General features: G+C 41.5%; 1 protein-coding gene across 3 annotated transcripts; it reads left to right on the forward strand.

Moving 5' to 3' along the window:
• The first annotated feature begins 35,882 nt into the window (after positions 1-35,882).
• On the forward strand, positions 35,883-58,092 carry LOC147462430 (microtubule-associated protein 70-1-like). Of its 3 annotated transcripts, XR_015184425.1 has the most exons (11): positions 35,883-36,720; positions 36,875-36,960; positions 37,527-37,592; positions 38,775-38,948; positions 39,128-39,298; positions 39,461-39,622; positions 54,935-55,081; positions 55,163-55,234; positions 56,448-57,029; positions 57,504-57,792; positions 57,976-58,092. XR_015184425.1 is itself a non-coding variant. In XM_086483963.1 (10 exons), the coding sequence occupies exons 1-10, from the start codon at positions 36,204-36,206 to the stop codon at positions 57,684-57,686; spliced, it is 2,160 nt and encodes a 719-aa protein (XP_086340089.1). In that variant the 5' UTR covers positions 35,883-36,203; the 3' UTR covers positions 57,687-58,092. The 3 variants fall into 3 exon arrangements, 2 of the variants coding, with proteins under 2 accessions (XP_086340089.1, XP_086340095.1); XM_086483963.1 differs by having other exon boundaries at positions 57,504-58,092; XM_086483969.1 differs by having other exon boundaries at positions 35,890-36,720; positions 39,464-39,622; positions 57,504-58,006.
• The last annotated feature ends 13,997 nt before the right edge of the window (positions 58,093-72,089 follow it).

The following is a 72,089-nucleotide window of genomic DNA, read 5'->3' on the forward strand; positions in this document are numbered from 1 at the left end:
TGAGTTTTTGCTAGTTACTTGAATGTTTGCACTGCAACACATTTTCATAATCACGTATGTAATTTTAGGACACATAATACTAGAGTATGCCTTTGAAAATACATATGTATACCCTAAGGGAATGCATTGATTTTTTGGGGGCTTTGCAAATAGACCATCTACCATGCATAGGCTCTAAACAAAAACCATGGCTGTTTTGTAATTGCAATTGATCTTGGGTGTATACTTGTTCTAAAAATTCATAATCTAAGTTGATAGTAATATCAAAAGCATAATTCTCATGTGAAAAATCTTGCTTGAATAGATATAATGGTTTCTCTCTAGTATGTTGCATGATGGTACATCATTGAATCCATTGGAATCTTATGGCAAAGATATGTTTGATTGACTCACAATTCAAGCTAGTTGGCTTTCTCATATTAGAAGTTGCATTGACCTAGCTATATACCGAGACACGGAATTTGGGATGATCTCCAACAATCATAGAGTGGAGAATTTTATGATCTATGTGTGGTCTAATAATAAAACACATATTGAAGTTGTTTTCTTTGAAAATGCTAGTGGTGTGGTGAGTTTGATCAATGTGAATCTTGCAACAAAATCTAGAGTGCACTCTAAAAAAAGCATTACTAATGAGTGGCTAGCTAGGTGAAATTTTAGAAAGGAGGCCAAAAAAACTTGCTTAAAGAGAATAAGAAGAAGAATCTCAAGAGAAATTCTAACATCATAGGAACAATTCCAAAATTCCTCAAATATCCATTTGATGTGTGTGTGTGTGTGTGTGTGTGAGAGAGAGAGAGAGAGAGAGAGAGAGAGAGAGAGAGAGAGAGAGAGATTGAGATTTTGTGGCATCCCATAGACTTCATCTATTCAATGAGATTTGATTGCAGACATGTTGCTCAAAAGATAATGGATATCCAATCTACCAAAGAATACAACTTAGTAACTATAGAGCCTTTGCGCCATATCCAAGTCGGGAAACTTTTATTGTTTTTGGATCATGTAGAACATCTATGCACATGCAGAAAGTCTGCATACTTCACCTAAAACCAATTTCTTTGTGCTGTGTGAATAATGCACTTTATCTTAAATCTCCCACAAGGGAAACTATAGAAGCAAGCCAATAACCCTATTGAAGCAAGTTGACATCAAGCTTGCAAGTACCCTTGTCAATGACCTCGCCTCTATTGTGGCTTTTACAAAAATGGGTTTTTCTCTTAAAACAATGCTCATCATTGCTTTGTCCATGCTCTACCATCAAAACTTGTAGCTGGTAGTAACAAGAGCACCTCTAACAACTCACTCTTATGCACCCAATAGTTGCCATAGAGAATAGTTGCTTTTATCTAATAAGCAAGAGAATGGTGTGAATACCACAATGATTCATTGTTTGAGTTTTATATTGATACCTATAAAATCTATCATGTAGCTTGCCCAATGTAATCTACCTACTAGCTTATAAAAGCCTCATCCTTTGAGTGTAAATCCGATGGCCAAAGTACCTTTGTCAAAAGATCTTGGAAAGGCATGCTACATAGGGTAAAATTGCCAACATAAGGACATTTAAAATGTATAATAAAATCTTGTGCTAGAATTAATAGTTTGGATGAAAATGATGTCAAAAAATAGCTTGTCTCAAGTTGTCCTTGTTCCAAAGGCCATTCCCATCATGAATCCCAAATATTTTGAAAATAATTGACATTTAATTTGATATTGTCCTAGCTTTGTACCGTAGCCAACTATTGGACCCTTTACCCTACCTGCAATGAAAGTGAAGGATAGTTAAAGATATTAGGATTCAGGAGCAAGAGCTCAAAATATGTTTTGATGTTACAGACAAGACAATCATTCTTGGATCACACTATTAGCAGTAGCACAAGTGCGGGCAATTTCTCTTTAAAGGTGGTCAACAATCACGCACGTGTGTGCTCTTCTAAGATGGCCCTTGTTGAAAGAGATTCTCATTGGTCTCAAGCTTTGCTTGATAGCTGCTCAGTTAAAGAGAGAGGTGAATCTTGTGGATGCTAGTTGTATGTCTTTTTTGAGCACATAGCCCTAAAATTATAACAATCTTCCAATTATGCATGGGAGGCTTCTAATTTTAACATGAATTAGTACCCTAATGACTTCATCACAAGCCTACATCAATCCCATGACAATCTTTGAAGCAAGTGCAACAAAAAGAGATGGAGAAGAGCATGGAAGAAGATAATTCAAATGTTATAGGAGCTATCCCAGCTACGATGATGCTAAGCTCAGAGTACATGAGGGGGGGGGGGTTTAATCTCACCTACAATGAATCTCAATAATGCTAGGCAAAGAGCTTCTTCAGTTATTGACTACAAATATGAGCATCTCATGATCCTCAAACTATTCTCTATAAAATTGTATAAATTTCAAGGCCCATAATGCTGCATTGGGGGCACAGTTTCAAGTAGGATAGGAAGTCACCATAATAAACGTGCTTTGAGTTTATATATTATGGTTGGGCGACTCGCTTAAGCTCAACGTTGAGAAATGGAGTACCTTAACGAGGGAGTCATAGGATTGATGGTTCTTGACTACTACTCGCTCAACTTTAACTTATTAGATGGAATCTCTTCAGATTTCATCCTATATTAGCTAGAACCATGGAAAACACTAAATCGTCTCTACTTGGTAAATCAAACCACGGCAGTAAACGTAATGAGCTCAAGCAGGTCCCTGCAATGGTTTGCGCAATTGTCAGGAATTAGGGACAAGTTCATGGCTTGTTGAGTTTCACGTGCAGATCCGATTCGCAACTTTACTTCTCGATAGTCAGATTATTGCTTGATTTTTGCCATGGAAACCTGCATGTTTTTGTTGATTGTATTTGACACAATAAAAAGATGCATGTATGTATGTTTCATGTTCAGCATAGCAGTGATGTTTCTCAGCTAAAATGTTAAAGACTTCATGCCAATAAAGATGTCAAGATGAATACAGGAGTGGAAGGCATCAAATATAGATTAAGTGTATTTTTCTTCATGCAAAACTACAGGCAGGAGTATGTACAATAGGGGTATGTAATTTGAGTGATGGATCAAAAGCTCTCAACAAAATTTGTGTCTCTTGGCACACATGATAGAATTTACAAAACGAGTCATTCTGTGTTGCCTTGTTGAAGATTGTTCCTTGTTAAAAAATTTGATACTCTTGTTATGAGTCCATTTAGTTTATTTAATTGCATCAGTTCGCAAGGCACATATCTGCTCTTCAAGCCTACAGAGTTGGACATCAACAAGGTCGACTTGATAGCTTTACACAATGTCCTTTAGATTTTGTATCGTTGTTACTATTTTCGATCGAAGAGACGGACAATCATTGAGTTGGTTACCGCATAGTTCATGCAAATTTTCTATTGTCATGTCTTCTATGTTGTTGAGTCATGAATCTTCAATCTCATCCAAGAGCTCATCTGGCTCTGTCTCTCCCATCATAAGCAGCAGCTCATTCTGTTCCATTGTCACACTACATATATACAGTGAAATTGTTAGCATGCATGTACCAATATTGAATAAACCAACATAAAAGAACCATAAAGTAGATACATTCAATCATGCAACCGTTGTGACCCCAGCATATCTCAGGCCCGCGTTCTTCACTATGTTCATCCCCATCTTTGGCAACTACACATGGTGAACTGCATGCAATACTGTTGCAAATCAACATTATGCAAGGTAGATTCTTCTTTGCATACATGTCTGAACCTACCTCTCAACGTCTTACTTTGATATTGTGGATGATTATCCAAAAGTGCGGTTGATCCCGGTCCTTTAGGCAATACCCAATCATGCCTTCAAATGTATGCATGTTTCGTTGTTTTAACACCCGACAAAGGACCATAGCTCCCGTCGAGGAGACTCTATCCCAGCCTAGGTGTTGTTTTATTATTTTGTTGGTAGTTATCAATGAGGTTGTGCACAACCGGACCACCATTTAAAAGTGTAGGTGAAAGCTTCGGCCAGCGTCTCTTTTGAAGAAACGATCGCATGCACGACAATAGCCCTACATCTATGTCGGTCCCTCCCATTGAAACAGTGACACTAACTTCTATCACTCTAGAGAGTCTTTCCCTCTTCTTTGAGGAACTTCCCTCTGCATCTCCTTTGGATCGGGCTTTTGCCTTCAGGCATGCCATCTTCAATAACCCAATAACAGTGGAACAATGCACACAATTGCATAGCAACCCAAAATGTATTTTGTTCGCACAAATCGGACAACACATCACATGATCTGGCAAGAAAACACCGCACATCACATGCTTTGGCAACAAAACATCAGCAATGGATCAAACTTCCTCTCACGACAACTTACCTCTCTTGCTCGCTCCTCGTCGCCAAACACCATGCGTCGACAGCACTCTGCAGTTCTCGCAACGCATTTAAAAAGATATGTCCACCTCATCTGTTGCTTCAACTTGGCTTTTGCCATCGCACCATGTGCCTTTTAATTTTGATTTGCCTTTATATATCAGTGCTAATCACATTCAAACCTTCTTGGATTTGCACTAAAACAAGCGTTGGTACTACCTACTGATAAGATCACCCCATCATTTAAATGTTCTATTAAGAATGGAGAATGCATTCACCAAGGAATTTGTTTTGTCAAAAGTCTCAACAAATATTACTCTAACATTGGTTTTGATGGTCTATTAGCCAAAATCTCAAACTTTCATGAATCTAGCTAGCCTTGGAACCCACCTCTGCATCATCAACTACTGCTACCCTCCCTTCGTAGAGAAGGGTGGTCACCTATTATCTGATTTTTCACTCCCTCTCCATTTTTGTTTTGGAGATCTAAAACAGTATCATAGTAGCTTGTAGCCATAATGCAAACACATGCATATAGGATACACGCATATACGTTATTATTTATGTTGGGACCTATCTAATAGATGCAAGAATTTGATTTTAAGAGCCTCAAGTTGAAAAATCTCTGATATTTTTGAAAAAAAATATAACACAAGCCATTGGATTTATTATATACAAAACATATAGCATAATTAAAGAAGAGACTCGGTTGAGACCTAAATTAAGAAAGCTCTAACTTTCTTTTGATGGCCTAATTAAGAAGCTCACAAAATTATTATCCCCCGTTGGATCCACTTATTGCACTTCACACCATTCCAAGCTAGCTAGCTAAATTATCCAATGCTTGAGATAACTATTACACCACAAGCATGTTATGAAACATGTAGCCCTACACAATTCTGGAATAGCATATTTGGTGCTACATAAGTATAAACTTGTTGCAACCATGTAGACATTGCATGCATACTAATAGCATTGTACAAGTTAAAAAACCAAAGAGAGAAAGAAGCAAATATTTTATCTCATTAAATATGTTTATACATTGCATGGCTTGGACATTACCCAATCCTTGTATGCATCTATGGTCTTCAACAAAAACCGAGAATCTTGAAATTGAGGTTCCATCATCCATTTTTCATCTTCAAAAGAATAATTCTTAAATTTAAATAAATACTTATGAAAAAACTCTTAAATTTTAACCAAGCACTTATCAAAAGAATAAGTCTTAAATTTAACTAAGCACTTATGAAAAACCTTACCAGTTTAAGTGAGGTTAAGTTTGTCTCATAAAATGTTTTTTGGTTATATTATCTCATCTACTCCATCAAATTTTGGAGGATTTCCATGAATTGGTGTGGAGATCCTTTAAATGGCATTAGTAAGTTTACATGAAAGGCATAATGGATCTTCTAATGAGATGGAAGCTTGAGCTTATTTGCCATATCATTAACCTTTCCCAAAGCTTGAATTGGCCTATAGTAACATCAAGCTAACTTTGGATAAAAAGTTTAATTGCCAATTTCTCACCTTGCTAGTTCCTACTCATTGTGTGTTAAACTCAAGCCTGGGGAACTTGAGTAAAACCTGGTCATCATCATCATTGAGTGTGCCAACACGACATTGTTTATTGGTGATACATGTTGCTTATGCTATGAGTACAAATTGGCCTCTCCAATGTTTTGAAAGGAAACCTATAAATCATGCTCATTGACGGCAACAAAGGTCTTGTAGCCTAACGAGATTTTTCACTTTCTTGACTAGGAAAGAGACACATGGAAAATATTGGGCATTCAAATTAAACACCTAAAAATCATGAGTATATACTTTTTATGTCATAGAATTTAATAACTGACCAACCCAAATTATTTTCTCATATTAAATTGATCATTTAATGTGGGAGAATAAACGGGAACAAGGGTTAGAATATAGACATGCGCTTTGAGATCTATCTCAACACGGAGCCAATGGTAAAAGGGGTCCAAATGAGAGATGGTATGTCAAAGAGCAAGGCTAGCTAATGGAGCTTAAATACTTTAGGGTTAGCTTCATCAAAGACCTCCAAAGGTTAGTGTTAAAAAGCCCTTTGACCTTAGGTAAGCTAGGGCTGAGCTTAAGGTGGGAACCTGAACCCGGCCCAAGCTGGAGGGGCTTAAGGGCCAAGCTTGTGGTGGGAACCGGGCCCAAGTTTGAGGGGCTTCAAATGTCAAAAATTCAATAGGTATCCCTACAAGGAGCGGGCAATCCTTACAAGTTGGGAGCATGAGAGAGAACACACACACCCTCACTCAAGGCAAACCTAGACCAAGGAGGCAACAAGGACACATGTCAACCTCCTCCTCATGTTGCCCTCATGATGTGACTGTAGCCTATTGATTGGCCTCCCAAGGGGTCCAATGATAAACTAGTTAATTTGATTAATTTTTCTAGCATTTATCAAGTCCTCTCTCTCAAAGTGGAAAGGGGGACACTTGTCCCAAGGCTACCCTTATTGCTTGATATGCCCCTCCATGTAGGCCTAGAGAGGTCCAATGATCTTCAATCATGAGCTACAAGGGGGGGTCGACCAAAGCAAGCTAGGGAGTTGCTTGAGGGGTATACTCTCCCACACACACTCACACACACTCTCATTAGTGCAAGAGCTCCATCTCCTTCTCCAAGCTAGTAGAGAAGTTGAGAGCCTACACCAACACTCTTGGCTATGAAATGCAAATCCAACCAAGAGCCATGCTTCAATGCTTAAGCTTGCCATCTTCTCCATCTTCATTACTATGATATTATGTATGCTAGCAAGAAGAGTGATGATAAGTGAGGAACTAATTCTTTCTCCTATGAATTGTTTCTTCTTCCTCTCCCCTACCCCCATTCCCCCCCTAGCTCTCTCCACCTTCGAAGGTGTTTGAGGCCTTGGGACTGAGGCTTGGGATAGTTAATGCTTTCCACAAGGTTTATGTTATGCTCGTGATGCATGAAGCTTTTCATCTTCATTGCATCACCTAGGTCATAAGGAACATAAAGATTGTATTATACCAAGTCTCTCTTGATGGGAGAAACTACAATACAAATGCCTATTGGAGGGGGGACCGGCTCCACATAAATCCGGTCCTCGACTGTTGTCATGTTCTCTAAACTCTCTCTCTCTTCAAAAAGTATTGTTCATGCCAAGTGAACTAAATGCTATGTTTATGTTGCTACCATCAATTAAGTTTTGATTTTGGTAAATGTTTGAACTCGACTCGCTTGATAGGTCTTTGCTTGTATCTTCTTCACTCTCATATAAATTACCATAGATGGTCATACTAGACCTTGAGTGTTCAGTTTCTATACTTGGCTCACTCGATGTTTCCTCAGGTTCTGAATCCAGTTCTCCCTGAGATTCCGTTTCTGATGTGTATTGGCCTGAAGCCTTTGAGGAATCATCGGTTTCACTCTCAGGTAGGTGTGCCTCTTTCTTATCATCGGATGTTACATGCGCTACACCTAACATGTTTACTGGTGCAATGTGTGGTATCTCTTCCCCATCTGGTGTTACCCAGGTTGTTCCTCTAGCTCCCCATGTATCTATAGTTGCCGCTAGGTGTACCCAATCGACATTGTCTGACTCAGCCATTCCGGGTAGGATATCCATATAAGGAGAGTTCTCCCCAATATCCGTGTCTTCATTACACGTGTAACAATACTGTAATGGAGCTGAGTGAATTGTTGTGTCTGATCGATTATCAATGATGAATTTATTTCCTAGAGGATGCGTTCGACCACTTAAAAGATCAACTCTAATGACAGAGTCTTGGAACTATAAGTAGACGTGGTTTTTGGACCAGTCATGCACCATTTTTGCTTCCCTCATGAATGGACGCCCTAAGATCATCTCAAATGACATAGGATGCTTGGAAAAATCCATAACAATGAAAGTCTGCCTTACCTTGTGTCCCAAGACCTTGATCCTGAGATCCTTAAGCATTCCAATAGGCGTAACAATAGATCCATTAGCCATTTTTACCACTACGCTTGTGGCTTCAAGGTGAGGTCGCCCCATAGACTCCCAACAACTCTTTGTCACCATGCTGACTCCCGCACCACCGTCAAGGACTCCCTTTACAGTTAATCCTTTAGTAGTGATTGGCAGAGTAGCATTAGATTCATCACCTTCAAAGTATTGCCCCAACTTGTTAACGGGTACTTCAATTACAGATTCATGTCCCGCTAGGTCAGATGGTGGTGCTAAATGCTCCTCATCATTCATTACCGAGTCAGGTTTGTTCATATGTGCAAACTGTGGTAATCCGGCCTGTAATTCTCCATTGAGGAAGGCTCGAAGAGCTGAGACTAGCTCGGGGTCTTTATATAGTTTGGACATGATGGTGGTTCTAACTTCCGAAGACATGAAATCCATCAATTTGGCAACATTTAATGGCATCTTGTGGGACGTAGGACCCTGACAAGAGAATGGTGAAGATGGAATCTCCACTTCCTCAAGGGGGTCAGGCATTCCCTCACCAAACATTCTCTCTAGTAGGAAAGGTGTGTGTCCACTTTCAGATGTCCTACCCTCACTCTCTTCCCGAATGATACTGGGTATAGCTAACGGCCTGTAGTTCTTGTGAGGTTGAACTTGTGTGGGAAACTCTGTGTCCGACATCTGGATATGTTTGGGTTCAGGTTCTAATGTTCGTTGAGTTTCTTCCACCAAACCCCTCAGTTGTTGGACTCGTTCAATTTCCACTGTTGGGTTTGGATAGGTTCCAATCTTTCTCTTGCAATCCTCATTTTTTGTCTCTCGTGGCTTATCTTGGGGGTTCGCAACTGGGTGGTTTAACTTTGAATACTCTTTTGGTGTTCGTCGTAATTCCCTCTCGTGATCCTCCTCACTGGCTTTTTCCTTTGTAGTAATAGTTTTGGTCACCGTGGTCTCTATCGAATCTGAGTCATCCTCAGGGTCATTCATATACACGGGATCCTCTCATGTCCCTGTGTTAGTCTTTGAACTAGGTTTTGAGCTAGAAGCATTAAGGGATTTCTTTCTTCCTGTTTTCTTCTTTCTCGCTCGGCCAATGGATGCAGCATCTCTCTCTTCGAGGATGTAATTTTGCTTTTGGAGCATCGACCGTGTGAGTGCATTCACTGGTGCTATGTTTATAGTTGGTGGTGTCCCATCAAGAATCTCTATTAAGTTCAATGGTGTGATTTTTGGTGCGTTTGGATTGTTAGGACACTGTGCGATCAAATGATCTATGCCACAACGATTACAAATGAGTATTGGCATTGCCAATGCACTCCCTTGACTTGTTTGCATTAGTGCAGCATTCTTTTGCATTCTAATGGGGCACTTAGCTACTCGATGTGGTCCACCACATTCGTAGCACTGAAGAGGTGGTCTCCTGGCAAAACTATTAATGTTTTGGCCTCTTGCTGCTAGCGCAGTAGCTTGATATACCGGTTTGATTTGTCCCCAATGGTCTTCCATATAGTACATTGGACACTCCTCAAGCATGTCGACTCCATAGGTGATACTAGGGTCTATGTCCCCTTCGCAATCTACATAAGTACTAGATGACTCGCAACCTATTTGGTTCATAGGTGTAACTCTTGGATGACGGGGTTGCGGTCCTAGCACTGGAGGTGGCAACGGTGTGGTTTGGACCACATTTTGGGTTCTAAGGACCATGTGCTGTAATGGCAACTGTTGCTCCATGGGTGGGGTAGGCATCAATGCAGGAACTCGAGGTGAGTCTGCCCAAGCTATAGGCGGTCTATTTTCCAGGATGCGTTTAAGCATTAGGAAATCCTTCGCTTGATGGCCATACCTACCACACGCGTTACAAGTCCCGTTAAACTTTACTCTGAAAGTAGGGCATTCACTCGTAGTATGTGGGCCCAAGTAAATTGAGCACCATTGTTGCTCCCTTCTTGGATACATATGAGTGTTTTGTGGAGCACGATTACCTCTAAAGCTTTCTTGGATGGCCTTGGTGAGATCTGTCAAAGTCATCTCAGATATCGTTTGCTCTTTCACGATTGGCTTTATCTTCATTGGCTCATGCCCTGATGCTTGCGAGCTACTTGACTTCGGCTCGGCAGACACTCTTTCTCCTGCAATCATTAAATTATCCTCCAATTGGATTGCATTCATGGTGACTGCTTGCCAAGTAGTGATACCTCTAATGACTAGGCCATTATAGATACTTTCATGTCGTAGTCCCCTAATGAATCTATCGAGCAATTGGTTGTTGTTGAATCGCTCGTTTGGATTGCATCGAGAATTCAAATTCTTTAGGCGACTAATGAAGTCTCTCACGGATTCACCTTCTTCTTGTTGGGCTTTCTGGAGCTGAGAGGCTACACCCCAAAGTACTCCCTCTCGTATGTATTCTTTTAAGAACAGTCTCCTAAGAGTAGAGTAGATCGTTTTCTCTTCTACTCTTAAGGTTCTATACCAATCTCCAGCCTTTCCGCTTAGGGTCAAACTCAAAGCCTTACACTTATGTAGCTCATTGTGCTCTTCCAAGGAATCGCACACATGTTCAAAGACTTCCATATGCTTTCTAGCATCTCCGTCTCCACTGAATTTCTGTGTGAGCTTAGCTACTTGAACTGCCTTGCTCCTAGGCTCTCTATCAGGTGCACTACGCATGTTTTCCGCAATAGAGCGACCGATAGTTTGAGCAAATGCTGCCAAATCTCCTATTTGAGCAGGTATAATGGGTGTATGTGCTCCTGGAACCACATGTGAGATGGGAGTTGGCCTTGGCCTTGGCATACGCGCGGCTCTTGGGTCCCAAATTTCGTATGGTGGTGTACCAGACGGTGGTCCAAAGTTTACAGGCGTGGCCCTAGGCATAGGGGGTGCCTGATATGGCATGTTATTATTAAATGGCATGGCTCCACTTGTATAAGAGCTTGGATAATTCCATTGTGGATTGTAAGCTCTTGGAATAATCGGAGGTGTAGGAGCTACATGAGGCTGAGGTACGACAGGTGCACATGATTGATACATACATGTAGGTATAGTTGGGGGCACTGTGCTACTAGGCATCGGCGCAGTGTTAACAAATGAACTCCATGGTGTACTTCTTGTCATGCTCACCATTGGGATATGCATGGTAGTCGTAGTGTCATTAAGAGAAAGATGAGCTAGATCTGGGAAGGTAAAGCTGCCACTTGTGGGCTCAGATTGTACTGAGGCTCCTGGCAAAACAACATATGGAAGATCAATGGGGCTCACTGAGGGAGTCTCCATTTGTGACAGGGTTGGTTGGTTGGCCTTTCCCGTATCCAAGAATCTCATTAGGCCTGTTGAAGGCATGTTGATCCCTGTGTTCTGTCTTTCTAACTCGACAATCCTATGGAGGACATCACAGACTTTCTGTTGTTGCTCATCTATGCTAGTAGCACCCGATGTGGATTGTAGAACATCTAACCAACCCACATGATAGGTGTGTCCTGTGTACCGATCAGTTAAAGCTTCGGCTTGTAGGTCATACTCCCAATTTTCGTTTAGGAATATCACATCTAAGCCTGGCGTGCTGGAGGTTTCCCTTGAAGTGGAAGCATTATTGCTCCCCATAGCTTGCCCCTCCGTGAGTGCTACCTTGGGAGCACTCGGTTGCTCGGCTGGCATGATTGTTGTCATAGGAGCCTTTGCTTTCAGGGCTTGACTTTGTTCTAGCCTTCGTAGGTTCTCAATTTCCCTCTCCCTTGTTGCTTGCATATAGCGTTCGATCTCTTGTACTTCGGCAAGACTCCTACCATCGGGTAGTAAAACCTCAGAGGGAGATAGTCCTAAAGGATCAGGAGGTACAGTGGATGGAACATTCACATGCACACTCTCAAGAAGCATAGGGTCCATTTTAGGCATGAATGACGAATTTACTTCCCCACTCCCTTCATTTATTTCATTTACCGTATGTTCGGAGCGAGTAGCTCTACTAAGGGTCTCTTTTAAGCGGCTAAACACGCTGGACCCGGGCTGTGGGCCCATGGCATGCATGTCTTGACTTGAACTATCAAGGTTTGGTGTAGGATACCCCTCCATGACTTCCTAGTCAGAGGAAGAATCACTAGACGCGATATGAGGATCTTGGGTCGCAGTACCTTGAGTCCTGGCCGAAGGTCCAGAACCTAGGGTGGAGGAATAATGGGTGCCCACGTAAATGGAGGCACTACCAATATGCTCGTGCTCTAACACTCGTCCAGAGCGTAGGTTCATATGACTTGGATCCCCTAGAAGTGTCAGTGAGGGCCCGTGAAGGCTGCTCACCTAGTAATTTTGGGTGTTTTGCAACCCAAGTCTTTTCTTATTTATTTATTTTTTGATTTTTTGGTCCTTTTTTTCTGACCCAGCTATAGAATAGAACGTATGATAGCTCAAAACGAGTGTCTCGGTCAGAGGGACATGCCGTGCTTTACAGCCCTCCGTTTGGTCACTTTATGCCCTCGAAATCCCTAAAACCATCAATTTCTAGTAGGGAACTAGGCCCAAATTAGAAAGTCTAAGGGTGCAAGTGGGAAGAGAAGGGAGGAGAGTGGAGGACTTGCCCCACATGCTCTCATTCCCTCTTGAGGGGGTAGGGTATATATATAAGAGTGAGTCTAGTATATATCATAAGATTGAGGCCTGGGCCTGGGAAAATGATCCCGATCTCGATCAAAATTTTAGCGTAGCCCCCTAGTCACTCACGCTTAAATATTTTCGGTTTTTTTTTTAAAAAAAATTATTATTATTTTTTTTTTGGGCGATGACCCTGCGCGGTTTAGGTGACCCTTTCTTGGCCACACACACACTGTCACCTACCTAACCTCCCAGTCAACAGCTCACAGACAGCTCACTACCTTATCTACTTACTAAAAGTGCTGCTAACCACTGACTAATCTGTTAACTGCTTACTGACAGTGAGCTAACTGTCCACCTACTTCCTCTCTCACTACCTTGCTGTGCAAAGACTGTGTGAAACCAAATCTTGACAGAAAACTGTGTACAGACTGTGTGCAAACAGAAATTGCTAACTGCCTTCCTACTTATTCATTCACTGCAAACAAGCTAACGACTACTAATTGTGCAAAGACTGTGTGCAAACAGAAAACACAACATTATGCAGAAAATCACAGAACTTGCAGACAAAACAGAAATTAACAACTTACAAAAAAACAACTCATTCCTCTTCCTCTTCCTCTTCTTTCCTACTACAAACAACTCATAGGAGAAGCACAAAGTGCCTCTTGGGCTTAGTGCAGGGCGATTCCCCGGCAGCGGCGCCAAAAATGTGCGCTCCTTGCCGCACTGTCGACGCAAGGGACTTGCCGATACACCGTGTGCGAGCCACAAATGGCTCCAAGCACACAACAAGACTAATCTAGCAAGCTCAAGAGAGCAAAGGGTGTGTCACTCACCGCTCTACGCTCGCCTTCGTGGTGGATTCCTCGCCGCGATGAAGAAGAAGCTGCAGTCGTGCCGCGCTCAATCGCTTCGCCGCCGTCGTGCCTTCGTAATGCTCGATCGCACACACACTCTCCCTCTCTCTCACACACACATACACACACACACACACACGAGGAGGTGAAGAAGAAGAAGATGGAGATGGAGATGGAGATGGAGCAAGAGCACTCTTCTATTGCACAAATGTGAGAATGAGTGAATTTTAGGTTTAGTTGGCTTTTATATGAGCTCACCCCATTCACACTTGGGCGCCCATGCGTAGCCAACTAATCCCTTGAATGTCCCAGTTAGAGTGCGCCTCTCATCGGCGATCACTCTTACCCTTTTCCTATTGGTCCGACAAGCCCGGTACCTGACTCTACCAAATACATAATACACGTCCGTCGGAGGTGATGGGGTGTCCGTGAGCCGTGAGGGTTAACACAAAGCAAGCGAGGGGGTTGCTTGAGGGTTATACTCTCCCACACACACTCACGCACACTCTCATTGTGTGAAGTGCAAAGTGCAAGAGCTTCATCTCCTTCTCCAAGCTAGTAGAGAAGTTGAGAGCCTACATCAACACTCTTGGCTATGGAATGCAAATCCAACCAAGATCCATGTTTCAATGCTTAAGCTTGACATCTTCTCCATCTTCATTACAATTCTATTATGTATGCTAGCAAGAAGAGTGATGATAAGTGAGGAACTAATTCTTTCTCCTATGAATTGTTTTTTCTTCCTCTTCCCTACCCTCATTCCCCCCCAGCTCTCTCCACCTTCGAAGGTGTTTGAGGCCTTGAGACTGAGGCTTGGGATAGTTAATGCCTTCCACAAGGTTTATGTTATGCTTGTGATGCATGAATCTTTCCATCTTCATTGCATCACCTAGGTCATAAGGAACACAAAGATTGTATTGTACCAAGTCTCTCTTGATGGGAGAAACTATAATACAAATGCCTAATGGAGGGGGGACCGGCTCCACATATATCTGGTCCTCAATTGTTGTGATGTTCTCTAAACTCTCTCTCTCTCTCTCTCTCTCTCTCTCTCTCTCTCTCTCTCTCTCTCTCTCTCTCTCTCTCTCGCAAAAGTATTGTTCATGCCAAGTTAACTAAATGCTATGTTTATGTTGCTACCATCAATTAAGTTCACCCTCTATGCTCACAGAGTAATTTCACAAAATTAGTTTCTCTAATTTCCGCTACTCTCAAAGTTAATAGGCCATTTACATTACATTCGACATGGTTTACATCTCTTACAATATATAATGGATGCATTTTGTAGATCTCTCTTCAATTGAGACAACAAAGCAGTCCATTACAAGCAACACTATCACCTGCCTCCTAGAGGCACAAAGTTGACCCTCATTCACTTGATTGCCTCTCACCCACCTCTTGTATGGATACGATCCATCTGAGCTAGTTAAAATATTATTGCAAAATTCAATGGTGACAAAATAGGCAAAGATGTATTGAGCTAGCGGTGGAGACTTGAAACACACAAAAGTGAGGCTTGTTGCTTATTGTGGCATCACCTAGGTGTCAATGGCTAGTGGTGCATGCAGTTAATCTTTGGTCATTGTAGAGCAAGCCTACAAATATATTGGTTTGTGTTGTTTAGAGAAAGGTGGTACAAGAAAGGGAAGCATGGGTAGCAAACCATGAGGATGTTGAAGGTGGATGTCTCTAGCCTTCATTTTGCAAAGCCTACTTGATGATTCTATTGACACATGTTTACACTTTGTGCTTATATACAAGTAGAATCTGAGCATACCAATGTAAATTATTTCACACAGTAGATTTACATTACAAAGTACCAAGGTCTAGAGCTTTAATTCAAACTCTGCATGGTAGCTAGACATGGCATCGTGAACTTGAAAGGTTTCCTGGTAACAATCTATAAAGTAGGGGAATGCACTATGGAATTATAGAGGGAGACGGAGAGGATCAAGAAGCTACAAGAAAATCAAACACACACACACACATACATGGTCAATATAGCAATATGTGTAAACAATAAAAGGCTTTCTATATTGAAATTTAAGCAATACAATGTATGTATAGCGTTTAAGGCTCCATGCAACAACTGATGATCATCACATAAACGTCCAACTAGTCAACCAATGATGTATGGAGTGCATGATCTAATAGATCTATCTCATGGTGATTTTATTCTAATATCCTCCCCCAACCCCCCTCCAAAAAAAAGGGCGACTCTAGACAAATTGAAATATTGATATTCATGTGGACATGTGGAGGAGTCTGACAAGCCATCTAAAACAAGAGTCAAAATCCATTTTGGACAACATAGGGTGTGTGTACTTTGCTTTGAAGTCCCAAAGTTGATAACCAATACAACAACATCATTGGAAGAATTATGCAAGTGATCCTTGAACTATTGAGCTTGCAAGTGAAAGACAAAGTTGTAAATGATGAAGTTTTTGAGACTAATTAGAAAACAAGCCAAGAAAGGCATCACTTGTCATTCATTTCAAGATCAAATCCTTTGTTTTCTTCTCTTTTCTACCATCAACCTACCTAGTACCAACATCCATGAAGAGATTCATAGACACCTCCCTCCTATCCAACAAATTCTCATCCTAGCAAAATGTCAGTTTGATTGCCCCACTTCAAAACATTCCCCAAACAGGCATTTCCTTGCATCATACTCGCTATCAATATGATTTTGGCACAATATGGATTCCCACAAACTAAATATGTGCTAACATAGTGATTTGTTTATAGAACAGTGACATAGAGCATTGCTTCTACAACCTATGGAGCATGTACATTCGCGTGACCCATTATGTCCAAACTTGTTTTGCCACATTTGACAAAATCCTATTTCAAATACAGCATTTTTCACATGATACACATGGCAGTAGGTGTACTACTCTTTCAACGACCAAACAAAAAACAATTTCAATGCCTCAAAGCATCTGAGAGTTGCAATCGAGGATGGATACTCTCGAGCATGGATACTCCCGGATCTCTTGTAGAACAATATTCAAAAAAATTGGTTTTGGTACTTTACTTCATTCACATGGTAGCCCTCATAATACCAGTATCACCCAAATTTGGTACTTTTGGTACTGTGTGATCTGTTAGCACAACAACAAAGGTGGAAGTTTTCAGTACCAAAGCCAGACATTTTTGGCACTATAAATAGACTTGGGCACTATTAATTCCTACTTTAAGGAAAGCTATCAAGTTGTGGATGTTCACATGGAAACTCTTATTGTGCCAAAAGTACCCAAATGAAGTATTTTTGGTATTGTAAGAACTAGTACACAAATTAGGTACTTTTGATATTATAAGAACTACTACCATGCCATACTACACCAAAGCTTCAAAGGTGGTGCTTTAGTTTACCAAAGCTATAAATTTTTTTTGCTTTACATAGACTTGGGTTTTGTTCCTTCCTATCGTTGTAAGATAGCCTATCAAAGTGGGTATTTCACCTGGCAATTCTCATAGTGCCAAATGTGCCCAATTGTGGTACTGTCAGTTCTGTGAGAGTTATTGGCATGTCATACAACACCAAAACTAGTGGTACATTTTTCTACTAAAGCTATAAGAATTGGTACTTCATGTAGACATAGATACGATTCCTTGCTACTTTAAAAGACACGCCATCAGAATAGATGCATCACATGGCAATTTATGACTAGGCCAAAAGTACCCAAAGTGGGTAGTTTTTGGTATTGTAAGAATTGATGCCATGTCATTGAGTACCAAAGCTTCAAAGGTGGTACTTTGGTCCACCAAAGGCATAACAATTTGGTACTTCAGATAAATATTGGTAGTATTCCTTCCTAACTTAAGACAGAATATCAAATTGGGTATTTCATATACAACCTTTTATAGTTTTAAAATTGCCATGCATTGGTACTTTTCATACTATAAGAATTGTTACCATGCCATACAACACCAAATCTTCAAAGGTGGTACTCCCAAAACTAAAAGCATTTGGCATCGTTCCTTCCTACTTTAAGAGGGGCTATCAAAGGGAGTAGTTTTTCCTACCAAAGGTATGAAAATTTAGTACTTTAGATAGAAAGAGATCACACTACTCCTTCCTATTTTGAGAAAATCTACCAGACAGATGGCAGTTCTCACATTCCTACAGGCACCAAGGTTTGGTAATTTGGTTACTCTAAGAGCTACTAGCTTGCCATACAGGACCAAAGCTTGTTAGAAATTGCAGGCTTTGGTACTTTGGATAGTATCAAAGCAACAAATAGTACTATTAGTAGTGCATGTTGTTTGGACATAGACAAGGAGCTTTAGGTACTTACAAAGATCTTGCGAGAAGAATAATACCAAACTCATACTATTCTTGGCACTTTTGGTACTATATGTGAATTTTTGAGAGTCTAAGATGCCTTTTCATATTGTTGACCTATATGTCAATTGGTACTACAACACAATAAAGTTCTAAAGGTCTAAGTAAAACATCAAAATGGTATACATAGAACCAATACAAGGAACCCAAGTGGTACCCTTTCTCTCCATATACATTGTGATAGATGTGCACATAAGGCCTTTTTGTATTTCAAGAAGTTTATGGTGCTAGAGATTACCAATTTGGTACTTTTTCTTTGTCACTTTGGCATGGTATAAAATTTCTCCTATGAAATGTGATACCAATATGGTATATACACATAATGGAAGGTATACATGGCAGTTTTTTTCCTATAACATGCAAAGAGTACCAAAATCATGATTATGCAGGAACTTTTGGTAATATCTACATTGAGAGAGAGAGAGAGAGAGAGAGAGAGAGAGAGAGAGAGAGAGAGAGAGAGAGAGAGATGCTTATGGGGGAAAGATCTCCTGAGTAGAGAAAGCTAGTTATGGGGCAATAGAGTTGAGCGCACGCGCACACACACAATGGGAATCTTGTGGAAAAAGAGAGTTTCATATATCTATCTATCTATCTATCTATATATATATATATATAGAGAGAGAGAGAGAGAGAGAGGGGGGGTGAGCTACAGAGAAAGCCCTTCATCATCTCCTTTAGGTTTAGCCTGCATATATCTCTGTCTTTCTTAGTTTGCAACCCCCCCCCCCCCCCCCCCCCCCAAATGTCTTTCTCATGCCCACTTTTTGGTTTGAAACAAACTTTAATGATCACTCTAAACCTCTCTTTTATCATAATGATATATATTCAAAAGAGGTTTTGTACATTCAAGAAGATTAAGATTCTACACCCAAAAAAATCAAGAAGATAAAAGTTCTACCAAAGGCATGTGGTGTCAAAGACATCACATTCTATATCACCAAATCATGATTTCAGTCAAATACACAAAAAGCCCATAAATGTTTTAGATGCGGGGAAACTGGTCACACCTATCATGCACGCCCTAAAAAGGAAGCCAAAAAGGATAACTTGCAAGCTACTCAAGGTCTCTCACATAGTAGCTCAAGTCCACAAGGAGGTCCATTTTTGTTATGCATGGGACAAGGATCAAGATCAAGATGCTTTCGTCCTCTATGATCTTAGCTTTATCCATAACTTCATCTCTTGAGATATGAATATCATTTGGGCATGCACTCCTCTAACATGGATCCTTTTGAGGTGCATATGGGGCATTTCTTGATGAGCATGCTTTCCCGTTTTTCTGACTCTTATCAATAGAAGTGAGACTCATATGCACAACAAGAAGAGATTAGACTCAAGTTAACAAAATATTGGAGAAGGGTATGATCCAAGTTTGCATGTGCATGGAGTGGAGGAAGAGAGAAGTTGGCAAACAAGGTGTGGTTGAAGAGGGCTCAGTCGAGGGAGGTGGCTACTTGCACACATAGAGTTGGGCAAAGACCATGGAAGCTTGTCTTGCTCGGTTGGCATAACAACCCACTTCTACAAGGGCACCTCAAGCCTATGAACAATTTTTGACACAGGGATGGCACCATCCGAGCTCCTTACACAAAGTTGTAATGATGTGTGTGTGTGTGTGTGTGTGTGTGTGTGTGTGTGTGTGTGTGTGTGTGTGTGTGTGTGTGTGTGTGTGCGTGCGCGCGCGCATGTGCGCGCTCTGTAGTGTTGCTCATCATAGGAGCCTTGATCTCCGTTTTTTCATTTAGGGCACAAGAAGTGCCCTATCAAGGGACCACTTCCACACAAGGAGTGCAAAAGGAGGCTACCAAAGCTTTCAAAAGGAGGATAACAAGAAGGTGGAGTTTTTAAGCCCAGGCTGGGAGGACTCAAGAAAGGTCTAAAAGTTATCCAAGGAGTTCCAACGCTATGAGCCATCTCTTTCTATGAAAAGCAAAGGAAGCTTCTTGAACTAGGCCAGAAGGTCTCCTATTTTAGGGAATTGGAATGTTAAATCCTAAGTGAGTCCTAAGTGTATGTAAGGGGTGCAAAAAAATCAAAGGCAAAGAGCAAGAAAAAAGCTCATCTTGCAATTGATCCAGAAAGACTCAAGCTTTTTGAGAGCTTCTTATACTCACATTGAAAGTGTTTCCAAGAAACAAACAAATTCTGACACACTTTCTTCATATTGGACAAAATGAAAAAGTTTTATGGACTCAAGCTGTAGGTTTACCCGAGAAAGGCAGAATCAAAAAGAGTTTGGGCCTAGGGGACTCAATAGTAGTACTAGGGAGACATCATGTGCATGCACCAAAAGTGTCTTATTTACCTCCATATATGGGACTCTCCTTTGTGAAACATTCCTTACAAAACCCTTCTATTGTACACTCACGTGACACCATACGATAACCCTTATTGAATAAGAATTTGGGTTATTTCTGCTTAACGGGAGATACGATTTCCATTCTATGGTTTACCTATAAGGGCATGTCTTTGGATTTAATTCCTTCTCTCTTTTTGTCGGTTGAAACAAGAGGCATCCTTAATTTAATACTCTTCCAATAGGTGAATCATGTGACCAAATCAACAAGTTTACCAGATGCCAAGCTGTGCATGCAAGGTCACTACCTGCAACCAAGCATACCAATTGTGCTAAAGACTACAATTGGATGTTACTACATCTATTGAATTTGCATGCACGGCATGCAAGTGCAGTGGACATAAAACTTTACAAAAGAAGGGTCTTTCTACAGGTCACAAAAACATAAACCCGATGCATATTGCATTACATTTTTTTAATTTTGTAATTTATTCACAAGTGCATTGGATAGGTCTAAATTTGACAATTTGATGGTTGGCTAGGTCAATTGTTTGTTTGATGATAGGCAAGGTTGATTGTACTTACAACATGCAAGATATGCACAAGGGTACATATGTATTTAGGTGCCCAAGCATATCTATTCCCACATACCTCCAAAATCTTCGGTATAAATTTGGCATTTATTTTTCCATACACATGCAGATGCATAGTGAGCCTGCAAAATACACGAAAAACACCATATATGGGACACAAAAACTATACACACGTAGCTTTGGTGTTGATCCAATCGTGCAAGAGAGCAAGAGGAAGCAAGGAGAGCATGCATCTGCACCTCATAGAGTAGAGTGCTATGGATGTCGTGAGCAAGAAGCGGAGAGAGCAAAATATCGCCACTAGTAGATAGGGGAATTTGTAAATAATATAACTTGTCAAAATAAATAGTTAAGGTGAGTATTATGCTATTGAATCTAAACATAGATTTAGATAGGGAGTTTGTAAATAATATAACTTGTCAATAAATAGTTAAGGTGATTATTACACTATTGAATCTAAACATAATTTTTTGTTAAAGATGTGGTGTACAACGCTGCTCTTAAAACCATACCAAGACAATGAAGAATATATATTCTTCATGCAATTATGCATATTTACAGTCATTTTAAATACAAAACAAGAGTGCATATTAACATGAGTAAAAAATCATGGTAAATTATTTTTGGGAACTATGATTTGATCGTATTCTGGCATAGTATGTGCCAAAGGATTCACTAAACACTACTGACAAAATTCTTATATGGAAAAAAATAAAATAAGAGTAGGAAAAGACTTGTCGCATTGTATCTCTATGGAGACGTTTGTTTTGATGAGTTGGGCTCCAAAAGTTCAATAATTTTTATAAGAACAAATCCCCACATAGATTTTGAAACATAATATCAGTGCTCCGAGAGTACACCTACTAATCTTTTACCTAGAAACAACACACCAAAATAAACACTCTATACAATAATTACGATAGTTACATTGAAAATTATGTGTGTGTGTGTGTGTGTGTATGTATGTATGTGTGTACACATACATACATACACACATGTATGTATGTATGTACGCACATACATGCATACACACACATGCACACTTTTTTTTAGTAATATCAAATTGAATTACTAGTGGGAAACCTCAAAAGCACGCACGCATGCACACACACACATCTTGAGAGATATTTTATAACCCTAGTGGTTGGCTAACTGAGTTATGCAATAAACAAATACACAAGAAGATTTTAAAAATAATTTTTGAACTCGCAGCAATTACAACTAATTTAGCTAATCAATTGAATCAATTTTTCAATACAATTAATGCAACATGATAAAACTAATTACTTATGCTATGAGTTGACTGGTGAAATTTTGAGCTTATAGATATCAAGTGAAACAGAGTTGAAGATATAAATAGCACTAGGAGCATTTTTGTCTATCAATTTATGAATATCATTGAAAACATTTGTGTTCATCAACTTAACTGCTAGAGAGGAGCGCTACTGTCAAGTTAGGCGTTACAAAAGTAAACTTAAAAAAATTCCCTCAACCACTGTGAGAAAAACTCAAATGCTTGTTATTGTCTTAGGATTTTCCTGTCCTATATTATATCCTAGAGGGCCAACCATATGCATGGAGGGACTTATTTTATGCATACCATGTCAGGGTCTAAACTCCAGAATCTTGTGTGATCTCAATCAAGGTTCTTCAAATGCGATTGCCTATGGTGGTTTCGTAATTAACTATTAGGGGTTGTATGCCATATAAACTTGATGATCAAGCTTGTTTGCTCCAATTATGGACTAGATTACTAAAATGTAGCCCTATGCTTAGTGTAATACCACATCGTGAAAGTAAGAAAAGGGAGAAAACAAAATTCAACTTGTATTCTAGCCTTGAGGAATTGAATATGCAAATATCTTTCCCCTAAAAGTATGAAGGTAAACTCTAAAAACCTAGTTGAGGTATTTTGCATCAAATCTACTAGTATTTGTGGGTACAAATTGCTGAATGATTGTAGATTAAGAAAAACTCAGGCATGAGTGAGGTATTTGTTAAGGTGGACCAAGAGACCTAGGATCAGGGGGGAGATTACAATCAACCCTCGAATCAAGGGTTACAAAGAAACAAGCCATCAATGCACTAATGTGGATTTATCATATGCTTGGTAGGAATACAGTGATCACATACCACTTCAACATGCAGATGTTTAGTGAGCCTACAAAATACGTTAAGAAACATCGTATGAGAGAGATAAAAACCATAAATCCATACCTTTAGCATTGATCCAATCATGTGAGAGACAGGAAGAGGAAGTGAAGAGAGTGCACATGTGCACCTCTAAAGCAGAGGTGGTACTCATGCAGTGAGGAATGAGAGGAGAAAGTAGAAGATTCAAACCAGATAGGGGCAAAGGCTACTCCCCCCACATGGATCCCTCAATGAAACCATGTAAGCCTATTTATAAGTTTATAAATTTCTACACACACACACACACACACACACACACACACATATATATATATATATATATATATATATATATATATATATATATATATATATATATATATATATATATATATATGTATGTATATATATATATATATATATATATATATGTATATATATATATATATGTATATATATATATATATATGTATATATATATATATATATATATGTATGTATATATATATATATATATGTATATATATATATATGTATATATATATATATATGTATATATATATATATATATATTGAGAGAGAGAGAGAGAGAAAGAGAGAGGGAGAGAGAGAGAGTTTATTAAGGCTCTTAGTTAGCCTTATCTGTGCACATTTGATATCCATCTTCCCATCTTGAGAGATGAACCAATGGCACATATCACCTTATACCTACCAACCATATGATAAATACACATAAGTGCATCATAAATGATATTTTTACAATTTTGCCTTTGGACAAAAAATGACTTATTTATGATTGTGTCTCCTTATTCTTATATGATGCATGCAATAGATGACATTTCTTTCTTATTAGTAAGCGTGGTTATGAACCATAGCAAACCAATTCGTGGAATTTATTTTGCCTATTCTTTATTATTTTCCAATTACACATGTAGCATATGGCATGTATCCTAGTACATGATCAATGCAATAACATACTAGATGTCCCCATGGCATGGCAAGGGGACTTATGATAGCTAGGAGACTCTACAAGTGAGGCTAGGTCAAGAAACATATGCCATTACCATAAGCCTCAGAATCCTCCTTATGCAAGGCATCTTGGAACTACCAATCATGCTATACAGACATTTTATTGGACATCAATGAACAAGGATATTCATGAACATTCTCATTACATGAGATGCTAGAAACTAAATAATGATAGAGGTAAGAAATTAGGTTTATCATTATCACTATCAAAACTCAAGGCACCATGGGAGAGCGTATATATGGACTTTACCTTTGCTCTACCCAAGTCTCCCCACAAAACAATGGTATTTGGACAATAGTACACATGTTCAATAAGAAGCACGTTTTATATCTGTCAAGAAGACCATTAAGCCTCATGATGTGCCTAATTTTCTTATCTCTTAGCTTTTCAAGTACCATGACTTACCAAAGTTCACCAAAGTCAATTTTCTCCAATAGAACTCCAGGTATGAAAAGTCTCTTTTGGAGAGTATTGTTGTTACCCCATTGTTACGATATTGGTCACCCTTTTGTTGTATGTGGTTCACGACAATTGGGATAGTTGTGCTTGTAATAGTTAATTATTGTTGATGTCTTTAGCGAGTTGATGATATGTAGATTGGAATACAAGAAATTTAGGAGAAGATTTCAATGGAGCTGAGCTGCTATAAGATTGGGCACCCTCATTGTATGTAGTTAACTATAATTGAAATAGTTGGCATGTAATGATTAATTATTATGTTGTCTTTCTATTTTTACTAACATTGGGTTGATGGTGTGTAGATTGAAACTCTGAGAGTTGAAGAGAAGGCTTTTTTTTTTTGCATAGTGTTATAGTTTATTTTGTCAATAAGCCACTATGGCTCTCGTAATAATTAGTGAGAACTCACCGTATAGAGGGCCATGCAATAAGTGGTAGCCACCACTCAAAGACTAAAGTGGAACTAAGTGTAAAGAGGGACAACCAAAATCCTTCCTACAATCAACGCCCTAATCAACCTTCCAACGGTAATAAAAAGGTGGAATGTTTCAAATGTTTTTAGTTTGGTTAAATACTATGATTTTTTTTCTATTTTTACTAACACTGGGTTGATGCTCTGTAGATTGGAACTATGAAAGCTGAGGAGAAGTCATTGGTAATAAATCATTCTCTCGCCATTTTTATTTGCATAATATTATAGTTTATTTTGCCAATAAGTCACTATGGCTCACTTGTAAATAATTATTGAGAAGCAACCCTATAGAGGGTCATGCAATAAGTGGTAGGCCACCATTCAAAGACTAAAGCATAACTAAGTGTAAAGAGGGGCCTCCAATTTTTGGCACCAATAAGCAATAACAAAAATTAAATACCAACTCCACTAGAGGTGCCATGGAGTTTGGGGCTACAATATTTAGATCATTGATGTGCGAGATCTCTCTCTCTCTCTCTCTCTCTCTCTCTCTCTCTCATGCTATGTTGTGTGCTCTCAAATATTGTCTACATCTTCTTCCCTTACAATCTTTCACTATCAAGTCTATATTGTGTGTGTGTGTGTGTGTGTCCTAGCCTAGGTGTGTGTACTTGGGTTTTGGGAGAGATGGTGATAGGTTGATAGGTATGTGTGTGAGAAAATTGGAATTGTTGAAGCAATCGTTCTCTCGGATCTTCTCCCAACATGAGCAATGAATTCAATAAATCCATCTTGGACAAATAACTTTAGCCATAGTGTCACTTATGCAATTTATTCCTTCTAAATAAGACTACATTAGGTTATTTATTCCTTGCAGATAAGACTACATAGATCACTTTGTACATTGTAGGCTATAAGTGGTGAGAACCAACTTTTATGGAACATGCAAACTCTAGTCTAAAGGAGGGGCCACTAATTTTGGCACTACCTACTTTAATAGAATATCAAATACCCAAATCCTCAAGTGTATCGTGGATTATTTAGGGCTATGATTTTAAGCCATTCTTGTGCAAAATTCCCTTCTTTCTCACTCTACCATCTCTCCCTTTCTCAAGCACACAAACAAGTAGACACAATGACTCAACACACACACACACACACACACACACACACACACACACACACACACACACACACACACACACATGCACGTACTACATAAACATAGTAGGTAATAGTGAAAGATTGTAAGGACAGAGATGGTGACAAGATTAAGCACACACACTTCATAGCCTAGTTGATTCTCTATTCAGCACAACTGAGGATAGCTGCTATCCCTAGTGGCAGGGATGCTACAATATTGGTCACCCTTCTATTCTACATGGTTAGAATTACAATTAGGATAGTGGGGCTTGTAATGGTTAATTATCGTTGATTCTACATGGTTAGCATTACAATTAGGATAGTGGGGCTTGTAATGGTTAATTATCGTTGCTATCTTTATTTTTGGTCAATTAGTGAGTTGATACTGAGTAGATCAAAATACAAAACATGAATGAGAGGATTTTAGCAGAGTCGAGCAATAAATTCAATACAATCATTTTGACCAATTACTTTTAAGACAAGTGTCTCGTAGATATTTTATTCTTGCTCAATAAGCCTACAAACCTCACATTGTACATTGTAGGCAACAAGTGGTGATAGCCAACCCTTATGGTTCATACAAATTTTAGTTTGAAGGAGAGGCCTCTAATTTTGGCACTACCTACTTTAATAAAATATCAAATACTTGAGTCCTCAAGTGTGCTATGGATCCTTGGGGTATATGATTTTAGGTCATTCTTGTGGAAAATTCTCCTTTCTCTCACTCTATGCTATGATTTGCGTGTAATGTTGTCACCATCTTGTGTTCTTACAAGATTTCTTGATCTCCTATTATGTTCATGTGCAGGTATGCTTGTGTGTGTAGGTTGAATCAATCATTGTCTACTTGTGTGTGTACTTGAGAAAGAGGGAGATGATGAGAGGTGTGGAGTGCAAGTGTGTGTTGAGGGCTTGAGAATTTGGCTATCCTTCTCCCCTTCAATCATCAATTGTTTCTGAATTTAGGTACAAACTTGAATTTATCACCCACAAGACAAATAGATCTACTTAGGAATTATGTAAATGAAGTAGATCAAACAAATTAGTGGGAGAAGTATCTACCATTGGTCGAATATGCATATAATAACATAGTGTCTACTTCTTAGGAAAGTCTCCATTTGAGATTCTTGAAGGAAGATCTAAGGTTTTCTTATTTTGAGAACACATAGCTAGGCATGCTTGTTTGGATTTTCTATAACAAATTATACTTTCAAGCTATAATAGAATAATTTTAGTAAATTTCTTGACAATTTCTTCCAACCAAAGGTATATCAACATGTCATTGAACATGAACGATCTCATCAGAGACATATGAACACAATCAAAGTGCAATTGTTTTACTAAATTTCCATACCATTTTTGTGTAAAGAATGAGTATAATTTATCCATCAAGGTAGAGCACTGACCTTATGGGTAATGTGTTTGATCGAACAAGTTTGAACTCCAACATCTTGACTTTAAGGAACTGTAAACAAAAGAAAAGGCCAATTAAACTTTTCAAACTATGAAAATATACAAAATGATAAAAAAATGTAGATAGTACATAAATTAAGTGAGTGCCATACAAAAGTATGGATGAGAGCTGGCTGTACAATGTCTCTCTAGAATTTGTAAGAAACAAAAGCCATGCCTTGCCAACATTCAAGTTCCTACTAGATAGATATGTGAACCAAGCTTGGAGTGACAAACCTACATTATTATCGAGTTAAAAATGCACACATTGTTACTTTGTTAGTCTCCTCTATTGTAAGTGTCTCCTCTCTGTGTGTACACACTCCGTACGTATTCTTTTCCTTTGCCACACAAAACATCCACATTGCGGGCCTTGCAAGGCTCAACTTTTGTCCTCTAAAGGATTTGTATTTCGGGAGGCAACAAAAAGCAACAAAAAATTGTGAGATGATGTGAAATGAGATGGGTCAAACAAGGATCATCAAGAGATCTATTGGGAGAGTGGTGTTGTATGAGCCAAGAAAGGGCAAAAATGTGCAATTTTAGCAACAATCACTTCAACAAATCCATTCTTCATGTGTGAGATCAACTATTCCCATGCAAGATTGCCAAAAAAAAATCTTCATCAATCAAAAGAATGACAAAACTTAACCGAAGGGCCTTCGGTTCTTTTTGAATCCATGGGCTTGAAGGTCAATATATTCTTTGTGTGTCTAGAGTTCTTGAGATTTTTACCTTTGTCAAGCTTTTGCTACATCTTGAAAATAAGATTAGTTCCAACAAGAGCTTGGTGATACTTACACAAAAGAACCCACAAGAATTTGGCAAACATTCAATTGCTCCATATTCAAATAGAGAGAGCCTAAGAGCTCTACACCTATGCTGTTTGAAGACCACCCTCCACAATAAGAGCTCGTTACTTGGATGATCATTTATTTTTTCCCCTAAAATAATATGTCTTATTGAATGATATAATATATAAATTGTACGCATGTATATATGTACTAATGTATGTATGCATGAAGATACATACATACATACATACATATATCTATATATATATATATATATATATATATAGAGAGAGAGAGAGAGAGAGAGAGAGAGAGAGAGAAAGAGAGAGGTGTAGTAGCCAAGGCATAGGGCCCGTAGGATCTCTATCCCCCTCTCATCTATGTTTATGCATGCATGCACAAACATAGATGAGATGCCATGGTTGCATGCACATTCAACCATGGCATCAAGAATCATATTTTCTTACATCTAGACACGACATCATGAAGAGACTATTGACCACGCAAATATTGAGAGGACCCTCTTCATAATTGCACTTTATGTGAGTGCCCACTCTCTTTATCCCTCACTATAAGGGTCTCTTCAATTCAATGATGTGAATTTCAACGACATTACATGGATATTTTTATTCCCCTGACATTGTTGTAAACATTGACATCACTATGTTTGTATAGTTACCATTATTATCGACATCAATGTGTTTGCATTATTATCAGTATAGTTGTTGATATATGCATTGGTATAGCAATCGATATATAATGACTATGATAGACATGAGTATACTGACACTGCACATACCATTAATAGCGATGCAAATATTCGAATATGTCACACACAAAAAATGGTGGTAAAAAAGTCCATGCCTCAACAAGTATGCTAGTATAATCGGCTCATAATCGGCTATACACTTTGTAATATAATGCTTACGAATAGAACTTAAAAACACAAGGATAGAATTCCAACCATGAGATTTGAAGTAAAAATTTGGGTATTTCATTAATTTGAAATTGTATAACTAAAAGTGATCACTTGATACAAAACAATGAGTGCATAGAGTGACAAGCAAAGTACAAAACCATATGCCGATGCATAAATTTTCCGTTCAAGTACAAAATGGGATATAGTGTCATTTTGAATAACTAAATATATGGCCTTATATACAAAAACTACATATACACATCATAGTGTGCTACCGCAACAATGATAACTCATCGTGTACCAACTCAATCTCCATTGGGTGATGCAAATAAATAAGAGTCACCAAAAAACAACTAGAAAAGGGTTACCAAATAGCTCATCATGTACCAACTCAATCTCTGATGGGTGGTGAAAATAAAAAAGAGTTACCAAACAACATTTAGAAAACAACAATGATTGCAAAGAAACAACCATCAAATGTAAACTATTTTGAAAGATGAAATAACTTATCAATTTGCCCAATAATAGCAATTTTTGTATAAGCGAATGCAAGTCTTTCTTTGCTTCATTTACCTACTTGAGCTTTGACGAGTCTCTTCCATTGATGGAGCACTACTAGAAGTATTAAACACAATGAAAAGATTATCCTAGGAAATTACATAGGTCACAAAAACAATTAAAGTTATGCAATAACAATTACAAAATCCTCTGTCAACCAGCTGCAACTCCCAAGGTGATATGAAGACCTTGCCTCTAGTTGTGCCCTCATGGTATCTCTCTTCTAGCTTTATAGGTTGAGGGAATTGAGGGCCTTCTCCTTGATAAGCTTCCAATATCCTTTGTCAAGCCAACCTGGCTAACCTAATCCCTCTTTGAAGGCCTCATGAGCATCCAAATGCTTGTACTTGACAAACTCTCACATCTTTACCATCATGTACTTGTTAGAGAAGCGACAAATGCACATGGAGCTCTTGGTGAAGGTGCAAAATCATTTGCACTGTCAAATTACCTCCATTTCTTCTTAATGTCACTTTGAAAGATTGAGGTGCTTAGCTTGTGCATGTAATGAATTGAATCTTTCCCATCCTTATCCACCCACCACACTTGAATCTCAATTTGTGTTGTAAGAACAACCCACTGGTTTCTCTCTATGAAAGCGGTGAGGGGTTTGGATCATAGGGGTCTCTATAGAGGTCTCAATAGGGTGGTGTCTAGTACATATTGGCCTCCATCAAAGTGGTGACTAGGTAAGGAGTGTAAGATGGTTGGGAAAATTGTAGAGTGAATGGTGAAGCTATAATAGGTGTGGCCCCAGCAAGGGATGCAAGGGTATAGTGCATCTATGGTTGTGTGGTGAGTCGGGCAACGGTGGCACCATCTCCCTAGTATCCGCCTCCACCACCACTACAATGTCCTCTTAAAGACCGTGGGAGTAGTAAAAATCTTTGAAGGAGATGAAAAATTCCAATCATAGTCTTCGATGATCACAAAAAATCCAATCACCAACAATTCCCTCCAACACCATCATGAGAATTATTCTTGTCGTCATGTGACAAGGACTTATGCCTATAGTCAACCATGCCTATAGTCCTTTACAAGGGTTCATCCCCCTTGTCCTTCTATAAGGATCTATGAACATTTTTTACATAAATACTCTTAACTTCAATAAATCACAATATCTCTTTTCATTTGCATGCATAAAAGTTGAGTTGATTTCTTGAAGACTTTACATGGGCTAGAAACATACCAAGTAAACTTGTTATCATCAATTAACTAACTTGGCATAAGTTTAATTAAGTCATTTTAATTGCCCTTAGTTGTATTGTCTCAATCAATGATCTATATATAATCACGGATTTTGCCCCAAGCAATGATGATCTACACAAGTATTGTTGTTGCATCAATTTGTGATCTTCAACATATAATGAAAACATTGGGGAACTTAAATATTACGAAATATGTATTGCTTTAGTCAGTGCTCTACAAACACATGTTGTCTCGATCAATGTTCTATAAAATTCATTGCTTTCATTGACACTCTACATAAGATTAAACCACAGATTGCCTCATGTAGGGATCTATGTGTTATCTAATGTGTGTGACTATGATAGACATATATGAGTGATGCATATCGATGATCACAAAGTGATGTTTGAATCCATTGAGATCATTCAATTAAATTGCTTCTAAACCTTACCAAATATCTATGATAGTGTTGACAAATAGTTCCATCGTGATCCAAAATCCTTTCAGGAGCCAAAACTTCTACATTATCTTATAGAAGTAGAGTATTATAGTATCAATGCAATGGGAAAATTATCTTTTAATGGGTGTAGTAATTTATGTGGAAAGAACTATGTATACGCCAATGAGGAGGAAATTCTAGTCTCTAAGCATTATCCACAATGTTTTGAATGATTGGAGGCGTAGATTTTATGGACCTAGAAGAAGGGACACCGAATCCTTCTTAAAAACTTGCCATTATATATGAACTTTACTTGAGATATAAGGATCTAAAAAAATATAGCATGGGAATGAACTAAACCATATCAAAGGCAAACCACTTCTTCTTGCATCATCTTGTTAGTGGAATCACCAAAATAGTTGCACATGCTCTGGCCAAATTTGGTAGTATCTTCTTTGTGTATGCTTGTCGTTTTCAAAAATACAAGAGTAAAAAATTGAGATTCATTTCCATCTACACATCATAAGAGGAAGTTGGACTCATTTACACATCATGAAATCAAACATAGGAGAAGTGACGACTTATCATGAGTTTAGACATAAGATCAAAAGAAGCAAACATGTAATATGAATATGATACTTATCTAGTACTAAAGTCAAATTATCATATACAATTGTAAGCTGAAATGCTCATGATGTAAAAGAACTCAATATCAAATATTGATTGGCTAGAATGAGAAGTATTTATTTAGTGTAATCACTAGAAGTAGAGCCTCAGTTAACGTATCATTCCAATATCTTGATTGGAAAAATATTTCTTGAATGTACAAGGAAAATGCTTACATGTTTATAAAGAAAAAGTGGGTGATCATTAATCCATGGTGAAGTGTGTGCATGCAGGGTTTTAGTTACCCCTTGAACACATGTACTATAGGTGATTTCTTAATAGTGCACCTTGGGTTGCCCCTATGCACGATTGAGCTACTCCCTTATGCATGTATTTGTTTATATTACACGAACTCAAGTGAGCTGAAAATTTGTCAAGCTTGGTTGGCTTTAGTTTGTAGTTTTGTAGTGGATTGAAAGGGTATGTTTTATGTACTCTTGACATTTAATTTGACACATCAAACTTGATTTCCAACTTCTAAGATAGACTTAATGTAACATTTAATGGCCTAGTAACTTGTGTGCAACGGAAAATGGCATAAACATAGTGAGCATTTCATTAGAATATGTTCCTAATGAGCATAGCAAGAGTACTTGGATGGAGAGAGCAACAAAAAGCATAACACCTAGTTAGATAGACATGAACAATACTTCAAAAGAGAGAGAAATTAAGCTATTGACAACAGTTGAGGACCGGATTTACATGGAGCCGGTTCCCCCTCCAAAAGGCTATCTATTATAGGTTTCCCCCATCAAAGGAGACATTTTACAATACAATACTTTGTGTTCCGTCAATAACTTGTTGGTGCAATGAAGATGGAAGCTTCAAGCACCATGCACACACTTATAAAACACAACATCAATTCCCTCACGGTCTCAGACCCAAGACCTCACACACCTTCGAAGATGGTGAGAGCTAGCGGGGTATGAGAGTAGATTGAGAGGAAGAAGGAGTATTCTTACGAGAAATAAGTATATCTACTCACATAATCACTCATAAAAGCTTAGCATAGCTTAGTAATTAGCATGGTAGAGAAGATGAGCATGCATTGAAGCTTGGCTCTTGGTTGGATTTGCATCACAAAGCCAAGAGTTGTTGGTGTAGGCCTCCATTCTCACAAGCTTGGAGTAGATGATGGCTTTCCATTAAAGCTTGAGAAGGAGAGAGAGTCTTCTTTGCTTCACACATGAGATTGTGTGAGTGTGTGTGTGATAATGCCTTGCCAAAATCAGCCCCCTCTCTCTCTTGGTCGACCCCTCTTGGATTTTACTCATGTTGGCACCCCATTGGACCCTGCAAAGCTTAGCCAATGATAATTGAGAAGCATAAGTGATAGCCTTTTGACATGTGTCCCCCTTTCCCCTTTTGTGAGAGCTTTAGGTATTTAATTAATGCAATTAAACTCTCATTGGATCTCTGTCTTTTGGCCAATAGGAATCAGGCAAGCCATTGGGCTGCTGAATGCTCGTTGGACCCCTTGGGAAACTGTCCGATAGTCCTCTAGAGAGCTTAATTCCTATTGGTTCTTTTATCAAGTGTTTTAAAATGAATTAAACTAAATGTACTCTAGCCTAATTCTCATTGGTCCACCTCTATGGCCATCCAATAGGATTTGAATGCACCTTGGGGGCAACTGGGCTAGGGACCTGACATGTGTCCCTTATTTCCTTTGTGTAAAGGGAGCCTGAGTGTGTGTGTGTGTGTGTGTGTGTGTGTGTGTGTGTGTGTGTGTTTCTCTTCATCCCCTACTAAAAGGGCTCACCCCCTCCTATCTAGGGATTTGCAAAGACTTTTTAGGTCTTCACAAAGGCATCCAATTTCCCTAAGGTTTGACCATTGGACTTTACATTGAATTTTGGAACCTTAGCATTTTGGAAGTCTTAATAGGCTGAACCTTAGGGTTTTTGAAGCCCATTAATGCACATTGCTCTTTTGCAGATGGCCCCCCCTTTGGATCCCTATTTTCCTCCGGTCTGCCAGCTTAACCAATATTCTAGTTTTTTATCCCCTGGTACTTCCCCATATTAAATGATCAGTTTAACATGAGAAAATCATTTAGGAGATTAGATATTAGTTATTATGACACTTAAGTTTGCATTTCTTTAAAAAATGAAAACTTAGTGTACAAATCAAGAGAAATTATTGACTTGCCAAGCAAGATGTTTGCTCATGTGAATCCAAAAACGTTTGGCGGTTGATGAGCTATAAACAAAAGCAAAGCAAGAGTCCAACTTTTTATGCACCAGAGGTTTTCCAACCATGTTTAAGAATATTTTAGCATACAACTAATCAAATACCATACAAAAGTATGGTGGAGACTAGATTTATAAGAACGAAGCCATTCCCTACCTCGTTATCAATCGCGTAGGCTATCTGACTACATGGAGTTCAAAAATGAAATCACAAACCTAAAACTTTTGTTCACTTCATGCTACACACTTCATTTTCTTTGTTTTGTTACATTGATAACATCAATAGCCATATCAAAATATCCATTAGTGACTTGTCAGCATCCTTGCTAACCACATTAGCCTCAAACAATTGCTGGCTCTAAATCTCTTTCCACATATAGCGATCTCTAACTCTAGCTTTCAAATTTGCAATGCACTCTCTCTCGTGTCTCTTTCTTGCTCCTTTCCTTGTTTGATCGCAAAGTATGAAATTTGAGGACTTGAGACCCATGGATACTTATGCATGGTAATCCACTTCGACCAAAGATATCCTTGTTCACGTCAACTCTAAAGCACTTGATATTCCATTAGCTTCAATGGTAACAAAGTCATGCAAGAAGGCTATTTTGAATCTCCCAGTGTTACCTTAAGCTTACACACTCACATAAATGCAACTTTCATGCACATAATCAACCCCATTTTGCTTGCTAAATTCGAAAGGCTCATATTATGACACACAAGGAGTTTATCAATGCTTTCTCATGCTTGCCATTGACAACTAATCATAGAAAGGTGGATTCAGCCCTATAAGAGTGGGGCATGATTTTGGCTTATCTCCACTTCGTATACACCTAGGACTAGGCACATAGTGATCACATGACAAAGTATCAAATTGGGCTCCAGGTAGATAAGCAGATCATAGCAATAGACCAAAGGCTACACATCCTAACACCCACAAGGAGGTGGCTTCCAAAAACCTACAGACCTTTGAATTTAGGTTGATGAAGAAAGTGCAGCAAGACAAACCCAGAAAAACATTTAGATTTTTAGAGCAAAATGTGAATGTTAACAAGTGATCTTGTTGGCTTCCACTATGATAATGTTTCTTAGAATAAAAGTAATTCAAGTTGCACAATTCACACTTGTACATTGGAATTGCAATGTCTAAAGTGAGTAAATTGCATTTTGTTTGGTTTGTGAGGATGAGGCAATTCCACAAACATGCTTTTTAGTGGAGTGTATAGATTATTTAATCAATAGCGACGTAAATCCCAAGAGAGACCAAGATCATACAAAGGTTTAGGCTAATCCAAGACCAATATTTTCTTCAACAATGAGACTAGTGTTAAATTGCATTTCTCACAGCAACCCAACTCCCACCACCCTTCATTCGCAACTTCACCGATCATTCTCTATCCCGGTCTCGAAGAGACAAGCCTCCAATTTTGTGAATACGAAGTTTGGAGAGAATAAGAGCAAAACAACACCATTCCTTACGTAATTTAACTTGGTCTCTTTGATGTGTGAAACAGCCCTTGGAGGTATCATAAACTTCCTCTCTTTCTAGATCCTCTTCTCTGTCTCTCTCTAGCCTAGCCTATTCTATGGCGAAAAGGCTAATCTTTAATTAAGATTTTTTTAAACAATTAATTACCAATAGATTTATATGGAACCCCTGTCAAAACGCTTTCTTCATGGGGGTGGCTCTTTGTGTGGGTGTGCGAAAAACGACGGGGCCAAGCTTTCCAGCTCCTCTATTTTCTCTATGCAGAAGTTGGTCGAGTCTGACAATCGGCATTTCTCTCGTAAAGAAGAACCCTTGCAAAATTCCGCTCTATTGCTTCGCCTTGGTCGACTCTAATGCCGGAGAGGGACATGAATGTATTGCCATCGCCACCCTCTTCTTGCTCTCCAAATGAGGTCAGCTCAGCTAACGTCTGTATGTCCGCCGACCCTGGCCTACTGGGGCTGCACTTGCAGGTCCATGTTCATGAGAACCCTTCCATGCATCTTCTTGAGGATGAAATTCACGTTGATACATTCTTGCACATTCACGATGAGGCCACATTCATGGACACCTCTACCTTTGAAGACAAGTGCATCCATGAGGACATGGGCTTTCATGAGGACAAGTACAGGCAACATGTGCGGAGGCGCATTGATGATTATAGAAGGAGCATGCACATGAATGCGGATGTTATCGACCATCTGCCAGATTGCTCTCCTCCTCCTACTCTGCTAGACAGTTGTGATACCAGTCTCGCAAGCCCTCGTGGCTCCCTGGATCCTCACCCATATCCTTCTGATCTCATTGCCTTCTTTCAAGGCTCAGACCCGGCCAAAGAAGAGATTGACCGCCTTCAAAATGAAGGAAAAGGTAGCAAATTTCCTCTTCAGTTCTTAGTTCCGGCTAGGTCATGGTGCCTTGGCATTTGCCCACTTGTACTTTTGTCATGTTGCATAATTGTACTTCAATGAGAAGATTCTCCCTGCTTGCAATTCTGATACTGCATGTTGGTAATTTTGATCAGAAAAGAACCGAGAGCTTCATGAAGCACGAGCGGAAATAAAGGCTCTTAAGATTACTGAGCGTTCAAGAGAAAAGGCTCTTGAAGAGGTAAGCATGTTCCTTGGCGATTGAATCTTTTGGAAGCTAATTGATTGACTCCATTCCTAGTAGCCCCTCTGAACTTCAATCACCTTTGCCAAATGTTTGGTCATGAGCCGATGGTTATATTGTCTTGTGGATGACTACCATGAGTTCGTAACTTTCTATAAATGAACTGGGTTTTCCTGGATTCATCTAGGTGTATATTTAGCACCCTGCCAACGTCTACATCGTGTCTTGACCACAACCTGTTGTTCAGAGTAAGGAGCAAGCCTCCCTCAAGGTTCCGTTGTTTTTAGGAATCAGGGCCTCCGCATGCATTAGGGGAAACTGAGCAGTACTGTTAAACTGGCTGATGTATGTTTCACCTGCCAGAGCTTTTACTAGTTTTTAATGCTATTTACGAAGGCTGTTTAATGAGGTATTAAGTTAGCCTCTGTGAAGCTGTTTGTGTTCGAGGTGTGTACGCATCGGCACAATCACTTCTCAGGCAATTGTATGTGGGTTTGGTAACGATAAACGAGTAATGCATATACGCGTTGATTTGATGGTTCTCCATGGTTGTGTGCAATCAGCTTTCAGATGAGCTTGCCAAGGTGGATGAGAGGTTGGCAAGAGCGGAGCTCCTTTTGGAAAACAAGGTATGCCTGTGCCAATTAGAGCAAAGCATGTTTGAGTACGGCGTAAGTCAGATATAAGAATATCTCAGCAACATTGGATACATAACAAACTTGCTAATAAAACAATTGTAACAAGGTATTAATCTAGTCAAAATATGTGGTCATCCTTATGCCTTGGTTACTCAATTCTAAGAACCAAGCTTACCCTCTGTAACATTTTTCCAGTTGCATTTTTTCCGGTTGTAGTATGTGACTTCATTTTGAATGATATTCATTAAGCCCAGCTAGTAGAGCAAGAAATTTTACACCGACACACGCGCGCGGGCACACACACACAGAGAAATGAAATGTTATATTAAATGTCTTCAAAAGGCCAAAATGACCTATGAGATCAAATTGATACAATCCTTGTGGATCTATCCAATGTCTGGGTACAAAAATAAATGGAAGTAAAGTGAAAGACTAAAACTAAAAGATTAAAAATTCAGACTGAAAATCATCATCATCCATGCCGGAGGATGCCCGGCATCGGGCGTTGTCCGAGAAAGTATTGCATCGATCGCTGAAGAGCTTCATCAATGTGCGTCTCTGTATATAGTCGTACTGGGCGTCTCCCATGTGGTGCTAGAATAGTCCTGATTCTCTGGTGGAGCCTCCGTCGATGTAGTGGTCGCCCCCATAGACGTGGGCGTCTAGCTCTCCCGAGCTCAGTGGCTCTGTCCACTAATATACCTCTGGTAGAAGTGGGCTCTAAAGTCTGTTGTGAAGCATGCTCATCTGGCTGCTGAGTCCCTGCTCTAAAGAAGTCATTGTTATATTAAATGAAATGAAATGTTATATTAACAGCTTCAAGAGGCCAAAGTGACCTGTGAGACCAAAAATGTTGCAATTGGTGAATCTGATACGATGTCTGAATACAGAAAGTACAAAGAATCGAAAAACTGAAACTGAAACGGAGGATTGTAATCTGCTCTGTACTTTTATCTGAGGCTGGAGATGTTTAGTTCAAAAGTAGATTTTCTCTTGGGAAAAAACATGAAAATGAGAGCGTTGTGTGTGTGGGTGTTTTTTTTCTTTTTTGGGTGTTGGGGGGGGGGGTAGTTTGAGAGCTTGATGAACGGCACATCCAGGTAATGAGAGTAGCAAGGATCTTATTATTGTCCATTTATCTGCTGTAATGCTATTAATAGTGTTATTGTGCAGAATCTAGAACTGAAGCGCGCTATCGAGGACAAAAAGGCAGCCCAGGGGGCTCAACTTGCAGCCGAGGCAGTTATGCGGCGGATACAATCTGCCAACTCTAGAGATGAAGAGTTGCCGCCGATTGAGGCAATCCTTGCTCCACTCGATGCTGAACTCAGGCTCACTCGCCAAGAGGTAGGAATTTAACCAGGGCTGGAGAGGGCAGAGACTGTACTTCTGGTCGGAGTTACGTTTCGAAACACCCTGTTTGTGGCAAAAATTTCACAAACCGCAAGGATGAGTCTTTTTTGCTAGATTCAGTCCTCTTATTGTCTTCTGTAATTAACCAGCTTGTTGATTTTTACATAATGAAGGTTGCAAGGTTACACGAGGACAACAGGGCACTAGATCGGTTGACCAAATCAAAGGAAGCTGCTTTACTGGAGGCTGAGAGAATGGTGCAAATCGCTACATCAAAGGCCTCATTGGTCGACGATTTGCAAAATAAGAACCAAGAACTCATGAAGCACATTGACTGTTGTCAGGTAGAAATCCCTTTCTTTCATTATGAGGTTGTATACCAATTTTTAATGCATATTTTGTGGTCCTGTTGAATACTTCTGAGTTCTTTTCGATGCATAAGGAGAAGTGCATCAGTCTTTAATCGTGAGTGTGAAGCATATGTTTGAACTCCTAGCATGTTTTAGCAGGAGGAGAACAAAGTGCTAGACAAGCTGCATCGGCAGAAAATAACGGAAGTGGAGAAGCTGAGCATCAGGGTAGCAGAGATGGAGGAATTGCTACTTTCAAGCGGACCCAATGAGGCCAATGCGGCTCGGGATTATCAGCGTCGACTTCATCAGCTACAGGTCTGTTCAGATTCCATGGAGCCACAGTTCTCTCTCTCTCTCTCTCTCTCTCTCTCTCTCTCTCTCTCTCTCTCTCTCTCTCTCTCTAGATTGGTTATGCCATTTCCCTCTTGAATAACAAGTCTTGAGTTCAACTCTTCTCGTCGGATAGATCTTTAGGGTCTCTTGGGATAGTTTCCTGCGACGCTAAGATTCTCTTCTTCTTCCTCTCCTCTCTCTCCTCTCTGGTCTCATAGGTCAATATGGCCTTTAGAAGACGTTATATAACATTTCATCTCTCTCTCTCTCTCTCTCTCTCTCTCTCTCTCTCTCTCTCTCTCTCTCTCTCTCTCTCTGTGTGTGTGTGTGTGTGACAAAGTTGGGCTTGAACCCTTGGTATTACTAGACAAATTACAAAGGCCCAAAGGCTTCATAAATATACGTAGGGATTACAGATAACAAGCTGGTAGTGAAAAGAACCCTGGGATATAACATGTTTACAAAACCATAAGGGAAAAACCAGCAGTGATACAGGGATGAATACTGCTCTCTCTCTCTCTCTCTCTCTCTCTCTCTCTCTCTCTCTCTCTCTCTCTCTCTCTCTCTCAGACGGATGGGGGAACATAGAGAAACCTCTCGTCTCTATGATCTCGCGGCTCATTAGAGCCAAGGCATTAGTACCACGGGCCATTATCCGAGTAGAGCTAGCGGCCCCCCCACTAGTGGTGGAGGCGCTCACCAGATCAGTCTCCTTCATAAACCGCACATGGGAACTTCCCAGAGAAAGATATGCTCGCATAGCACTTGAGTCCTCTTGACAGTTAGCCATACAAGGAGATACAACATGCTGGTATGGGGAGATGACATCATAGTTTAGGCGCATGGGTTCAGCATAGACAGGCTGCCACCATTCTAGTACTCATTGGATGCACCATCTCTCATTCTTACACAGTCGGAGATCACCAAGCTCATCCGCCAAGACCTGACCCAGCTAGCCACCAGGAGGACATGGATACAACCAGCACAAGAACTGGGCACGAAGATGGCTTTCTACAGAGACCACCTTCTCCAGCTTACGGAAGATGGTTTTGTGACGAGACCTAGATACATGGATACCCACTTGTCTCATGGGATACGATGTGCTATTGGCCAGTTACGCACATCGTCTCACCAGCTGTGGATTGAAACTGGGAGATACAGCGGAGTACCAGCAGAGGCCAGGACATGCCCCTTGTGTGGCATGGAACTTGAGACAAAGCTGCATTATACATGCCGTTGCCCCGTCTACTACGAGATACGAGGCCGCTTCCATTGCTTGTTCAGAGAGGGTTTTGGGCCACTCTCAAGACTAATGGGATACGAAGATCAAAGATGCCTGGGTTTGTTCTTGCTCGAGCTGCGCAGACACAGAGAGAGCCTGATGGATGGCGAGGCTAACCAGTCTCAAAGACAGATTACAGACTTCTTTAGAGTAGAAAGTTGAAATGGGACAGCCGCAAGAGCCACTCCCACAGTAGAGCTCCCCCTCGTCTCACGCCAGAGGCACACTGATCGATCGAGCGATTGAACGGGGGAAATCCAGGCACCCACGACTGCAAAGGACTACATAGCATCGACGGAGGCTATGTCAAAAGTTTCAGAGCACGTTGGCCAGGCATGCACGACGCCCGGTGAGACCACTAACCAGGAAATTGATGAGATTCGCCAACGACCGATGCTAGATCTTTTGTGATTCAGCTATCCCAACTAGCCGCCCATTTTTGCTTAGTTTTCGACTTAGCTCACATCGACCAATCTAGAATCCCATAATATATATCTTTGTTTTGTACTGTTGTTAGGTTATTTTGTCACTCTGACTCTGTATCAGATCCACCACCTTGTAACTTTCTGGTCTCATAGGTCACTATGGCCTTTTGAAGACGTTAATATAACATTTCATTTCATTTCTCTCAGAGGAGATGCTGAGAGAGCTGGATGTTGCAGAGACGGGCCTATCTAGACTATCACAGGATGGGGAACATACCGAGTATGGACGACACTTGATACACATGGGGACTGCGCATGGTTTGGTCATCTTGAATGGCCTACAGAGATTTCCCGATGCAGGGGGTTTTACATGCTTTCCACATAGACATGGAGCCAGCACTGTGGATTATGTCATGGCACAACCAAGTCTCATCTCTAGTATTCAGGATCTCACGGTTGGACCGAGACCTGTTGGTGTGGCAATGGATCATGCTCTTGTGTCGTTGACCATCTCTTTCCAGTTCAGTGTAGCACACAGGCCACAGGCAGCAGCCCCTACTGGCTATAGTTTCACGCGGGAGACAGACTGTGTATACATAGATGGGATCTACAGACGCCTGTGTACAGAAGAGCCAGGACGACCTCTAGAGGAGCTAACTACTATTCTGACACAGACATTACATGATGCAGCAGTAGAGGCATACCCACACACCCAGCCTGAGCAGAGGTGCCGTTCGGGGAGCATGTCCCAGAACAGCTGGTATGATGAGGAGTGCCGCGAGACCAGAGCTAGACTTCAAAGGGAGGTGCTTTTGAGGCACATCACTCGCAGACAATCACAGATTGACTTCCGGCGCCTAGTGCGGTGGAAGAAGAGGGCATTTTTGGCTCGCTTAGAGCAGGACCTATACCAGCTATTCTTGAGTCAGGACTCACGGGAGGCATGGCGGCTCTTTCATGAGCACTCCCCTCCCCCTGCCATTACCTCTACAGAGGCCTGGGGCCAATACACGTCATCTCTATACACAGTTCCTGGACAGCCGCCCCTTCCCAACCCCCCCGATCCATGTTCCCACACGTGTGCTTTTTTCACCGCTGCTGAGATGGTGAGGAAGGCCATTGACAGGATGAGGACTGGGAGAGCATATGATCATGATGGCTTAGTGGTTGAGCACTTCATGCATGCTAGAGATCTACTAGCAGAGCTTCTAGCAGTTATGTTTAATCGTGCCATGTGTGAGGGCTTGCCTGATACCTGGAGCCTATCTACTATTGTACCTATCTTCAAGTCAGGAGACCCTATGGAGCTTGGGAATTATCGCACTATCATGATCGGACACACATTGGCACGGTTGTACGCATCCATCCTTGAGCAGCAGCTTAGCAGATGGGCAAAGAGAGAGAGGATACGTGCAGCCGGGCAGGGAGGGTTCAGGAGAGGTTTTTCTACTCTTGACCATATCTTGACACTCAGAGCCATCATTGAGGAGGGCGGATCACATCGGAGACGGATCTATTGTAGCTTTGTGGACTTCCGCAAAGCATTTGACACAATACCCAGAGCTAGATTGATGGGCAGATTACAGGAGATGGGAGTACCCACATAGCTCAATTGGGGAGTCATGGCATTATACAGGTCAGTAGTGGGGCATGTACGCACCTTAGAGGGCCTATCCACAACAGTTCACTCAACTATTGGGGTGAAGCAAGGCTGCCCGCTCTCCCCTACTCTATTCGGTATGTATGTGGATGAGGTTTCTGACTACATTGAGAGAGATGGTGATAGAGGTGCCCAACTCGCAGGGACATGGATTCCACTATTGTTATATGCTGATGATATTGTGTTGATCTCCGACTCTCCGGAGGGAATGCAGCGTCACTTGGATGCTTTGCATAGGTTCGCCCATGAAAGTGGTTTGTCTGTCAACCTTGGTAAAACCAAGGTCATGGTATTTAATACCACCCCACAGTGGGTCAGGAGGTCGGCACCCGCATTCACATACAGCCAGGAGACGGTGGAGTATACAGATGCTTACACTTACCTTGGAGTGGTTTTCAGTGGACCAACATTTTCATTGAGGAGAGCAGCAGAGACTAGACTGACTAGAGCCCATGCAGCATTGGGCAGATTGGAGAGGATGTGTTCACATGTTCAGTTTCAGGAGCCTCGGACAAAGCTATGGCTCTTTGATACTTTGGTGGCTTTTGCACTACTCTATGGAGCTGAGATTTGGGGACCTTCATTGGACCATCATGGGAGGACAAGTCGCACTGATGGATGGGGGGACATGGAGAAGCCACTAGTCTGTATGATCTCGCGGCTCATTAGAGCCAAGGCTTCAGTGCCGCGTGCCATTATCCGGGCAGAACTAGCTGCCCCCCCACTAGTAGTGGAGGCGCTCACCAGATCCATCTCCTTCATACACCGCATGTGGGAACTTCCCACAGAGAGATATGCCCGCCTTGCACTTGAGTCCTCTCGACAGTTAGCCATGCAGGGAGATACAACATGCTGGTATGGGGAGATGACGTCATGGTTCCAGGCGCATGGGTTCAGCATAGACAGATTGCCCCCCCTCCAGTACTCACTGGATGCACCCTCTCTGACTCTTACACAGTCCGAGATCACCAGGCTCATCCGCCAGGACCTGACTCAGCTAGACACCAGGAGGACATGGATACAGCCAGCACAGGTGTTATGTCCCGCTCACAGGAGAGGGGATCTAGCCCAAATGCCGTCGGGATGGGCGTCCAGTGTCCGGGCGGACATAGTGTGAAACACGGCCAGTGTGGCCGGCCATTATTATAAAAGGGAGGCCAAGGCCTCATTTGAGTTATCGACCCCACTGGCAGAGTGCCAGTGGTTAGCCCTAGGAGTGCGCGAGGTCACCTCGAGGAGGTGAGGCCGGGTGGTATGGGACGCCCGGTCTTACAGGTGCACGCCTACGACCTTGGACGCTGGCCCCATCATGGGGGAGCTGCCGGATGGTGGCTATGGTCAGGTGGTTCGTCCGACGCGTGTCTGTAGGCGGTCCGTGTGGCGGGAGATCCTCCCTCTTTGTTTCATGGTATCAGAGCCGGCTTGGCTGCACGAGGGATTGTGTGCACACCTACGGATCGGTTCGAGTCGGGGAACCTTGAGTTTGAGTAATTTTTAGTGATTAAATTGCAAGTATGTTTGCAAGTAAACAATAAAGTTCGGTTGCTGATTTTTGATAAAATTCAGCAATTCAACAAGTGGGAGTGGTGAAAATCAGAGGATTCTTACCGAATTTACTGGTTTTCGCCCTTAATTTACTGGTTTTGTGTTAAAATTCAGCATATTGTAACTCTTTCAATCTCTTTGTAAGTTCTCTATGCGAAGCACACACACACACACACACACACACACAGAGAGAGAGAGAGAGAGAGAGAGAGAGAGAGAGAGAGAGAGAGAGAGAGAGAGAGAGAGAGAGAGAGAGAGAGAGAGAGAGAGAGAGAGATGCAGATACCTCTCTCTGTAGCGCGGCTTTCTGCAGGTACCCTTCTCTTGTAGCGTGGGTTTTTTTTCTGCAGGGAAGGAGTTGCTGGCGTGGAATTCACTTGCAACGCTGGCTCCTACCTGGCGCTCCTTGTGCATGCTGGCCACGGGCAACTACAGCCCCCTCTTTCCTTCGCAATTTCCACGTGGCAGCCTCAGCGCTGGCCTTTTTTTTTTAACGCTGGGAAGGTTGCGTTGTTTTTTTAAAGAAGGGTAAAACCCATTATTTAATGTGGCCAAGGCCACTTATATTAAAATATAGTCTGGACACTTTAATTTTTTAAGTTAAAGTGTGAACCCTGCTCATTGTTAAAAGAAATCACTTACAGAGACTTACAAGTTACAGAGAACTCATTTCTCAAGTCTCCTGCTTCTCTCTCGCGCCTCCTCTCTCTCACCTGCTCGCGCTCCTGCGCTCCCGCCATCACCTGCTCGCCTTCAGACGCTCACGCCGACGCGTGGAGCTCTTCGCAACTTCAACTTTTCGCGACCGAAAAGTGCAAAAAAGGCTCGGTTTCGCGTGAATTTTCCAGTTTTTCACGCACTTCGCCATGGATTCCTCCAGCTCGGATGTGCAGCGTGACAACGCGCCAGGTAACATTCAAATTCCATTCACGCATGCTCTCTACACATGGATTACAAGCACTTTCCAGAGCTTCGACCAGCGTGTTACCGCTCTGGAAAACGCGAATGTTCAGACGAACCTTCGCCTGGCCTCCCTTGAAGGGGTCGTACAGGGGCTCAGTTCTCGACTTTCTACTCTCGAAAATATGGCTCAGTCGACGACTGCGCGTATTTCCGAGGGCGAAACCCATCTCCAGCATTTGCGGATGCAGATTGTTGCTTTTGGGCGTTCGTAGGGTGGTCCGATTGCCACAATTCCGTACAAAACTACAAATTTCTCAGGTGAAGAGAAGGAGTGTACGGAATTGGCCGTAAATAACTGGCTACACCAGTGGACCACATACTTTGATCTCCATGGGGAGCATGATGAACGGAGGATTCAGACGATTCCTCTCTATCTGCGCAGTAAGGCGCTTACCTAGTGGCGTGACATGACAGAGAAGCCTACGACGTGGGCTGATTTTTGTGTGAAATTCAAGAGGGATTTCGCTAAAATGGACCCTTTGAAAGCCTATGCCAAACTGCAGAGTCTTTCGATGAAAACTCTGTCTATTGATAAGTATACGACAGCTTTCAAAGAGGCGCTCACCTTCTGCAAGGTGGATTCCACACACGCCGTGCACATGTACTTGCTTGGGTTACATGAAGATTACCGTTGGGCCTTAATCAAGGACAAAGCCCCGACTGATGTCGAGGATGCAGTGGCCAAGGCCAGGACGTTCCATTTGATAAATGGAGCGAACTATGAGAAGAAAAGAACTGCAGACCATCAATCCGGTGAGGGTGCTTCGAGGAAGCGACCCCGATTCCAGCATAAGTCCAAATCACCGCCGAGATCTTCTCAGGAAAAGAAGAAAGCCAGAAACGCTTCAGTTGCTGATGCAGTGAAGAAAGGGGCTTGCTGTTGCTAATTGGACTATTTTCTAAATTTTTTTAATGATTAATCTCTTTTTCTAGGATATTTTATTGTGTACACTAAGAACTGTTAAAAGATTGTAGCTACAGGAAGTGCCATCAAGAACGGAAAACTCTAATGTGTCATTTGATGGGTGACGGTAAACATCGCGAAGGAGTTTCCGTAAGTTCAGTGGAAAGGGCCGGGTTACGAGTGCCCCTGATGCGTCACAGGATGGGTGATGGGTGCATCAGAAAGGGGGCATTCCGTAGGCTAAGGAGGAAATCCGAACTGAGTAAGAAAATACGCGTAAGAACGCAAACACAATAATAAAGATGGGTTCAATGAAGCTTTTTGTAACAGACTTGGACACTCCAAGTCAAGAATCAATGGCGACAGCACCAAATAACCACTTCAAAACAATTCACAGATTGTAGGCGGTCTGTGTGGCCGGGAGATCCTCCCTCTTCGTTTCATCAGGAGTTGGGCACGAAGATGGCTTTCTACAGAGAGCATCTTCTCCAGCTTACAGAGGACGGTTTTGTGACGAGGCTTAGATACATGGACACCCACTTGTCTCGTGGGATACGATGTGCTATTGGCCAGATACGCACATCCTCACACCAGCTGCGGATCGAGACTAGGAGATACAGTGGAGTACCGGCAAAGGCTAGGACATGCCTCCTGTGTGACATGGAGCCTGAGACAGAGTTGCACTACACATGCCACTGCCCCGTCTACTACGAGATACGTGGCCGCTTCCACTGCTTGTTTAGAGAGGGTTTCGGACCACTCTCCAGAGTCATGCAGTACGAGGATCAGAGATGCTTGGGTCTGTTTTTGCTCGAGTTGCGCAGACACAGAGAGAGCTCGATGAGAGGAGAGGCTAGTCAGTCTCAGAGAAGGATCACATACTTCTTTAGAGCAGACACCGGGCACCCGGAGGAGCTACTACCACAGGAGAGCTCGTCGTCTCACACCAGAGGCACACTGATCGACCGAGCAACCGAGCTAGGGAGATCTAGACGCCCACGACTATGGAGGACTACACAGCATCGACGGAGGCTGCATTAGAGGATTCGGATCACTTTGGCCCGACATGCACGACGCCCGATCAGGCTATTGACCATGGAGGAGATTGATGAGATCCGCCAGCGACCGATGCTGGATCTTTTGTGAAATAGCCATCCCACATAGTTGCTTAGCTCACACCTAGTGGTTTAGAATTCCATAGTATTTTATTTTGTCATTTTTTGTTACTCTGACTTTGTATCAGATCCACCACATTGTAACTTTCTGGTGTCATAGGTCACTTTGGCCTTTTGAAGACGTTGCTATAACATTTCATTTCTCTCTCACTCTCATATGATGGGTGGAGATCCATGGAGAGACCACTTGTATCCATAAGCTCCAGGCGGATCTGGGCGAAAGCCTCAATGCCACATGAGATTATCAGAGGTGAGATGAGTGCACCACTGATTGTAGTGGGGGCTCTTGCTAGATCAGTGTCTTTCATTCATAGCACATGGGAGCTCCCACACGATACATATGCATGACTAGCGCTAGAGTCATCGCGACGGTTGGCAGTGAGGATGATACTTCATGTTGGTTTGCACAGATATCATCTTGGTTTGGCTACATGGATTTAGTATGGACAGGCTGCCCCCCTTTTCAGAATTCCTTGGATGCGCCATCCCTCACCCTCACACATCCAGGGATTAGCAGGATTATCAGAATGATCTCATTAAGCTTGATACTAGGAGGAGTTGGGTGTCTAAGCCAAATGAGTTGGGGACAAAGATGGCTTTTTATCGAGAGAACACTTTCTCCGCACAACAGATGAGGGGTTTATCTCACGTCCCATTTATATGGACACCCACCTATCTCATGCCATTAGATGTGTTATTGGTCAGCTATGCGCCTCATCTTATAGTTGGAGATAGAGATTGGCTGATAGAGAGGTATATCCCCAGAGGAAAGATTATGCCAGGTTTGCCAGAGAGAGCCAGAGAGAGGGGGGCATCATATTTGCTAGTGCTCATGGATGTGGTTGGATAAGGCTCTCTAAGAGTCCACCATGCTGTTGCACTATGAATGCTCATGAATGTGGTAAAGCTCAAGCTCCTCTTCCTCTTGGAAAGCTCGTTGCTTGTGGCGTGTGAGAGTCTTCATCTGTCTTCTGGTCTCTTGCTTTGTAATCTTCCCAACAACTCTCTGTGCTAGTAGGGAGCGGTAAAGCCCTCTGCACTCATCATCATACCAACGATTATGTGGCATAGCCTTACGGTGTGTGCATGTGTTGGGGGGGGGGATACTTCCAATGTGAGTCGTGTGTGAAAGGAACTAAGGGCTGATGTGTGTAAGGAGGATGAGATTTGGGAGGTGAGTGGACAATGGTGCAGATGGGTTGAGCTGTCAAAGGCCTCATGAACCTCTGCTAAGCATATAGGGGCTAGTTCTCATGTTAAGTGGAAGGTAGCTTGTGGAGTAGGTGTAGGAGATGCGTGGGAGATGGTGGCTCCAGTGAGAAAGAGAGAGGCAGGCATGGTCGGCTCCAATGGGGATGGGTGGGATGGTGAAAGAGCTAATGAGATGTATAGCCTCCCCGGTCTGCGAGTCCATGTGGCATGCATGTCGGACCGGGCCAAAGTGCCGGCCCATTATATACAAGGAGATGGTGCTCCCAACGGTGCTGGGAGCTTAGTTTGAATAAATGGCGTCCATAGGCAGTGGGATGGGTTGTTTCTGCTGAGACTCGGATGAGGTCCTCCTCCTTTGTAGCTTGTAGTATTTCTTGGTTGTCGAAAGCATAGGTCTCACACTGGTGGCTGCATGTTCGGGTTTTGAAGTGTAAGGTGCAGCGGAAGTGAATGTTAAACTTTGCTCAAGATGAGTGCTCCGAACTGTGCTCAAGGTTCCTTTAACTTACGGAAGGGAGAGCCTTCCGTTCCTTTAGTGAGAGAGTGCAATGGACACAAACAAAGTGGATGAACATTGTGACTGAAGTTGTTGAGACTGAGAAATAGAGAGAGAAGAGAGTACGACACCAGAATGTTGGCAAACCCTCCTCCGAAGGCCCCACTCTCTATGGCGAGAGCGGTCTACTTATGATTGCACAAATCTCTACAATGCTTTGGACTTGCCGCCGATGTCGACGACGATGAGGACGACGACGAGACGGCGGGCTGAATCTGAAAATGCTAATGGCTGAAATCTGCAATCTTTATCTTCTGAATTTTGACTCTATGCCGTGACGATGTCAATGGTGACGATGCGACGACGATGCGCTGAAAACGCAGATGCTGAAATCTGCGTTTTCCGGGCTGAAACTGTAAACTTTGCCGGATCTGACCGTGCGGCGAGGATCTGCTGCGGGAAGGTGAGATCTGCGAGGTTCGGGGTCGTTCTACTGTGCCTAAGTGCTGAAAACTGAAAACGCTGATACTTCTAACTATTCCATCGCGAAGGATCTGCAAAACCCTAGGATGGTATAGTGATCGAAAAACGCTAGGGCTGAAATTGGGTCCTGCTGCAAAAACACTGTAAATCTGCTGGTGCAAACCACTGTCACAAGACGGGCACCACGTGCCAATAGAAATGAACAGACTAAACAAACTTTTAGCACTTCAATAACAACTGAACTGAAAGGGAGAGAGCACACGCGACACGGAGTGGCGGAATTCCACCCCAAAGAGTATTGGCCGCAAACCTTGGCGCCCCTTATGGTATTTCTTTATATTGCATCAAGACAGTACAAGCCGGTACTCCAGACTCTGCACCTTCTCCAGGAAGCATGCCAGAGAATGAGCCCTAACCTCATATTTAAAGGCTCTTGGCCTAAAAAGCAATTACAGTAAAAAGCCTTTAAAACTCAAAAGCTTCTGGTCCAAAAGCAAAGCCAAAAAGTTGCCAGCGTAAATCACGGGAATCCGTACAGCTTGCCACATCATCAGTCAGCGCAAAACGCGAAAATCTCCCTGCTGCCCTTAGGGTTAGGGTTAGGGTTTTTGTAGTTTTAGGGTTTCTGGCAGCAAAATTAGGGTTTGCAGGTTTTAGGATTAGGGTTTCCAAAATTAGGGTTTGCAGGTTTTAGGGTTAGGGTTTCCAGAATTAGGGTTTCAGCAGTTAGGGTTTTTGACAGAAATTAGGGTTAGGGTTTTTGCTCTCGGGCAGCCACGTCATCACTTTGTGACACTTTGGGCCCCTCGGCCACATCTGTAAGTTGGCTCCATTCTTTAGGCTGTGACACGTTAGCAGTTTGTTACAACCACTAATGCTAGTGCTGATCTGTCCTCTGTTGCTGCCAGCTGATCTGCAATGCAAAAACGCCAGGTTGCTGGTCTTGTTAAAAAACGCTAGGTTCTCTGGTGGGGGTCCTGCTGAGAAGGTGCCTGTTGAACACACTGGTTCCTGCTGCCTCTTCTGCCAGAAAGTGCTAGCGCTGGCTTTTCTTATATACTTGGCTATCAAAATTGCCCTACCTAGTTTCCAACAAAAGTCACTTAAAAATAATAAGTGAAAAATGTCAAAAATAGGGAAAATAGGTCTATGCACTGTAAAAATGCTCCTGATGGGTTCTGACTGAAATCTGATGGTCATGCTGTGTGCAACCGGAGGATATGCATCTATTCTAAGTGTCTGGGCATGTACGGTCTGCGAACAGACTCACAAAAGTGCCAGATCACTTCCTATTCTAGACTGACTTGACTGAACTGAACCCTTGTCATGCTGTAGCTTGTCCACGGACACATAGGGTTGGATGTGTCACGTGACATCCCCTCCTTTTCAAAGTGAGGTACTGGCACCGAATTGTATGGCGTTGAGGGAGATCGCCAACAGTGTCTGGAATCCTGGAAAGGACTCTTCGCCAGCCCACTCTGATGCGTGGGTCATGCGATACTTGAACTTCATAAAGGTCTGCAACGCTTGCTTCTTTGGGCCGCGCTGAAAGCGACACAAAGTCATCTATGGCTCCTTCAATTCTTCATCTTTGTCCATGGTCATGCGTCTACCTTCTTTAAGAATCTCCGAGGATGAAAATTCTTGAAACTACTTCCAACACAAAAACATGAACATACCCATTCCATATAAAGTGACTGGAAAAATACTATTTCTTTGAACAAACTGTGCATGCGATGCAAATGAACAAAGTGACGGAGTGCCAAACCGTTCATCAAACACACGCAAACAATGGGGTCGAATCTCGACTTTCTGATCTAAATCAATTAACTGTGGCAAATCACAATGGAAATTTCTATGCTTGATGCTTCATCTTTCTTGTGCTCTTTCTACGATTGTGTCGTGCCAAGGAAGAGACATGGAATATGACTTCCCTGAATGCATACTTTTCAGCTTTTCATGAGAAATCCGCATACATCCGTGCTCATTCATGAGTGAATCGTGCTCAACGTACAATATGGCATGCCTGTGGAAAGGGATCACATAAAGACGCTGACTAAAATACAGGAAACGATCACGAATGAAACACTCGAACAATGCGTGCTGACTAATCATTCGAACATATAGTACTTCTTGTGGGGATTCTTTGGACCTAGGCTCGTGAGTCAAGATCGGTTTTTCGTGATTGATCGAATCTTCCTGTGGGGGTTCTTTGGACCTTGACTCGAGAGCCAAGATCGGTTCTTCGTGATTGATCGAATCTGCAATGAGGTTAGCTTCACTAGAAAAAGTGTCAACTAAACCATCATCCTTGTGAACCAACTAAACCCTAAACCATCATCGTTCTAACTTCCTTGCTTCGCGTTCTAACTTGCTGTCCATAAACATCTACTCCAACTCCTCCATAGGAGCAATCCTTGGCGTAGACGGGGAAGGGGGAGGGTCGGAAAAACCTCCTGGTGGGGAAAACTCTTCTTCACCACTCCCATGCTCACCACCTCCATGCAAAGTATCCATTCCGCTTCGGGTGATGACCATCCATTGAGATCTTTGGTTCTTCAGTTCATGAGGAACTTGGGTTCTTGTGGTTCTTGGGTTCTTGAGGTTCTTCTTTAGCTTGCAATCTGTGTTAGAGAAGGATCTTCTCTTCACCCGAGTTTTGCTCTTTTCCACGGGCGCACCCCTTGGCGGCCTTGCGCTCACACCAAGGTTGCGTTTTCCCACCTCACATCGATTGGCCGGCTGCTAAGTGCACGGTCCGCTCTCAATGAGTGAAAAGAGGCACAAGGGGAGGTTGGACAAGCCCTTCTTTCTTGGTTCAAAGTACAAGAGTGCGGGCAGGCGCTCACACTCAGACTCTGCGTCGAGATACTCTGAGTTGTGAGATGCTCACATATTTAAAGGTTACAAGGGTGCTAAAAGCAGAGGCCAAAAGCTGAAAATCAAAAGCTTTCAGTATTAAAGCAAGACTCTTTCTCTCTTTCACAAGCCCTCTTTCTAAATTAAAGCAGAGCTTTTAGCTCTCTCTCTCTCTCTCTCTCTCTCTCTCTCTCTCTCTCTCTCTCTCTCTCTCTCTCTCTCTCTCTCTCTCTTTATGCTTTTTTGAAAATAAAGCAAGAGAAGAGAGCTCTTTCTCTCTCTCCAATTGCGTAGGAAAGCTGCAAAAAAGCAATGCCAAAAATTTGCCGCTGACAGCCCAGCTTCCGCAATTCACGCTGCGTTTTGCGGGTGTCCGTACAACTGCCACGTGTCAGCTCTGCCACGTCAGCAAATTAGGGTTTCCTGTCAGTTAGGGTTTCCTGCAGCCCTGGACAGCCACGTCACAGTTTGCGACATTACCTGTCACTCTTCAAAAACACGATTAGGAATCGACACGCCCAAGTGGACTCGGGTTACGTGCGACCGCAACAAGCAAAAAAAAATTTGTGGTTCTTGTGGTTCATTCCTTGAGTGATACAGAACACTGCCAAAGCTCTGATACCAATGTAAGGTGCAGCGGAAGTGAATGTTGAACTTTGCTCAAGATGAGTGCTCCAAACTGTGCTCAAGGTTCCTTTAACTTACGGAAGGGAGAGCCTTCCGTTCCTTTAGTGAGAGAGTGCAATGGACACAAACAAAGTGGATGAACACTGTGAATGAAGGTGCTGAGACTGAGAGATAGAGAGAGAAGAGAATACGACACCAGAATGTTGGCAAACCCTCCTCCGAAGGCCCCACTCTCTATGGCGAGAGTAGTCTACTTATGATTGCACAAATCTCTACAATGCTTTGGACTTGCCGACGATGAGGACAATGACGAGACGGGCTGAATCTGAAAATGCTAATGGCTGAAATCTGCTAATCTTTATCTGCTGAATTCTGACTCTATGTGGATGACGATGTCGATGGCGACGATGCGACGACGACGCGCTGAAAACGGAGATGCTGAAATCTGCGGTTTCTGGGCTGAAACAGTAAACTTTGCCGGATCTGACCGTGCGGCGAGGATCTGCTACGGGAAGGTGAGATCTACGAGGTTCGGGGGTCGTTTTGCTGTGCCTAAGTGCTGAAAACTGAAAACGCTAATGCTTCTAATTGTTCCGTCGCGAAGGATCTGCAAAAGGCTAGGATGGTATCCTGATCGAAAAACGCTAGAGCTGAAATTGGGTCCTGCTGCAAAAACGGTGTGAATTTGCTGGTGCAAACCACTAACGCTAGTGTTGATCTGTCCTCTGTTGCTGCCGGCTGATCTGCAATGCAAAAATGCCAGGCTGCTGGTCTTGTCCAAAAACGCTAGGGTCTCTGATTGGGGTCCTGCTGAGAAGGTGCCTGTTGAACACACTAGTTCATGCTGCCTCTTCTGCCAGAAAGTGCTAGCGCTGGGTTTTCTTATATACTTGGCTATCAAAATTGCCCTACCTAGTTCCCAACAAAAGTCACTTAAAAATAATAAGTGAAAAATGTTAAAAATAGGGAAAATAGGTCTATGCACTGTAAAAATGCTCCTGATGGGTTCTAACTGAAATCTGATGGTCATGCTGTGTGCAACCAGAGGATATGCATCTACTCTAAGTGTCTGGGCATGCATGGTCTGCGAACAGAGTCACAAAAGTGTGAGATCACTTCCTATTCTAGACTGACTTGACTGAACTGAACCCTTGTCATGCTGTAGCTTGTCCACGGACACATAGGGTTGGATGTGTCACGTGACATGAAATGTCTCCCACAAGGAACTTCCCCGAGTGTAGAGTACTCCATAATCCCCTCCATCAAGCATGGAGAGAGAGAGAGAGAGAGAGAGAGAGAGAGAGAGAGAGAGAGAGAGAGAGAGAGAGAGAGATCTGCGTCGATAGTGTAGGTCTTTCCCCCTCCCCCCCCCCAAAAAAAAAAGAATTGGAGAACGAGCTAGAGGGGCAATACAGAATCTGTAGCCCATGCAGCTCTCTCTCTCTCTCTCTCTCTCTCTCTCTCTCTCTCTCTCTCTCTCTCTCTATATATATATATATATATATATATATATATATATATATATATATATATATATATGTATATGTGCGTGTGTGTGTATAAATATGGCACAACATCAGCAAATGCTGCAAGCTGACACAAAAAAAGGGCCGTAATATGGACTTGATAAGTTGGTTGCTTCGTTTTCTTTTTCTGGCATCAGGAGGAAAAGAAAGCACTTGAGAGAGAATTGGCGCGAGTTAAGATTACGGCCAATAGAGTTGCAGCAGTTGTGGCAAATGGTTGGAAAGGATCGAATGATAAGGTCATGCCAGTGAAGCATTGGCTTGAAGAGCGACGTCTCTTACAGGTACACAAATCAGTTAACCAGATTATCCTCTTTGTTTAATGAGTTCTCATATTACTTCATGTGTGTGTCATGGATATGCAGAGTGAGATGGAACAGCTCCGAGAAAAGCTTGTAGCAATGGAAAGGGCGGCCAAGGGAGAGGCTATTCTTAAGGTTCATATCTAAACAAATTAATGGATTATCAATTCACATTGCAAGATTTTGTGCACGTGCATTTATATAAAGTGTGTGCTCATTTGTGTGTATGCGTGGGGACTGGTATCTGAACATCTCTATTTTGTTGAGCTGGCATTTGATGAATTCCATCACTTGATCTGACCTTTGAATGGCTCTGTGGATGGATGATATTGTTCCGCCTTGAGCAAGCACGTTTTGGGACCAGTCTTGCACTGAGACTAACCAAATTTGCATGCTAGTCATCTGATAAAATAAAATTGGATGCGCCACACATGCATGCATGGGCGTGGAGTATGGATTGCATTGATTTATTGAATTATGTTAGAAAAATCATCACTCACAGTACCTTTTGTCCAAGCTATGCATGTTGTAGTTGATAATCTCTCACTTCCTGTTTGGGCCAGCAGTGAAGTTGAGGCTGCCTGATATCAAGTTTTGCAGATTGTGCTTTTAGATATGTTGTGTAACGCTTCATTTTAAAAGTTGGTTATGATGTAGATTGCATGTTTGCCATAATGCATTTTTTAGGACAAGCGTGTTTATCATTGTCTATTTGTATGTGTCACTTTTATCAATGATCAGCTGTAGTGCACTACGATGTAGTGCTCTCTTTTGCAGTACGAATGACAAACAAAGCAAACCTCATTCAATAGATAGCGACGTCATTGAGCATATTGTCAGAGTGTTTTGTTTGGTGAGCCGTAGAAGGTTACCATTTGTTATTACTAGGGGATAACAGATAGAGAATGCTTGTTTGAGAGAGAGAGAGAGAGAGAGAGAGAGAGAGAGAGAGAGAGAGATCTCTTGTTGGTCGTTCTTTCTCAATAATCTCATCTTGATGGGCAGCTTTGAAGACCATGCCTTTGCTGTGCAATGCTTCATTTTAAAGGTTGTTTATGGTTTAGATTCTCTGTTTACCATATTCAATTTGTTAGGACATCTTTGTCGTTTTCCATGCCAGTCATCTTATGAGTGAAAAGAAGCAATATACTTATATGTAGGGCTTCTTTTGTAGTATAAACGCTGAATAAAGAAAATCTCATTTAACAGAGGGTGACAACATCACTCGTGTGTTGTCTGAGTGCTTTTGTTCAGTGAGCCATAGAAGATTACATTTGTTACTGTGAGTTAACAGAGCTAGAATACTTGTTTTAGAGAGACATTTTCAATAATTTCATTCGATGGGCAGGGCAAGTTGCACTTAAGGCTAAAGGTTTTGGAAGAGAGCTTGATCCTGAACACACCACCGTCCACCAATCCCTCTCATGTTCAAAAACCTAACAGGAACATCGCCGCTGCTATTGTGAGGCATGCCTCCCTTGGTGGTGTGGGGAATTCCATCAATTTATCTAGCAGCACTTCAATTTGCAATCGATCTAATGCTTTGATTGGAAGGACACTAAAGGAGCATATGCAAGATCAGCAGGTTGGAGGCAGGAAGATGGTAGGGCGCTGCAATTCGGCTCGTGAATTACTGCTTCAAAAAAGCATGGTATCACTTTCCATGTCCTTCAATGAGCCAAATCCTTGCGATGTGAGCTCAATGAAACCAGACATGGACAGTGCGAATCGGGCAAGGGTTGCTGACTCAACGCTGCCACCTCGTCATGCATATTTGGAGGAAGAAATGGCTAATCGTGATTGTGGACCAGCAGAATTTGACCGTGTCTCTGGACAGCTCTATGACCTTTTGCAAAAGGAGGTGATCATTTTGCGAAAGGCGTGCCAGCAAAAAGACTGTAGCCTCTCTGAGAAGGAATCTGCAATTGAGGTACTATTATAATGTGTGGGCTCTCAAGATTAAATGGTTTATTATTTGCAGATAAAAATCCCTCGTCCTGTGAGCTCCTTGGTGAGATAGAGCTCTTGTCAAAACGATTAATTTCTGCAAAAGAAATTTGCAAGCTATCAATCCAAATTGGTACATATTTTGGGAAATCCCCCAAATTTGAGGGGTATTCTGTAATTTCTCCTATATATAAGCCCACTACATTTTCTGGAGAAATGGTTAGGAGCAATAGAGAGACAAAAATGCGCCTGTAACGTGGGTTTTTCTTGCATTGTAAAATTGCTGTGGAGTTTATGCTTTTCTATCATTATCAAAGCAAACATTAATTTATCATTGAATAAAAACCATGCTGTGCAAGCACATTATTAGTAGAAAGGACTAGATGTAGATGACATGGACTTTTGTCTTTAAAATCTTTCTGGTTAGTACTGATGTGCAAGCTTTTTGGGGTTGCAGATGTTGGAGAAGAAAGTGTGCTCACTCACTCGATCCATGGAGGTAGAATCAAAGAAGCTGCGCCGAGAAGTCATAATTCTAGAAAAAGAGGTGGCCACCCTTCGCGTATCGGCTTCCACACCTCGCACGCCCGTTTCCTCTAAACATAAGAAAAGTGTTTTGCATCCGCAGCCTCCGAAATGAAGACCAAACCAACATCTTTACTGCTTTTCATGAGAATGTTGATGCAAATTTCAAAGAACAACAATCCAAGCATGCCTCAGAAGCCTAGTCCAATAAGAATATAAATGTGAGTGCTGATATTGCAACTAGATGAATATGGCTGCCTTTGCGTGAATTTCAATCAAGTTACGTTACTAGAACAACTTAACCACTTAGTCAACAATATGGAATCACTTCTGATGCTGGCTACTCTAGCTCGAGCATAGTGATAAAATAAGCAAAACAATTAATGGGATCTTAACTTATTCAGGTGTTTATGTGGGCCCAGGCCCGTCGACCGAGCTCCTGTTCTCTTTGTTTCATTCTCAAACATCTCCGAGGTTGTTATCAAAAACATGGAGGGATTTGGTTAGAAAAGTATTCCTCTCTCTCTCTCTCTCTCTCTCTCTCTCTCTCTCTCTCTCTAAAGTATTTCTCTTGTGTGTGTGTGGGTGTGTGTGTGCGCTAATAAAAAGAGGAAAATGGTATAACCTTTCTATCACCCAAGTGGTAGATTGGTTATGCCATTTCCCTCTTGAATAACAGGTCTTGAGTTCAACTCCTCGTCGGCTAGATTTTTAAGGTCTCTTAGGATAGTTTCCTACGACGTTAAAACTCTCTTCTTCTTCTTCTTCTTCTCTCTCTCTCTCTCTCTCTCTCTCTCTCTCTCTCTCTCTCTAAAATGAAACAAAATTAACTATAAATTTCCATGTAAACAGAGGAAACCAATGGCATTGAGCAAGCAATCCCAATGGGAACAATACAAAGCTACGGAAGTCAAAGCCACCTGTCTAGAATGGTCCTTGTCTCCTATTTCCCCTTTTGCCATCCTCTCTATCTTGCTATCCTTCTTTTTCTTCACGGTCTTATACATGCATCACATTCATCTCAGCACTGATCAATAAATCTTCTGAATCATCTACTTTTACATCAAATTCTGTGTGGAGAAGCAATCATGGATGGGAGGCTGAGGAGCTTGGAATGTAAGTGGCTCCGACAAAGTCCTTAAGAAATTTGTTTCAGGCTTTCCAAGGCTCAAGGACGATGTGACTGAACACCCGGGAACATAGCTCGTGCATGCAAAAGTGGCTCAAAGACAATATGGCAAGACACATGGGCGGATTACTCAGAGTGGCTCAAAGACAATATGGCAAGACACATGGGTGAATAACTCATGCATGCAGTAGGGTAATCTTTGTCCCTTCCCATTCATCAATGGTATGCTAATCAATGAGGTATGATTCCTACCACATGTCTGAGGATGCCAATGGAGTTCGTTCAATTGGAGGTCCCATAGGAACAGTGACAACTGGTGTAGCCACAAGTAGGAGAGGCCCCAAAAGAGGCATGATTTGTACCTTGAAGTGCGGTAAGGTTGGCATGCCAGGTGTGGAGGTGTTAGGACAATGGTCCTAGGGCTATAAGCCTATGGAGTTGCTTGGGTGGAGCTTCATTAGCGTGCCTTATCAACCTAGTTGGGAGTGCTTGAGATGTCGCCATCTCTTTCAAGAGGTGTGGATTGTAGCTCTAGTATCTTGAAATATGCATAGGATGGAGCCCCTCTGCAAAGGCTGTATCTCTGCTTGATTCATGCCCTCGAATGTGTCCTCTAGTTGAACATTGCAATAGTGTTTAGTGTGTGAATACAAAGGAAACAAGCTAAAATACCTGATGACCTCCATGTTCTCTATACATTTCTCTTAAATGACTCTCGATGATGACAAGTTTGTACAATACTCTTAACACTAGTTTGGTACCAAAATAGGACACTGAAGTGTTTTTTTTTTACAAATTTAAATTAAATGCTACTTGCATTAGACGGTGTATTTAAGAAAACCCTCTTGATATGCTTAAATATGTTAGCTAAAGGAAGGGTCTTTTAAAAATATAACTTTGCATTTTAGAATCTATCATGAACAAGAACTATACTTATCAAGTTGAACCTCGTAAGACTACGATTGATGCTTTGAAGAAATATATAACCTCAAGAAAAAATAAAGCGACCTTGTAGAAAATTTTACATGACTCTACGATTGTGCTATAGATAATTGAAAGTTTCCTGTGCAAAAAAATTAACTTTAGAGTATATAAAAGTTCTACCTTTTTGATATGGCCATTTCAAGCATATCGTTGTGTACAAAGAAATATAAGTTTTTGATGTATTTGTGAGTTTTAGGAAGTGATACATTGCTTACCCTTTCCATTGAGGACTCAAGGTGGTAAGTAGAAGGGTTTTGGTATGCAACAATTATTGGATCATTTAAATATTCAAAATTGTGTAACAAAAAAATTTGACAGCTTTATTCTTGAGACATAAGCATTCACAACCTCAAATAATATCAAACTTTCCACATGGATAGACTAAAGGTATCAAAGTACGTGGCATATACAGAATTGGGGTGCCTAAAACCTTGGTTTCAATGTTATTATGGAGAACTCAAGATTTTCAAGAGTTTTTGCACAAAAAGAAATTCAAGATAGAGTTCAAGAAACGAGATCTACTTGAGTTAGGGAGCTGAAAAAATACGTAGTTTCTTGGTTTTAACATATATAGTCATTTGTAGTTGTCAAACCGCACTAGAATAGCCCAATTCTATGAAGGGACCTTTGGAAGGCCAAAATTATGCTCTTATTCAACACGTGCTCAAGTATCTATAACTTGTGTGTGACTTGGAAACTAGTCTTTGAAGGGAATTCCATTGTTTTGTAACACTAAGTACTAACACTTGGTTTTTATAAACATAAAAAAAAGCCATCTCTACGAAAAGGTATAAGAATTTTATGAATTTTTTGGCAAAACAACTTGAAATTTTACTAAAACTTATGGCTTAGAACTTACCATAATTCTCTCCATGTGGATTGTATTTTGACATGGAAAAAGCCTAGTGTTTTCTTTCCCTCATAACCAATCTATGGTAGCAGCAAGGTGTAAAAAACTTCTTTCTAGCTTGACAAATAAATTGCCAAAACTTGGTAGGAAAACAAAACAAAACACTTAAGTGTCTAATTACAGGACTAGTGTTAACAAACTTTTAAATGTTGTTTGTGGAGCTCAAATGCTCAAACATCGGTTAATAAACTTCAATAATCGTTGCAGACACCCCAAACATTGCTTTGCAACCATAAACCAATGCTTATGATTTCTAATATCACATTGTAGCTTCTTAAGTGCCCAAAAGTGTCCTGTGTTGTTTGAGGGGATTGGAACAATGGCTTTCATGATAGGTCAGTTGAGATGGCTACACACATATGATGCCATAGATGAAGCATGGTTGGAAGCTATTGACGGTAAGCAGCCAACTAGAGCTTGCGGTCAAGGGATGAATGCCATCAGTAAAATAACATGTAATGGAATTGGTCTATTAACTTGAGAGTAGCGAAAATTAGAGAGAGTACTTTTGTGAAATTACTTTGTGAGCATAGCGGGTGAACATAATTGATGGTAGCAACATAAACATAGCATTTAGTTAACTTGGCATGAATAATACTTTTGTAAGAGAGAGAGTTTGGAGAACATGACAACAGTTGAGGGACCGGATTTATGTGGAGCCAGTCCTCCCTCCAATAGGTCTTTGTATTATAGTTTCTCCCATCAAGAGAGACTTGTTACAATACAATCTGTGTTCCTTGTGACCTAGGTGATGCAATGAAGATGGAAAGGTTCATGCATCACGAGCATAACATAAACTTTGTGGAAAACATTTACTATCCCAAGACCTCAAACAGCTTCGAACGTGGAGAGAGCTAGCAGGGAATGAGGGTAGGGAAGAGGAAGAAGAAACCTTTTATAGGAGAAAGAACTAGTTCCTCACTTATCATCACTCTTCTTGCTAGCATACATAATAGCATAGTAATGAAGATGGAGAAGATGGCAAGCTTAAGCATTGAAACATGGCTCTTGGTTGGATTTGCATTCCATAGCCAAGAGTGTTGATGTAGGCTCTCAACCTCTCTACTTGCTTGGAGAAGGAGAGGGAGCTCTTGCACTTAGCACAATACACATTGAGTGTGTGTGTGTGTGTGTGTGTGTGTTGTGTGTTGGAGAGTATACCCTTCAAGCATGCCCCCTACTTTCTTTTGTCACCCCCCCCTTGTAGCTCGTGCTTGAAGCTCATTGGACCTCTGGCCTAGCCAATCACAAGCAAGAGCTATACCAAGCAGGCATACTAGTCTTGAAACAAGTGTCCCCCTTTCCCCTTTGAGAGAGAGGACTTGATAAATGCTAAAACAATTAATTAAATTAATTAATTTATCATTGGACCCCTTGGGAGACCAATCGATAGGCTTTAGGCACACCATGAGGGCAGCATGAGGAGGAACTTGACAAGTGTCCCTTTTGCTTTCTTTGAACTAAGCATGCCTTGTGTGAGTGTGTGTGTGTGTGAGTGTGTTCTCTCTCATCCCCCCTCTTGTAGGGCTCGCCCCCTCCTTGTAGGGATTGATGATTGACTTTTCGGCACACCTTATCTCAAGCACCTTAGTCAGCAACAAGCATGACAAAGCACCTCAAGCTTGGGTGGTGTTCCCACAAGCACCTCAAGCTCCCTAGTCATCAAGCACTACAAGCACCTCAAGCACCTTAGTCAACAAGCACGTCAAGCACCTCAAGCACCCTAGTCATCAAGCACGACAAGCACCTCAAGCACCTAGTCATCAAGGACGACAAGCGACCCAGACACCTTAAGCTTGGGCCGGGTTCCCACCTCAAGCACAACCCTAGCTTAATTAAGGTTAAAGGACTTTTAACACTAACTATTGGAGGTATTCAATGAAGCTAACTCTAAGGTCTTTAAGCTCCATTGGTTAGCCTTGCTCTTTGGCAGACCATCTCTCATTTGGGCTCCTTTACTTTTGGCCCCGTGTTGAGATAAATCTATAAGCACATGTCTATATTTTAACCCTTGTTCCCATTTATTCTCCCACATTAAATGATCAGTTTAATATGAGAAAATCATTTGGGTTGGTTAGATATTAGATTTTATGACATTACCTCTCTCTTGAAATCATAGTCGCCCTTGACTATGAGGTAGAAGAGATAAATCCTTAGTCATTAGTCAATCTTGCTTAGCGGGTAGAGGATCCCTTTTTACCCTACGACATCTTTTAAAGATGGATGACTAATCCATTTGGTGCTTGGGAGACATAGATGCCGCAAAGCATGTATACTCTTTAGTCCATTTCATTCTGCCAAAGTAGAGTGACAAATTCTACTTGGTGTTTGAGAAACGTCGTCATCACAAACATGATTCTAAGCATGCATACTATTTAGATTTGTGCACAATGAAAAAGAGAACTAGTCTTATAAGACAAAAACATTGGTCATTAAAAGAAATTGTACATTGCTTACTCTAATGTAGCGTTGTAAGCATTGACAAGGTTCATACTATCCTTAAGTTGTATTCTGTGCATCCATCTAGCATCTTCAAAAGGATAATTTTTGAACTTGATAAGATATCATCAGATAATCTTACCATGTCGTAGTACCTTGTCTTCATGCCGAAGAATAGCTTCGGGTTGTAGCACCTCTTCTTGGTCTTCAACTTCAGGAGGGTCTTCAATAATTGGTTCACTTGGTGGCTCTCCTTTGTAGGGCTTAAGTAGGCTCACATGAAAAGCATTGTGTATGAGACAATGGTTGGGCAACTTGAGTTGGTAAGCCGTCTCATTGATAGGCTTCAAGATTTGGAAAGGACCATAGTATCTTTTTGCTAGCTTAGTATAATACTTTTGATGGCCCATAGGATTTTTGCTCGTCGTTTGCCTTAACCGAGCCTTAGGTAAGACCCAATCATTTTCGTTGAACGTTAAGGCCCTTCTATGCTTGTTAGCAACAACAGCAGCTTTTTGGAGATGGATATAGCATCCTTAATCTTTTGAAAAGATTCTTGTAGGTCATGGCTATACTTATCGTTGGCAGCAAAGATCTTCCCATGTACTTTGTGTAGCAAGGGACTTTTAGGTCTTTCCTCAATGATCTCAAAAGGTGCTTTTCCCGTAGAAGTATGTACAGTATTATTGTAAGTATACAAGAGGTAAGTACTTTTCCCATTGTGAGCGTTGATCTACTTCTGTAACATAAGTCTTTAGTAAATCGAGTATTGTAAGATTGGTTATCTCACTTTGGCCATCCGTTTGTGGGTGATAGGCCGAAGGGAAATTCAATCTTATTCTAGATTTTCAAAGAGACCTTTCCAAAAATTATTGGTCATTCTAGGATCTCTATTTGACAGATGGATGTTGGTAGTCCATGGTGTTTGAAAATCTATGACATTAAGAGAGTTTTCATTTAGTGTGCCTTAATAGTCTTTTTGACATAAATAAAGTGTGCTTGCTTGCTAAACCTGTCGACTCTTGTCCATATTCCCGTATTCCCATGGATAGACTTGGGTGATCCAAAGATGAAATCCATGGATATACTCTCCCATGGTGAATTTGGGATAGGCAATGGTTGGAGTAATCTAGGTGGCTTCCCTCTATCATATTTGGCCTTTTGGCATACTACACATTTTGAAACATACTTGTATGTCCACTTTCATGGTAGGACAATAGAAATATGTCTCTATTCCTTGGAGAGTAGGTTGAATACCTCTATGCCCCGCATAGGGAGGAGCATGGGATTCATACATAACTTTTTGACGAAGGGAATGGGTAACACATAGCCTATTGCCGTTGAGAAGATAACCATCCTGCAAGGTGAATGGTTCCTCTTTCTTTCCCAAAGCAAGGGCCGACATTATGCCTTGAAAGTCAGGGTCAGTAGCATACTCATCTATCATAGAAGATAGATCATTGTGAGTAGCTATAGACACTGCATTAACTTTTGGTCGTCATGAAAGTGCATCAGCCACTTGATTGTGCTTACAAGCAATGTGAGCAATATGGAAATTAAATTGCGAAATAAAATTTGCCCACCTCATTTGTTTGTCGAAAAGCTTGGTTTGCGTCATGAAATACTTGAGACTTTGGTGGTCGGTTCGTAGAATAAATGGAGTCCCCAATAAGTAGTGCTTCCATGTGTCTAGGGCATGTAGAATAGCTAAAAGCTCTTTCTCATAAATGCCCAAGACTCATTCGTCTGTATTGAGCCTTCGCCTCTCATATGCTATGGCATGCTCATCTTGAAGCAAAACTGCTCCAAGGCAATCACCACAAGCATCACATTGTACCTCAAATGGCTTTGAGAGATCCAGATTACATACCAATAAAGCTCCTTAGCTCATGTAGATTCCTTAGATTAGGCCATGCTTTTATTACCTCTAACTTCGATGGATCCATACGGATACCATCTTGAGAGATAATATGACCTAGGTATTGAATCTCTTGAAAGGAAAATTCACTTTTCTTTTGGTTAAGAAAAAGCTTGTTCTCCCTTAATGCTTGAAAAATCACTTGGAGATGTTGTTTATGTTCCTCCAAAGACTTGGAGTAGATGATGATATCATCAAAGAACACTCCAGTGAATTTGCAGTAGGGTCTAATTTTTTTTTCCGTTAGATGATTGAACGTAGCTGACGCATTAGTCAATCCAAAAGGCATGAGTAGATATTCATAAAGACCGAACGTTGTGTGAAACGCGGTCTTTAGGATATCTTCATCCACTATCCTTATTTGATGATAGCCACTTTTAAGGTCAATCCTACTGAAGTAGGTAGAACCTTGTAGCTTATCAAATAGATCTTCTACTCGAGGCACGGGAAATCTATTTTTGATAGTGATATGGTTTAGTGCTCAATAGTCTACGCACATACGGTATGTACCATCTTTCTTTTGCACTAAAAGGACTGGAGAACAAAAGGTAGAGGATTTAGGCCTTACAATCCCTTTGTGTATCAATTCTTGTACTTGCCTCATGATCTCCTCTTGTTGAGCTTGAGAAACTTAATAAAAAGGCTTGTTAGGCGGTGAGCTTCTTGGAAGGAGCTCAATGCGATGGTCATCATCCCCTTGTTTTGGAGGTAAGTCCATAGGGATATCATCGATAAACACATATTGGAATCCTTTCAGAAAATTAGACAAGTCTAACTGTTCTTGATTCCTACTATTTACATTTGATAAAACATTAGGATCTTTTAGGGACTCTTTGACAAAAATCATGTACGTAGAAACTGAGCTCTTCATTGATTTATCAAAAGTAGGAGGATTTACAAGTGGTATAGTACGACCACACTCACTAGCATCTATATATATGTTCTTTTCCTTGTAGGTGAAGTAGATTCTCTTTTCAGGGAACTTCATGTTGGCAACCATGCGATCAAACCATGGTGCCCCTAGGATAGTATCCTCATGTTAGAGAGGAGAGATCAAAAAGTCTTCTTTGTCGACATAGCTTTGGATATGAAGCCTCAACTTCCCAATCAAGGGAGTAACGGAGGCTTGCTGTCCCTTGAAAGTTGTGTCAGTTGTTACAATATCTCCCATCTCAAAGGCTTGAATGTCCAACTTGGTGGCCAACTCCGTTGATATGAAATTGTGAGTAGAGCCAGGGTCAAACAAGATGAAGGCATATGCTTCCTTACCTTTCCTCCAAGTATAGGAGAGAGATGACCCTTTGCAATGAGCGTCCTCTTTTGGAGCTTCGATGGTGGAAGCCCTAGGAGTCTCACTGCAAACATTTTTCTTGGGGCAAGAACGATAGCCATTTCCTTGCTCCCCACACTTGAAACACTTATGGTCCTTGCGAAAAGCTTCAAGCTCTTCAAGAGAGAGTTTGTTTTTGCCTTTGTAAACTCCCTTCTCCTTGGACTGATTGTTGTTGTTGGAAGTGCCTTGGGAAGAATTTTGGGCATTGGTTTTCCCTTTTGCATCATTTTTGTCTTTGTTTTCCATGGGCTTGACATTCCGTCTAGCCCCTTGTTGGAAATTGATGCATGAAGCAACCATGGCGTGATGGATTACTTCGGTGATAGAACCAGGCCGTTGAAAGTTGACGTATTCAGCCATCTCTTCAGGTAATCCACACAAAATTGTTGCTTTTCCTCATTGAAGTCTATCTTTTAGAAGACAATAGCCTTGAGATGTAAATCCCAAAACTTCTCTACATATTTGTGGATGGACTCATGAGAGAGAAGCTTCAAGTTGTGCCATTCGGTGAGCACTTTGTCCTTTGCATTGCTTGTAAGGAATTGCTTCATGATAGAAACTCGTAGAGTTTTCCATGTCTTTGAGGCTTCTCCATTGCCACAAAGGCTAGCCCACCATTGAGGGGCCAATTTCTAGAAGTGCATAGCTACATGGCATAGCTTGGAGGACTCCGTGAAGCCCTTGTCTCCAAAGGACACATCAAATTACTGGATGAAGGCTGTCGTAGCACCAAAGGTTCCATCATAGGTGAGAAAAGAGCTACTCTTTCCTCCCTCTTTGAACTTCTTTAGCTTTTGTGACCTTCACCATGTAGGGTATGATTTGCGATGTCCTCCCCTCTTGTATTCTCTAGGAGAATATCCATAGCTTTCATCAGAAGAGAAGGAAGGTAAAGAAGAAGGAGAAGAGGGTGACCTCTTTCTTGCCCTTTTCTTCCTTTGTTTCCTCTCTTCCCTTTTGAAGTGACGAGGACGACTGTGTGTTGATCTTTTCCTCTTGGGAGGAGTTGGCGATCGTCTAGACTGCTGTCTTCATGGAGCCACATCTTCAAAGGAACTTAAGGTTTCATTACTTTCTTGCTCTTTGGATTCCTCCTCTCGTATGGGAGAGAGTCTTCTTTTGGGGGTCTCTTCAAGAAGCCTCTTAAGCTCTTTCTACTCTTGGAGAGGAAAGGAAATCCCATAAGCGTGAAGTTGTTGGGTAACTTTGGCTTGCAAAGCAGGGATGCCCATAGCTTGCTGCAACCTAGTAACGAGATAATTGACAAACATGGGGGCATCATCATTAGCACCATGTGCAAAATCAAAGCTATCAATGTTCATTCTACTCTCTTGGTTATTGCCAACCATGTTAATAAAATTTGTGTACGTACTTAGTGTATGCTTTGGCAATTCAAAACCTTAGTTGCCACTCCTCTTAGCCTTTGAAAATCGTCTCTTAAGTATCTACACCCACGACTCTAAGTGGTTAATTATAGAGAGTAGTGGAGTGGGTCTAATATTGCAAAATTGCCGAGGGCTAGCTCCTTTTGGACTTCTTATGGCTCAATAATGGTAAAGCCGTAGGCAAGTCTAAAAAGACTCCATTATTAAGTCCAAAGCTTGCGAGGTGGTATGCACCATATCCCACATAGTGGACTCAACAAAACAGATAATAGATCACAGTCCCACTTACCCTAATATAATTAACAAAATCAACCATTTATAGGCTACTTAAGGACCTCTCTTCTTAAGCAAGAAAAGAGAAATCAAATGCTCTGATACCAATGTAATGGAATTGGCCTATTAACTTGAGAGTAGCGGAAATTAGAGAGTACTTTTGTGAAATTAATTTATGAGCATAGCGGGTGAACATAATTGATGGTAGCAACATAAATATAGCATTTAGTTAACTTGACATGAACAATACTTTTGTAAGAGAGAGAGTTTAGAGAACATGACAACAGTTGAGGACCGGATTTATGTGGAGCCGGTCCCCCCTTCAATAAGCATTTGTATTATAGTTTCTCCCATCAAGAGAGACTTGTTACAACACAATCTTCGTGTTCCTTGTGACCTAGGTGATGCAATGAAGATGGAAAGCTTCATGCATCATGAGCATAACATAAACTTTGTGGAAAACATTTACTATCCCAAGCCTCAATCCCAAGACCTCAAACACCTTCGAAGGTGGAGAGAGCTAGCAGGGAATGAGGGTAGGAAAGAGGAGAAGAAACATTTCATAGGAGAAAGAACTAGTTCCTCACTTATCATCACGCTCCTTGCTAGCATACATAATAGCATTAGTAATGAAGATGGAGAAGATGGCAAACTTAAGCATTGAAGCATGGCTCTTGGTTGGATTTGCATTCATAGCCAAGAGTGTTGGTGTAGGCTCTCAATCTCTCTACTTGCTTGGAGAAGGAGAGGGAGCTCTTGCACTTTGCACAATACACAATGTGTGTGTGTGTGTGTGTGTGTGTGTGTGTGTGTGTGTGTGTGTGTGTGTGTGTGAGAGAGAGAGAGAGAGAGAGAGAATATGTGTGTGTGTGTGTGTGTGTGGGAGAGTATACCCCTCAAGCATGCCCCCTAGTTGCTTTGGTTGACCCCCCCCCCCCCCCCCCCCCCCGTGGGTTATGCTTGAAAGCTCATTGGACCCCTCAAGCCTAGCCAATCACAAGCAAGACTCATACCAAGCAGGCATACTAGTCTTGGGACAAGTGTCCCCCTTTCCCCTTTGAGAGAGAGGACTTGATAAATGCTAAAAAAATTAATAAAATTAATTAATTTAACATTGGATCCCTTGTAGGCCAACCAATAGGCTTTAGGCACACTATGAGAGCAGCATGAGGAGGAACTTGAAAAGTGTCCCTTTTGCTTTCTTTGTACTAAGCATGCCTTGTGTGTGTGTGTGTGTGTGTGTGTGTGTGTGTGTGTGTGTGTGTGTGTGTGTGTGTGTGTGTGTGTGTGTGTGTGTGTGTTCTCTCTCATCCCCCCTCTTGTAGGGCTCGGCCCCTCCTTGTAGGGGTTGATGATTGACTTTTTGGCACATCTTATCTCAAGCACCTTAGTCAGCAAGCATGACAAAGCACCTCAAGCTTGGGCGGTGTTCCCACAAGCACCTCAAGCTCCCTAGTCATCAAGCATGACAAGCACCTCAAGCACCTTAGTCAATAAGCACGTCAAGCACCTCAAGCACCCTAGTCATCAAGCACGACAAGCAGCTCAAGCTTGGGCCGGGTTCCCACCTCAAGCACAAACCTAGCTTAAGTAAGGTCAAAGGACTTTTAACACTAACTATTAAAGGTCTTCAATGAAGCTAACCCTAAGTTCTTTAAGCTCCATTGGTTAGCCTTGCTCTTTGATAGACCATCTCTCATTTGGGCCCCTTTACTTTTTGCCCCGTGTTGAGATAAATCCAGAAGCACATGTCTATATCCTAACCCTTGTTCCCGTTTATTCTCCCACATTAAATGATCGGTTTAATATGAGAAAATCATTTGGGTTGGTTAGATATTAGCTTTTATGACATAGCCAAAAGAAGAGGGCAAGAGAAGAGAAAGAGCAAGAAAAGAGAAACTTTGTAAGTCAATAAGGTTGGCTCTTCAAGACACCAAGGAGGATCCCAGTCGCTTCTTTTGCAAAATCCAACTTTGCATTGCCTAGATGTACGATACATCAATAGTCGTAATGTTAGCCATGCAAGCTAATTATTGAGTCCCAAATCAACAAGGGAATGGAACCTGCTATGGACACCTCAACAATCGTAATCCACAACCTGTAATTCACTCTACAGCTGCTACATCAGCACACATTATCGGATTGTCACCCCTTGTAACATTTCATGGCCTAAAATCTTATGTGTAGCGGAAATTAGCATGAACATAGTGAGCATTTCATTAGAGTTAATTCCTAATGAGAATTACAAGAGTGCTTGGGTGGAGAGAGCAACAAAAAGCATAACACCTAGTTAGATAGCATCGACAATACTTTCAAAAGAGAGAGCAATTAAGCTATTGACAACAGTTGAGGACCGGATTTGCATGGAGCCGGTCCCCCCTCCAAAAGGCTTTGTATTATGGTTTCTCCCATCAAGAGAGACATTGTACAATACAATTCTTTGTGTTCCTTCAAGACGAGCTAGTGCAATGAAGATGGAAGCTTCATACACCAAGCAAAACACTTAATCAAACACAACTTGAATTATCCCCGTTCTCAGACCCAAGACCTCACACACCTTCGAAGATGGTGAGAGCTAGCAGGGTATGAGAGTAGATTGAGAGGAAAAAGAAGTATCTTACGAGAAAGAAGTACATCTCCTCACATAATCACTCATATTAGCATAGCTTAGCTTAGTAATTAGCTTGGTAGAGAAGATGAGCATGCATTGAAGCTTGGCTCTTGGTTGGATTTGCATCCACATGCCAAGAGAGTGTTGATGTAGGCTTCTATCTCACAAGCTTGGAGTAGGTGATGAGCTCTCCATTAAAGCTTGGGAGGAGATAGAGTATTTTCCCTTCACACATGGTCAAGTGTGAGAGTGTGTGTGTCCATCCCCAGCAAAAATCAGCCCCCTCTCTCTCTTGGGCGAGCCCTAGCTGCTAAGTTAGTTTGGCTTTTGCCTCATTGGACCTCCCTAGGTCAAGCCAATAGGGATTAAGCAGCATAAGTGATAGCCTTCTGACATGTGTCCCCCTTTCCCCTTTTGTGAGAGCTTTAGATAATTAAATAATTAAACTAAACTCTCATTGGACCCCTTTGCCTCCTGGCCAATAGGAATCAGGCAAGCCATGGGGCTCCTGAATGCTCATTGGACCCCTTGGGAGACTGCCCAATAGTCTTCTAGGACACTTAATTCTTATTGGTTTCTTTTATTAAATGTTTTTAAATTAATTAAACTAGATTTACTCTAGCCTAATTCTCATTGGTCCACTTCAAGGGTCTTCCAATAGGAATTGGGCATACCTTGTGGGCATCTGGCCTAGGGAGCTGACATGTGTCCCTCATTCCCTTTGTGTAAAGGGAGCCTGTGTGTGTGTGTGTGGCTTTCTCTCTCATCCCCTAGCTTTGGGGCTCGCCCCCTCCCATGTAGGGATGTAGAAAGACTTTTTGGGCACACACTAAGCATCCAATTTTCCCTAAGGTTGACCTTTGGACACAACCTTTGAATTTTGGAACCTTAGCATTTTGGAAGTCTTAATGGGCTGAACCTTAGGGTCTTTTTAGCCCGTTGTTTCACATGGCTCTTTTGCAGATGGCCCCCCCTTTGGATCCCTATTTTCCCTCCTTTGGATCCCTACTGTGGCCGGTCTGCTAACTTAACCAATATTCTAGCTTTTTCTCCCTTGGCACTTCCCCACATTAAATGATCAGTTTAATATGAGAAAATCATTTAGGAGAATTAGATATTGATTATTATGACATTACCTCTCTCTTGAAATCATAGTCGTCCTCGACTATGGTGTAGAGAAGATAAAGCATATGCATGAGTCCTTTTCTTAGCGGGTAGAGGATCCCTATGTTACCCTACGACATCATTCCATAATGGATGACTAGTCCATTTGGCGCTTGAGAGCCTGAGGCTGCCGCAAGCATGTCTGCACATTAGTCCTATCAGTCTTCCATAGTAGAGTGACAAGCTCTACTTGGTGTTCGGGAGACGTCGTCTCCGCAAACTTGATCTAAGCATGCATACTACTTCATTTTTGTGCACAAATAAAGAAAAAGAGAGTCTTATAAGACAAAAATTTTTGTTCATTTTTAACATTTTGTACATTTGCTTACTCTTGGGAAGCATTGTAAGCATTGACAAGGTTTAGGTTATCCT

The sequence above is a fragment of the Adiantum capillus-veneris genome, chromosome 2 (genome assembly GCF_014529385.1).
Source record: "Adiantum capillus-veneris isolate H3 chromosome 2, ASM1452938v2, whole genome shotgun sequence".
NCBI classification, from domain to species: domain Eukaryota; kingdom Viridiplantae; phylum Streptophyta; class Polypodiopsida; order Polypodiales; family Pteridaceae; genus Adiantum; species Adiantum capillus-veneris.

Excerpts from the sequence above, each read along its gene's own strand:
- LOC147462430 (XM_086483963.1), top strand. The coding sequence starts at position 36,204 with ATGCCGGAGAGGGACATGAATGTATTGCCATCGCCACCCTCTTCTTGC. Across the intron at positions 36,721-36,874 it reads CCTTCAAAATGAAGGAAAAG|AAAAGAACCGAGAGCTTCAT; the intron begins GTAGCAAATTTC and ends AATTTTGATCAG. Across the intron at positions 38,949-39,127 it reads TCAGGCTCACTCGCCAAGAG|GTTGCAAGGTTACACGAGGA; the intron begins GTAGGAATTTAA and ends TACATAATGAAG.